We start from the raw sequence: 72089 nt of genomic DNA, 5'->3' as shown, positions 1-72089 counted from the left end.
CACCACATTTCACTTTAAGCTCCAGCTTTCCCAAACACTGAATGGGCTGAGCTGAGTAAGTTCTCAAAACAACATCACATGGTTGCAGATGATGCTTCTTAAATCTGCAGATGTACAGCTTCTCTGCGATAATAGATATGGCAGCCCAAGTATCTACCGCCATCTTTATATTTTCCTCGTTACATCTCACCATGACCATGTACGGTTTCACATACTCACGATAAATACACACAGTAAAAAGTCCCAAGTCCTTTTCTGACTGGTGATTTCCGACTGTGCTCGACACTGCAGGCAATAAGAGTGTGCTGTATGAGAGTGTTGCTTAGAAAACGCACTGTTCCCCGCAGATACTCTCCCCCTGCAAGCCCTTTCAAGATGTCCAGTCTTCTGGCACGTTCTGCATTGGAACTCCTGTAGCGGCAGGTCTGCTGTGAATGTCCTGTCCCCAAACAATGAAAACCGGGCTTTGACGTCTCCCTCCATCCACTCTTTCTCCCTGGAGGATCCGGGTTGATGCTTCCCCCCCGTTTTGTGTTCAACTGATCGGTTCTCAACTGAGACGGTGTCTGCTGGAATTTAAAATCTTGCCACGCAGCTCCACACTGGCAACTCCATAAACTAGGTCCCTCAGCTGATCCTCTAGTACAGCCCCAAACTCACATGTAGCCGCCAGTACCTTTAGTGATGCTATATACACAGCTAACGTCTCTCACGCCAACTGTTTCCCCATTCCAAAAAACATATGTCTCACTCAACACGTTCCGTTTTGGTGCATAGAAGTCTCTCAGACCTGAAATGAGCTCGTGGAAGCTAGCGTCTCCCGGCTTCTTCGGCACTGGCAAATCTTTCAGCAGTGTAAACGTCTTTGAACCCACGACTGATAGAAACACTGCTCTTCTTCAGTCATCAGCTAACTCGTTGGCCTCCAAAAACTGCAAAAATCGCTCCTCATATGTGCTGAAGATCTCATTCGCCTCCTGGAAACACAAACCGGTCTCACTACTTAAAAGTGCCATGGCTCTCATTTACTTCCCAGATGACCCGCTACTTTACTAGAACAAACAAACTTTTTAGCTTGTTCACTCATTTGGTCATCAGTAGTCTGAGGATTAAAAAAAAATCTGTTATTCTCATCACCAGTTGTTGAATCTTAAGACTCTGGGCTATTTTACTGAAAACTCTGAAGCGTGCTTATAATAAACGGAACAGATTTATTTAATGGTCTCCTTAATACATTCCAGTCGACCTTTTCGACCTTTCTCTACAGTGTCTTCAGCCCAACTCACCAAATTACCATTAAACTTTGCATCTTGTCACTTCAATATCAGAATGGAAACCCTACTGTCATTTGTTAATTCAAATAACTATGCTTACAAATCCCAATGGCTACTTGCAACTATTTTAAATATAAACTCATTAACACATGTGAGCGGACCAAGTAATTGGGCGTCACTCTAAAGCGGGAAGGTGGAATAAACGAGTCAGGAGTAGGTTTTCTTGATTGAACACAGTTCTCTATTGAGGGCATTTGGTCAACACAAACACTCCAACATAATCAATGAAAATCTTCCAAGGAAAAACATACATCTTCTTCTCCAGATGAAACAGGAACACAATAGGCTTATCTTTAAACTACAACAAAAAATCACGGGATTGTCACCGTCTTAGTGGTTCTTCCTGGATAGCTCCTCTCTCTCTCTCTGTGGCCATCTTCCAGAGATAGTTTTCCCCCCATCTCTGCTGGTTCCATTCTCTCTCTTATAGGGGAAGGAGAGTATGTCATTAGTACCGTCAGCTGTGCTTAATTGCCTCTGGTTACCTTGTCTCCCATGCCTTGTTGGGCTACTATCCATGAGCCTAGCCTGCCCTCTGGTGGTCCTTCCACACACATAATACATTTCTCAACACACAACTCTGTCTCTTGTCTACCCTCCTCTCTCGCCCTGTCCTGGTTGTAAAAAGTGTCAAAGTAAACAATTGTTTTAATAGTAATTTCACAGGCTTTTTCACCTCACCTACAAATTCTTTGTAACAATGTTTGACATGGCCCCCTCCCAGTTAGGGGGAGTGATGAGCTCTACAGCAGAGTCTCACAACTCAATCGCTGGTTGAAAACTGTTTTCTGCCCCTCCCAAAAGATAGTAGATAATTGGCCCTCTTTCTGGGACCCAGAAACAGGACCAAGTCTGACCTGCTGAGGAGTGACGGACTCCATCCTAGCTGGAGGGGTGCTCTCATCTTATCTACCAACATAGACAGGGCTCTAACTCCTCTAGCTCCACAATGAAATAGGGTGCAGGCCAGGCAGCAGGCTGTTAGCCAGCCTGCCAGCATAGTGGAGTATGCCACTAGCACAGTCAGTGTAGTCAGCTCAGCTATCCCCATTGAGACCGTGTCTGTGCCTCGACCTAGGTTGGGCAAAACTAAACATGGCGGTGTTCGCCTTAGCAATCTCACTAGGATAAAGACCTCCATTCCTGTCATTATTGAAAGAGATCATGATACCTCACATCTCAAAATAGGGCTACTTAATGTTAGATCCCTTACTTCAAAGGCAATTATAGTCAATGAACTAATCACTGATCATAATCTTGATGTGATTGGCCTGACTGAAATATGGCTTAAGCCTGATTAATTTACTGTGTTAAATGAGGCCTCACCTCCTGGCTACACTAGTGACCATATCCCCCGTGCATCCTGCAAAGGTGGAGGTGTTGCTAACATTTACGATAGCAAATTTCAATTTACACAAACAAAAATAAAATGATGATTTCGTCTTTTGAGCTTCTAGTCATGAAATCTATGCAGCCTACTCAATCACTTTTTATAGCTACTGTTTACAGGCCTCCTGGGCCATATACAGCGTTCCTCATTGAGTTCCCTGAATTCCTATCGGACCTTGTAGTCATAGCAGATAATATTCTAATCTTTGGTGACTTGAATATTCACGTGGAAAAGTCCACAAGACCCACTCCAAAAGGCTTTCGGAGCCATCATCGACTCAGTGGGTTTTGTCCAACATATCTCTGGACCCACTCACTGTCACAGTTATACTCTGGACCTAGTTTTGTCCCATGGAATAACTGTTGTGGATCTTGATGTTTTTCCTCATAATCCTGGACTATCGGACCACCATTTTATTACGTTTCCAATTGCAACAAATAATCTGCTCAGACCCCAACCAAGGAACATCAAAAGTCATGCTATAAATTCACAGACAACACAAAGATTCCTTGATGTCCTTCCAGATTCCCTCTGTCTACCCAAGGACGCCAGAGGACAAAAATCAGTTAACCACCTAACTGAGGAACTCAATTTAACCTTGCGCAATATGCTAGATGCAGTTGCACCCCTAAAAACTAAGAACATTTCTCATAAGAAACTAGCTCCCTGGTACACAGAAAATACCGGAGCTCTGAAGCAAGCTTCAAGAAAATTTGAACGGAAATGGCGACCCACCAAACTGGAAGTCTTCCGACTAGCTTGGAAAGACAGTACCGTGCAGTACCGAAGAGCCCTTACTGCTGCTCGATCATCCTATTTTTCTAACTTAATTGAGGAAAATAAGAACAATCCGAAATTAATTTTTGATACTGTCGCAAAGCTAGCTAAAAAGCAACATTCCCCAAGAGAGGATGGCTTTCACTTCAGCAGTGATAAATTCATTAACTTCTTTGAGGAAAAGATCATGATTATTAGAAAGCAAATTACGGACTCCTCTTTAAATCTGCGTATTCCTTCAAAGCTCAGTTGTCCTGAATCTGCACAACTCTACCAGTACCTAGGATCAAGAGAGACGCTCAAGTGTTTTAGTACTATATCTCTTGACACAATGATGAAAATAATCATGGCCTCTAAACCTTCAAGCTGCATACTGGACCCTATTCCAACTAAACTACTGAAAGAGCTGCTTCCTGAGCTTGGCCCTCCTATGTTGAACATAATAAACTGCTCTCTATCCACCGGATATGTACCAAACTCACTAAAAGTGGCAGTAATAAAGCCTCTCTTGAAAAAGCCAAACCTTGACCCAGAAAATGTAAAAAACTATCGGCTTATATCGAATCTTCCATTCCTCTCAAAATTTTTAGAAAAGGCTGTTGCGTAGCAACTCACTGCCTTCCTGAAGACAAACAATGTATACGAAATGCTTCAGTCTGGTTTTAGACCCCATCATAGCACTGAGACTGCACTTGTGAAGGTGGTAAATGACCTTTTAATGGCATCAGACCGAGGCTCTGCATCTGTCCTCGTGCTCCTAGACCTTAGTGCTGCTTTTAATATCATCGATCACCACATTCTTTTGGAGAGATTGGAAACCCAAATTGGTCTACACGGACAAGTTCTGGCCTGGTTTAGATCTTCTCTGTCAGAAAGATATCAGTGTGTCTCTGTTTGTCCTCTGACAAATCAACTGTACATTTCGGTGTTCCTCAAGGTTCCGTTTTAGGACCACTATTGTTTTCACTATATATTTTACCTCTTGGGGATGTCATTCGAAAACATAATGTTAACTTTCACTGCTATGCGGATGACACACAGCTGTACATTTCAATGAAACATGGTGAAGCCCCAAAATTGCCCTCGCTAGAAGCATGTGTTTCAGACATAAGGAAGTGGATGGCTGAAAATGTTCTACTTTTAAACTTGGACAAAACAGAGATGCTTGTTCTAGGTCCCAAGAAACAAAGAGATCTTCTGTTGAATCTGACAATGAATCTTAATGGTTGTACAGTCGTCTCAAATAAAACTGTGAAGACTGGAACCTGATCTCTCTTTTGAAGAACATATCAAGACCATTTCAAGGACAGCTTTTTTCCATCTATGTAACATTGCAAAATTCAGAAACGTTCTGTCCAAAAAGGATGAAGAAAAATTTATCCATGCTTTTGTCACTTCTAGGTTAGACTACTGCAATGCTCTACTTTCCGGCTACCCAGATAAAGCACTAAATAAACTTCAGTTAGTGCTAAATACGGCTGCTAGAATCCTGACTAGAACCAAAAAATTGGATCATATTACTCCAGTGCTAGCCTCCCTTCACTGGCTTCCTGTCAAGGCAACGGCTGATTTCAAGGTTTTACTGCTAACCTACAAAGCATTACATGGGCTTGCTCCTACCTATCTCTCTAATTTGGTCCTGCCGTACATACCTACACGTACGCTACGGTCACAAGACGCAGGCCTCCTAGAATTTCTAAGCAAACAGCTGGAGGCAGGGCTTTCGCCTATAGAGCTCAATTTTTATGGAATGGTCTGCCTACCCATATAAGAGACGCAAACTCAGTCTCAACCTTTTAGTCTTTACTGAAGACTCATCTCTTCAGTGGGTCATATGATTGAGTGTAGTCTGGCCCAAGAGTGGGAAGGTGAACGGAAAGGCTCTGGAGCAACGAACCGCCCTTGCTGTCTCTGCCCTGCCGGTTCCCCTCTCTCCACTTGGATTCTCTGCCTCTAACCCTATTACAGGGGCTGAGTCACTGGCTTACTGGGGCTCTTTCATACCGTCCCTAGGAGGGGTGCGTCACTTGAGTGGGTTGAGTCACTGATGTGATCTTCCTGTCTGGGTTGGAGTCCCCCCTTGGGTTGTGCCGTGGCGGAGATCTTTGTGGGCTATACTCGGCCTTGTCTCAGGATGGTAAGTTGGTGGTTGAAGATATCCCTCTAGTGGTGTGGGGGCTGTGCTTTGGGGTTATATCCTTCCTATTTGGCCCTAATATAATAATAATATATGCCATTTAGCAGACGCTTTTATCCAAAGCGACTTACAGTCATGCGTGCATACATTCTACGTATGGGTGGTCCCGGGGATCGAACCCACTACCCTGGGGGCCACAGTGTCTCCTGACCCCTCCTGTCTCAGCCTCCAGTATTTATGCTGCAGTAGTTTGTGTCGGGGAGCTAGGGTCAGTTTGTTATATCTGGAGTACTTCTCCTGTCCTATTCGGTGTCCTGTGTGAATTTAAGTGGGCTCTCTCTAATTCTCTCTTTCTCTCTTTCTTTCTCTCTCTTGGAGGACCTGAGCCCTAGGACCATGCCTCAGGACTACCTGACATGATGACTCCTTGCTGTCCCCAATCCACCTGGCCATGCTGCTGCTCCAGTTTCAACTGCTCTGCCTTATTATTATTGGACCATGCTGGTCATTTATGAACATTTGAACATCTTGGCCATGTTCTGTTATAATCTCCACCCGGCACAGCTAGAAGAGGACTGGCTACCCCACATAGCCTGGTTCCTCTCTAGGTTTCTTCCTAGGTTTTGGCCTTTCTAGGGAGTTTTTCCTAGCCACCGTGCTTCTACACCTGCATTATTGCTTGCTGTTTGGGGTTTTAGGCTGGGTTTCTGTACAGCACTTTGAGATATATAAGCTGATGTACGAAGGTCTATATAAATATATTAGATTTGATTTGACTTTTTCACTACCTGTATTTCACCGGTTACAATTTGTGCAAATAAATACAACTAATTAGAAACTATAGAGCAGCTTGAAGTGATACTGTATACTATGAACTCAACACACCTCTGTTCTCTCTGCATCTGTCCTCTTCTGTGACTTGGTCTGTATTGTCTGTTGCCGTCACAGGATCTTGTTTGTTACTCCTTTGTCTATCATCTTTTGTTATGGCCTGTTCTGTTTTTCTGGTGTCTACTCCATCATATCCTATTCTTCTGTTGCTGTTTCTGTGTCTTGTATCTCTGTGGTGTGTATCTCCATAATATCCTCCTTTTCTGTTGCTATCTCTGTGTCTTGTCTGGTGTCTCTCTCCATCGTGTTCTACTCTTCTGTTGCTCTCTGTGTCTTCTCTGATGTGTCTCTCTCCATTATATCTTATTCTGCATGCTGCTGTCTCTGGTTCTTCTCTGGTGTCTCTCTCGTGGTCCTTCTGTAGCTCAGTTGGTAGAGCATGGCGCTTTTAACGCCAGTGTAGTGGGTTCGATTCCTGGGACCACCCATACGTAGAATGTATGCACGCATGACTGTAAGTCGCTTAAATAAAAGCGTCTGCTATATGGCATATATTATTATATTATATCAATCATATCTGACTATTCTGTTGCTATCTCAGCATCTTATCTGGTGTGTCTCTCCCAATCATATATTATTCTGCATGTTGGTGTCTCTGTCTTATCTGGTGTCTCTCTCCATCAAATCTGACTCTTCTGTTGCTGTCTCTGTGTCTTGTCTGGTGTCTCTCTCCATCATATCTTACTCCTCTGTTGCTGTCTCAGTGTATTGTCTGGTGGCTCTCCCCATCACCTACTCTTCTGTTGCTATCTCTGTGTCTTGCCTGGTGTCACCCTTCATCATATTCTACTCTGCTGCTGTCTCTGTTGTCTCCCCATCATATCCAACTTTTATGTTGCTGTCTCTGGTTCTTGTCTGGTGTCTCTCTCCATCATATACTATTCTTATGTTGCTGTCTATGTGTCTTGCCTGGTGTCTCTCTCCACCATATCCAACTATGTTGTTGCTATCTCTGTGTGTTGTCTGATGTGTCTCTCTCCATCATATCCTACTCTTCTGTTGCTATCTATGTGGCTTGTCTGGTGTCACCCTCCATCATATCCTACTCTATTGTTGTCTCTGTCTTCTCTGATGTGTCTCTCTCCATCATATCTTTTTCTGCATGTGCTGTCTACGTGTCTTGTCTGTGGTCTCACTCCATCATGTCCTACTCTGTTGTTGCTCTTTGTGTTTGTCTGATGTGTCTCTCTCCATTATATCTTATTCTGCATGCTGCTGTCTCTGGTTCTTATCTGGTGTCTCTCTCCATCAAATCTGACTCTTCTGTTGCTGTCTCTGTGTCTTGTCTGGTGTCTCTCTCCATCATGTTCTACTCTTCTGTTGCTCTCTATGTCTTGCCTGGTATCTCTCTCCATCATGTCCTACTCTTCCATTGCTCACTGTGTCTTGTCTGGTGTCTCTCTCCATCATATCAAACTCTTCTGTTGCTGTCTCTGTGTCTTGTTCGGTGTATCTCTCTCCATCAAATCCAACTCTTCTGTTGCTGTCTCTGTGTCTTGCTTGGTGTCACCTTTCATTATATCCTACTCTGTTGCTGTCTCTGTCTCTGACAAACAATCAATACAGGACTAAGATCGAATCGTGCTACACCGGCTCCAACGCTTGTCAGATGTGGCAGGGCCTGCAAACTGTTACAGACTACAAAGGGAAGCACACAAGCTAAATAACTTCTATGCTCACTTTGAGGCAAGTAACACTGAAACATGCATGAGAGCATCAGCTGTTTTGGATGACCATGTGATCACGCTCTCCGCAGCCAATGTGACTAAGACTTTTAAACAGGTTAGCCAGACAGATAACCAGGACGTGTACTGGTCAGCATGCGCTGACCAACTGGCAAGTGTGTTCACTGACATTTTCAACCTATCCCTGTCTCAGTCTGTAATACCAACATGTTTCAAGCAAACCAACATAGTCCCTCTGCCCAACAACACTAAGGTAAACTGCCTAAATGACTACCGACCCATAGCACTCATGTCTGTAGCCATGAAATGCTTTGAAAGGCTGGTCATGGCTCACATCAACACCATTATCCCAGAAACCATAGACCGACTCCAATTTGCATACCACACCAACAGATCCACAGATGATGCAATCTCTATTGCACTCCACGCTGCCCTTTCACACCTGGACAAAAGGAACACCTATGTGGGAATGTTATTAATTGACTACAGCTCAGAATTCAACACCATAGTGCCCTCAAAGCTCATCACTAAGCTAAAGACCCTAAACACCTCCCTCTGCAACTGGATCCTGGACTTCCTGACGGGCCGCCACAAGGTGGTAAGGGTATGTAACAACAGATCCTCAACACTGATCCTCAACACGGGTGCCTCTCAGGGGTGTGTGCAAAGTCCCCTCCTGTACTCCCTGTTCACTCTGACTGCATGGCCAGGCACGACTCCAACACCATCATTAAGTTTGCTGATGACACAATAGTGGTAGGCCTGATCACCGACAATGATGAGACAGCCTATAGGGAGGAGGTCAGAAACCTGACCATGTGGTGCAAGGACAACAACCTCTCCCTCAACGTGATCAAGACAAAAGAGATGATTGTGGACTACAGGAAAAGGAGGACCAAGCATGCCCCCATTCTCATCGACGGGGCTGTAGTGGAGCAGGTTGAGAGCTTCAATTTCCTTGGTATCCACATCATCAACAAATTAACATGGTCCAAGCACACCAAGACAGTCGTGAAGAGGGCACGACAAAACCTATTCCCATAAGGAGACTGAAAAGATTTGGCAACGGTCCTCAGATCCTCAAAAGGTTTTACAGCTGCACCATTGAGAGCATTCTGACTGGTTGCATCACTGCCTGGTATAGCAACTGCTCGGCCTCTGACCACAAGGCACTACAGAGGGTAGTGCGTATGGCCCAGTACATCTCTGGGGCCAAGCTTCCTGCCATCTAGGACCTCTATACCAGGCGGTGTCAGAGGAAGGCCCTAAAAATTGTCAACGATTCCAGCCACCATAGTGATGGACTGTTCTCTTTGCTAATGCATGGCAAGCGTCAAGTGTAGGTCCATGAGGCTCCTAAATAGTGTCTACCCCCAAACCAGAAGACTCCTGAACAGCTAATGTAAAGGCTACCCAGACTATTTGCAATTTTATTTATTTTCTTAAAACTGCATTGTTGGTTAAGGGCTTGTAAGTAAGCATTTCCCTGTAAGGTCTGCACCTGTTGTATTCTCACGGCTCATGTGACAAATACAATTTGATTTGATTTGGTTGTCTGGTGTCTCTCCATCATATCCTGTTCTTCTGTTGCTGTCTCTGTCTTGTCTGGTGTCTCTCTCTGTCACAGATCCCTCGGGAACTTTCATTGTGCACACATGGCCCCTATTCCCACTGATTGTATTTGTATATATGTGCCCTTTGTTCACCATGGTCTTGTCGATTATTGTTACAATGTCCGTTGTTGTGTGTGAGTACCTGTGCTGTTTGTTTTGGCTTTCGTGCCATCGTGGATTGCGCAGATGATTACGGCTCTTGACCTATGTGTTAATCATTATGCGTGTCTGTTATTTATTCAAGGTACTCCTCGCTTCTCACTCATTTTGTTTTGGGTTTCTACCCTGTGTTTTGTTACATGTTTGTTTGGCTTTGTCACCGTGACTTTACACGGCATGCCGTAATTTGGGTGTAATAAAAAACCCTATTACGCATTCCTGCGTCTGTTTCCCGAATCTCTTCATACCAGCGTGACACTCTCCCTCGTCTACTCTTCTGTTGCTGTCTCTGTGTCTTCTCTGGTGTCTCTCCAACATGAATCCTAAATACAGGAACCATTTTCTTTTGTTAATCTCTACAGGTTTGTCATTAAATTTATTGGAACATGGTGGAGATAGATGCAACATAGATCTCAAAACCCCTTTTTATCCATGAGGTTTTCAGCTGTTAGCTTCGCCCACAGTTGGCTGCGTGTGAACTACAATTCCGATGCTATGTTCTAATGTTTAGAAACGTCAATAATCATTGCTTGCAAAACGTTTTTTTTAAAACATATGCTGATATGCCCTTTTTCTTTCATATCAGAGAGATTTAATAATATTATTTCAAAAAAATATGTACACTTACTTCAGCAAATTTGCACAGATGCCTCCAGTTGATGAACTACACTTCCTCCCAAGTTAAGCTTACACATATGTGTTCGGAGCATGCTAGATAGCTAATTAGCACATGTGGCTGCCTATATCTTCCTTCTGTCTTCCATAAACAAGCGCTGTAACAAGTAGATATGACTGTGTGTGAACATTAACCCTTACCCTAACATTAACCCTAACAGTATAAAACTGTGTAATAATTGAAACTTCGGGATTTTGGATATGAAACCGTTTATCTACTTCCCAGAGTCAGATGAACTTTTGGATATCATTTTTATGGCTCTTTGTGCAGTTTGAAGAAAGTTGCTAACTAGCAATACCGCAATGACTGGAAGTCTATGGTATAAGCTAGCATGCTAGGTGATACCATAGATTTCCAGTCATTGCGCTAACACTAGTTAGCATTGACTCGCAAAAGAAGCCTAACTTCCTTCATATTGGATGCAGAGACTTACACATAGTATCCATGATTTAATCTGACTCTGGGAAGTAATGGACTCATTGCCAAAATCCTGAAGTATCCCTTTAACCTTTTGTTTATGGAAAATTATTTCTCGCTGATATGAAATATACATTCCTTATGTTTCCAAAACTGGACTGCAAGCAATGTTTTTTTAGACAGCATCGGTGCTCCTATCAAAACTCCCCCAGACAAAAGGTACTATCGTCAATAGTTAGCGTCGATCAATGGGTTGCATGCAACCATACTCTAAGGCAGTATATTTTTCTAAATCCAGGTTGAGGCTTTCTACCCGTAGGAATTTACTCTGTACTCGCTCATGCTCTCTCCTCCTGGTAAAAGTCTCCCAGGCTTTAATAAAAATGAACATGTCCCCATCCCCCTGTCCCCAGGTGAGTTTGCTGGGCTATGGAACTCTAGAGCATTATAAATACCTGCAACCCTATTGTCAGCTATCCGCAGACCGTTCCCTGGGGAAGGCTTTCAATGGCCTCATTTTGGGAATGACCAAATGCAATAAAGTTTTGTATATAAATAATCACATTTTGATAGCATGTTTGTCACATTGGTCTTCACATTTTTACTAACTTCTGTGGAAACATCAAGACACTAAGAGCTTATGATTCAAAAGGTCTAAAATAAATGCAAATCTAATGTCCAGAGTTAATACATTTTTATTCAAGTATAAGATACACATGGCATGTGTGCCATCTAAAATATAAATCCCAGACAAGATTCAAGAATTGGACAAGTAAAAAAAGGGACTATACAGTCAATCGGTGCCTGCATCCGTAACAGTTTGAATGAATTTGAGTGGTTACATACAATACATGTTAGAATGACTGCGAGATAGGAAGAGAGAGACTGTTGCTGTTCTCCCGGGTAACGCTCTTGCTTCCGGTACCACTGAAGGCCCCCAGTATTCAGTCAGGCAGCTTGTCAAAGCATGCAGTGGCCTGATAGGGAGATGCATTTAGTACATTTCATGTGGTGAAGTGACTGCTCTGCAAGGTATTGGGCAACAGCTTTCTTCCCAGGCCTGAATTTACAAAGCATCTCCAGTGACCTAGGACCAGCTCCGACCTTGTCAATGCAATCACCATTGTGATCTAAAAGGCTAAACTGATCCTAAATCAGCATTCCCACTCAAAGGTGCTTAGTGAATACAGGCCCTGTTCTGTCAGAATGCTGATTTCTAGTACTCTAACTCCATCACCACTTCAAATGCTGCACCAGAAACATGAAGTCAGTACCTATGCTAACAAATAAAATCATCATGGGGCGGCAGGTAGCCTAGTGGGTAGAGCGTTGGGCAAGTAATCAGAAGGTTGCTAGATTGAATCCCTGAGCTACAAGGTATAAATCTTTCATTCTGCCCCTGAACAAGGCAGTTAACCCACAGTTAACCCACTGCCTCTAGGCTGTCATTGTAAATAATAATTTGTTCTTAATTAACTAACATGCCAAGTTAAACAAGGGTTAAATATTTTTTTTAAATGTACACAAGCCAATTATACCAAAGGAACACTGCCTATTTGCAGTGAAATCAAGAGGGGCATTTTTCTAGCCAAAGAAGGTGCAGCAGCGCCTCTTCAACCTCAGGAGGCTGAAGACATTTGTCTTGTCACCAAAAGCACTCACAAACTTCTACAGATGCACAATCGAGAGCATCCTATCGGGCTGTATCACCGCCTGGTACGGCAACTGCTCCGCCCACAACCGTAAGGCTCTCCAGAGGGTAGTGAGGTCTGCACAACGCATCACCGGGGGCAAACTACCTGCCCTCCAGGACACCTACACCAGCCGATGTCACAGAAAGGCCATAAAGATCATTAAGGACAACAACCACCCGAGCCACTGCCTGTTCACCCCACTATCATCCAGAAGGCGAGGTCAGTACAGGTGCATCAAAGCAGGGACCGAGAGACTGAAAAACAGCTTCTATCTCAAGGCCATCAGACTGTTAAACAGCCACCACTAACATTGAGTGGCTGCTGCCAACATACTGACTCAACTGCAGCTCACTTTAATAATGGGAATTGATGGAAATGTATGTAAAAAATGTATCACTAGCCACTTTAAACAATGCCACTTAATATGTTTAAATACCCTACATTACTCATGTCATATGTATATGTATACACTGTACTCTATATCATCTATTGCATCTTGCCATCTTTATGTAATACATGTATCACTAGCCACATCAAACTGTGCCACTTTTATGTTTACATACCCTACATTACTCATCTCATATGTATATACTGTACTCGATACCATCTACTGCATCTTGCCAATGCCGTTCTGTACCATCGCTCATCTTTATGTACATATTCTTTATCCCTTTACACTTGTGTGTATTTAAAAAAAATATATATTTCACCTTTATTTAACCAGGTAGGCTAGTTGAGAACAATTTCCCATTTGCAACTGCGACCTGGCCAAGATAAAGCATAGCAGTGTAAACAGACAACACAGAGTTACACATGGAGTAAACAATTAACAAGTCAATAACACAGTAGAAAAAAAGGGGAGTCTATATACATTGTGTGCAAAAGGCATGAGAAGGTAGGCGAATAATTACAATTTTGCAGATTAACACTGGAGTGATAAATGATCAGATGGTCATGTACAGGAAGAGATATTGGTGTGCAAAAGAGCAGAAAAGTAAATAAATAAAAACAGTATGGGGATGAGGCAGGTGAAAATGGGTGGGCTATTTACCAATAGACTATGTACAGTATAAGGTAGTAGTTGTGGAATTGTTAGGTTAGATTACTCGTTGGTTATTACTGCATTGTCGGAAATAGAAGCACAAGCATTTTGCTACACTCGCATTAAACATCGGCTAACCATGTGTATGTGACAAATAACATTTGATTTGATTTGAAGAGGGTGGCGTGGTGGTGATGGAGTACTCTACACAGAAAGTGCAAAAGTTAAACTCCCATGGACTCAAACTGAACATTATTTTGGGGTTAGGTCCCCCCTATTTTGTGTTCAAAGTAAATATTCAATTCCCAGAGTTTAAATGTAACTGCAATTGCTATTTTACTATTTTCAGTGTCATTTTGAATTAACAATCAACATTTACATTTATCTCTTGTTTTAACTTCCTTTTAGTTAACAGGGCAGCAGGGTAGCCTAGTGATTAGAGCATTGAACTAGTAACCGGTTGCAAGGTTACAAGTTCAAACCCCTGTGCTGACAAGGTACAAATCTGTCCTTCTGCCCCTGAACAGGGTGTTAACACACTGTTGCTAGGCATTCATTGACTGACTTGCCTGGTAAAATAAAAAGCCTTATTTGAACATTTCTTAATGTGACATGTTTTATACCGGAGCTCCGAGACATGCTTCAGAATTGCTAAGCAGCTAACTTCGAAGCAGTGTGCCAATTCATGTATCACTTTATCAGAAGAATGTCATCAATGACGTTTGAAGCTTAGTTGGATCACGTGCTTTTTCAAACTGTGTAATCCCAATGATTTCGCCATGGTTCTAGTGCTTTTCTCTTGAAGCTAGGGGGCACTATTTTTATGTTTTGAAAAATAACGTTCCCAAACCTATTTCTCAGGACCAGATGCTAGAATGTGCATATAATTGACAGATTAGGATAGAAAACACTCTAAAGTTTCCCAAACTTTCAAAATATTGTCTGTGAGTATAACAGAACTGATATTGCAGGCGAAACCTGAGGAAAATCAAACCAGAAAGTGGCTTCTATTTTGAAAGCGCCATGTTCCAAAGCCTGCCTTCACTCCATTTAAAGGGATATCAACCAGATTAATTTTCCTATCGCTTCCTCAAGGTGTCAACAGTCTGTAGACATTGTTTCAGGCTTTTCTTTTGAAAAATGAGCAAGAAAGATAACATCACGTCAGGTGTTCGCATGACTTTTGCTCACGCAACAGAGTTTGGGCAGCCATTGATTCTCCCTCTCCTACTGATAAAGTTGCGGTTGATATATTATCGATTATATATTTTAAATCAACCTGAGGATTGATTATAAAAAAAACGTTTGACATGTTTCTGCGGACATTACGGATATTATTTGGAATTTGTCTGCGTTGTCGTGACCGCTCTTTCCTGTGGATTTCTGAACATAACGCGCCAAACAAACGGAGGTGTAAATATTAATAATATTATTTGAATGTGGCGCTATGCAATTCAGCGGTTGTTGATGACAATTATCCTGCTACAGTGATGGGTAGCGTCAAGAAGTTCCAAGCTTCTTTCAAACACTGACCTTACAAGTACAGTTAGGATTTTGTACATGTAGTTTCACCTAACGGATAGCCTAGCAGGTAGAGTAGGGAACTATTGACCATTCAGTTGAAGGCACACTATTTAGGATATGGTAAGCTACACTTTTTGCAGTCGTGTTCAAAACATTCGTTTTATTTAGAATAGTATGAGCTTAAAACCTCTTGAGGATAGGGAGACGCTAGCGTCTCAACTGGCCAATTGCCAGGGGTAATGCAGAACACCAGATTAAAATAAAATGCTATAAAATTAAAACTTTCATTAAATCACACATGTAAGATACTCAATTAACAGCGCCCCGCGTACAAAAGCAAAAAAAATAACATTTTCCAACCAAGCAGAGTCAAAAATAGCGATAAAAAGTCTTCCTCTGTTTAACATCCAAAGGGTCCCAGCTACAACACAAATGGTTGTTTTGTTCGATAAAGTCCTTCTTTATATCCCAAAAATGTCAGTTAAGTTGGCACGCTTCATTCAATAATCCACCGGTTTCCCCTCATTCAAAATACATGCAAAACAAAACGAAATTACATCCCAAACGTTACCAATAAACTTGGTCCAAACAAGTCAAACAACGTTTGTAATCAATCCTCAGGTACCCTAATATGTAAATAAACAATCAAATTTAAGACGGAGAATAGTAAGTTTGGGTTCGGGTTTTCGCCACCTATATCAGTTCTGTTATACTCACATACATTATTTTAATGGTTTTGGAAACTTTAGACTGTTTTCTATCAAACACTACCAATTATATGCATATCCTAGCCTCTGGGCCTGAGTAAGAAGCAGTTTACATTGGGCACCTCATTCATCCAAACTTCCGAATACTGCCCCCTATCCATCAGAAGTTTTAAGACATGAAGGTCAGTCAATATGGAACATTTCAAGATCTTTGAAAGTTGCAAAAAACATCAAATGCTATGATGAAACTGGCTCTCATGAGGACCTCCAAAGGAATGGAAGACCCAGAGTTACCTCTGCTTGCAGAGGATAAGTTCATTAGAGTTACCAGCCTCAGAAATTGCAGCCCAAATAAATGCTTCACAGAGTTCAAGTAACAGACACATCTCAACATCAACTGTTCAGATGAGACTGTGTTAATCAGGCCTTCATGGTCGAATTGTTGCAAAGAAACCACTACTAAAGGACACCAAAAGTAAGAAGGGACTTGCTTGGGCCAAGAAACACGAGCAATTAACATTAGACCCATGGAAATGTGTCCTTTGGTCTGGAGCCAAATTGGAGATTTTTGGTTCAAACCGTTGTGTCTTTGTGGGAGGTAGGGTGGTGAGTGAATGGATTATCTCTGCATGTGTATTTCCCACCGTAAAGCATGGAGGAGGAGGTGTTATGGTGTGGGGGTGCTTTGCTCGTGACACTGTTTGTAATTTATTTATAATTCAAGGCACACTTAACCAGCATGACTACCATAGCATTCTGCAGCAATACGCCATCCCTTCTGGTTTGGGTTTAGTGGGACTATAATTTGTTTCAACAGGACAATGACCCAACACACCTCCAGGCTGAGCAAGGGCTATTTGACCTAGAAGGAGAGTCATGGAGTGCTGCATCAAATGACCTGGTCTCCACAATTCCCAGACCTCAAACAAATTGAGATGGTTTGGGATGAGTCAGACCACAGAGTGAAGGAAAAGCAGCCAACAGGTGCTCATCATATGTGGGAACTCTTTCAAGACTGTTGGAAAAGCATTCCAGTTGAAGCTGGTTGAGAAAATGCCAAGAGTGTGCAAAGCTGTCATCAAGGCAAAGGGTGGCTATTTCACTTTTTTGGTTACTTCATGATTCCATGATTCATGTTATTTCATAGTGTTGATGCGTTCACTATTATTCTACAATGTAGAAAACAGTAAGATTAAAGAAAAACCCTGAGTATGAGTAGGTTTTCTAAAACTTTGGACCGATAGTGTATGCCGGACCTTGCGTTAGTGTATCCTTGGAAATGGCCTGAGAGGCCCTGGCAGCGCATCCATATCGATTTTGCTGAAAAGGGAAAGCACCAGTTCTTAGTAGTTCCGGATACATACTCACACTGGCCAGAAGTAAAGTGTATGAGTAATACTTCAGCTACAGCTCGAGCTGTCTCTCGATGTGCAAAACTGATAGAGACATACCCCAAGCGACTTACAGCTGTAATCGCAGCAAAAGGTGGCGCTACAAAGTATTAACTTAAGGGGGCTGAATAATTTTGCACGCCCAATTTTTACGTTTTTGATTTGTTAAAAAAGTTTGAAATATCCAATAAATGTCGTTCCACTTCATGATTGTGTCCCACTTGTTGATTCTTCACAAAAAAATACAGTTTTATATATTTATGTTTGAAGCCTGAAATGTGGCAAAAGGTCGCAAAGTTCAAGGGGGCCGAATACTTTCGCAAGGCACTGTATGTGAAAAACGGTTTTGGAAAACCCATCATGTTCATCAAGGATGTTTTCAGAGGAAGTGAGAATTTCCAGGGAGGAGTGTGGTGTACTGAGAAATGTCTAATGCTTTAATGAGTTTAAATTTAAATGATTGCAAGTAGCCAATGAGATTTCTATGCAGGGTTTGAATTATTTGAATAAAAACGTGACAATGGGGATTCTGTTCTGGCATTGAAATTATTGGATTACGAGATGCATGGGTGGGTAAAGTTCAATGATATATTGGGCTGGGTGTCAAATGGAATGTTTTTTTATTTAACTAGGCACGTCAATTAAGAAGAAATTCTTATTTACAATGACAGCCTTCCAAGAAACAGTGGGTTAACTGCCTTGGCCAGGGGCAGAACAACAGATTTTTACCTTGTCAGCTCGGGGATTCAATCTAGCAACCTTTTGATTACTGGCCCGATGCTCTAACCACTAGGCTACCTGCCATGGTTCTATTAAGGAATCTATTAAGGAGAACATGTAATAAATTTGTTCCGTTTATTATAAGCATGCTTCAGTTAAAGAACCCAGCATCTTAGGAAAACAGTAGACTAACACTTAAAACTGCTCAATGGATTATACTTCTTGCACCGTGTGTGTGTGTGTGTGTGTGTGTGTGTGTGTGTGTGTGTGTGTGTGTGTGTGTGTGTGTGTGTGTGTGTGTGTGTGTGTGTGTGTGTGTGTGTGTGTGTGTGTGTGTGTGTGTGTGTGTGTGTGTGTGTGTGTGTGTGTGTGTGTGTGTGTGTGTGTGTGTGTGAGGGTGTTAGAGGGTGTTTGAGTACTGGGATTCTTTAATCAGTGTGGCTCATTGGACAGGTCAGTGTCTATGTTTGAAGTTATTGAGTGGTATTAGAGGTTTTTGGCAATATCCTGTAGATGTATGTGTTCCAGAGTAGAGCGTAGAGAATGTTCCAGAGTTGAGAGACCCACAGTAGCTACTGTAATTGAGTACTGATAGTGTCTGCTGTGGCAGGTGATAAGGTGAAGTTACCTGAAAAATAACTTATTTTTCAGTGTTCAATTTGCACCAAATCCATGCATGCATTTCGCTGTTGAACTTCCTTGTTCTGTGCCAAGCCCCCAATGTCTTCAAATCCTAGGAGCGCCCCTGGTTTTCTATTCCTCTCCTCTTCAATGTATCTGTTATAAAGAACACATTGCTGAGAAGCACTGTACTATTCTCATGCTGCCCGCTGTTGCATATTAAATATAAATCATTGCGACAATCCCTGAAAAAACATTACAGCTATTATTCTGATGGAAACTAAAGTATTGATGGGGATGAGGCCTCAGAAGAGAACGTTTTAGTTGATTATTTTTGCACATCTATAATTCACAACAACAGGGTCAATTCAGCTTCAAGTCTCTTGTCTTGGCTTCTTTGCAAAAAGTAACTTACTCAAAAAGGAATTCTTACTCAAATCAACGAATGAAAAACAACACGAACAAGCAGTGATAAGCAATGTATTGTCCTTCTGCCTCCAGCATATATTCTGAATCATGGAGTCCTTCAGTTTGCAGTCAGGTCCAGTTATAGATGGTTTCTTGTTCTGTTTAGAAGCCAGGCAAAGTGCCCTTGATGGGGGGGGGGGGGGGGGGGGTTAGCTCCTATTAACTGATGCCGGGTCAGATTCTACCTTAAGTTTTCTTTGGTGAAGACTACTTTCATTAGGATTATAAGAACTCTGGCCTTTAGCGCTGGGCGTGGTGTTCGTGCTCATAGTGTTAACTTGTGGATAGATGGCGAGCTGTGTTTCTTCTGCTCTGACTGACCTTATACACCTTACAGAGATGCCAACTCCCAGACCTTGTCAGACCTTGTGTCAGAAACATATTTTGCCTATCTGCTATATGCCCTCTGCATGATTCTACAGCAACGCACTCATTCCTCAGAAAATTGTGGAGAAAAAATGTCAACAGGTCAAATGAATGGGGAGGGAATAATAATGCCTATTTTAGGTACACCTGCTTTAGATAGAGAGATATCAAAGCAAGCAGAAAACATGTGCAATATAGCGAGCAAAACATGTGCAATATAGAGATCAAAACACTGTGTGTGTGGGTGTGGGTGCGGGTGTGTCTGTGTATATGCTTGTGCATCAAGAATGTGTGTGTGTGTGATCCACCATCATTATCATGCCTTACACCCATGGTTGGCCTCAGGCACAACCTGACTGAGGTGAAATATCTTGTAAAGGTCAAGTTTGATGGATACCTGTACTTCATATAGCCCCCACAGGGTGTGTCAGCAGAGCATGATGAAACCACCAAGCAACCCTGATACCTGTTACCAGTGGGACTTCAGTTTTTCCACTCATCCCATCCACCTGGCAGAAAGAGAAAAGCTGTCAAACATCTGAAAAATCTATTGTCATCAAAATTTAAACAGAAGAAAAGGTGCAGCTCTATATAAAGGTAGTGAAAAGTTTTGCAGTTTGAAAAAAAAAGACCAAATAAAAGCACGAAAACCTGAGGCTCTCACCAGAAACAGCTCTGATTTAATGAGTCTTCACAGATCTTAACATTTTGTTGTGCTTTTTCAGGAGTGTGTGTGTGTGTGTGTGTGTGTGTGTGTGTGTGTGTGTGTGTGTGTGTGTGTGTGTGTGTGTGTGTGTGTGTGTGTGTGTGTGTGTGTGTGTGTGTGTGTGTGTGTGTGTGTGTGTGTGTGTGTGTGTGTGTGTGTGTGTGTGTGTGTGTGTGTGTGTATCCTTTGAGAACAGGTGTTCTGCCATGAGATATTTATAGGACCAGTGCAAGGCAATGTCATAACAGTGCAATAGTGTGTGGAGAGGCTGCCATGCCACATTCCCTCACACATACTTACACACACACATAAACACTGTAAATACATGAAGGCAGTTGACATCAGATTGCACTTCAGAAGAAAAGAGATAACAAGTGAACTTTCACAGTAGCTTTGCCTCTCCATCCATCTGATGTAAGAATGATAATGAAGAGGGTAATAAAATAGCGATGGATCATAAAATATGTGTGCTTGTTTGTCTGTCTGTCTGTGTGTGTGTGAGAGAGCATGTGTGTTTGTGTATGTTTGTGTGTGCGTGTATCGATATCCCCTTCAAAGCAAAAATCAGCCTCTGCTGGCTTATCTGTGCCGTATGCTATTCTGAATGCCTGCAGCTACACACTTAGAAAAAAAGGTCCCAAAAGGGTTTTCGGCTATCCTTAAAGGAGAACCCTTTTCAGCACCAGGGAGAACCCTTTTTGGTTCCACATAGAACACATGTAGAACCCCCTGTGGAACCAAAAAACCTTACCTGGAACCAAAAAGGGTTATCCTATGGGGACAGCAGAAGAACCCTTTTAGGTTCTAGATAGCACCTTTTATTCTAAGGGGAAAGGGGATTCCTAGTCAGTTGCACAACTAAATACATTCAACCAGGATGTGTCTTTCACATTTATCCCAACGCCTCTGAATCGGAGAGATCCGGGGGGGCTGCCTTAATCGACGTCATAGGCACCTGAAGACCAGTTGTTGTTCGGGGATAACTGCCTTGTTCAAGGACAGAACTGCATATTTTGTACACCTTGCCAGGTCAGGGATTTAAACCAGCGACCTTTCGGTTACTGGCATAATCCTCCTAACCGCTAGGCTACCTGCCGCCCGAGTGCACCCTATACTCTTCTCCTCTCCATCCTCTCCTCTCCTCTCTCCTTCCCTCCATCCTTATCTCTGGACAGCTCCAGAACCCTGCCTTGGCCTGGAAGTTCAGCACTTTTTCCTCCGTGGAACGCTTTTTCTTTGAAAGATAATCCTAAACAGTACTGCAGACTCACCTGGGATTCAGATGGTTCAAGAACAGGGTTCTAAGGTTTCTATCCTGTCGGTTTCAATGGTCAGTAGATATCCCACCGTTTGCTTTGTCGCTCAGCAGTTTCCACTAACAGACATTTCTGACATTTTCCTCAGTGAACTGCCAGACAAATTGTGTGTGTTAATATTTCAAAAGTTGTGGGTCACAGGCCTGCATTTAGTTGGCTAGACAGAAACATTCAACTCAACTTTCAGCGTTCCTGTTTATTTTGTTTGATTTCACCCATCACATCTGCTTTTCTTATGTTCCACCATAATTTGCAACTAAATTTATTACAAATCCTACAATGTGATTTTCTGGATTTTGTCTGTCATAGTTGAAGTGTACCTATTATGTAAATTACAGGCCTCTCTCATCTTTTTAAGTGGGAGAACTTGCACAATTGCTGGCTGACTGTATGTCTACCCTAGGCCTCGTGCCTCATCAGTGTCAGGGCCCCAGAGTGCCCCCGGGTCCCACATCAAAGACAGCTGAGAGGAGAGTTAGAGCTCTATCCTCGCTAGCTACCTCACACTAGTGTGGAGAGACTCTTACAAAAAAGGGTTCCAAAAGGGTAATTTGGCTGTCCCCATAGGATAACCCTTTTTGGTTCCATGTAGAACCCTTTATGATTCCAGGTAGAACTCTTTTGGGTTCCATGTAGAACCCTCTGTGGAAAGGGTTCTACCTGGAACCCAAAAATTGTTATACCTTGAACCAAAAGGGTTTTTACCTGGAACCAAAAAGGGTTCTTCAAAGGGGACAGCTTTTAGGTTTTAGACAGCACATTTTTTCTAAGAGTGTACAGTGAGAGAGGAAGTTCATGATGTGGGTGAATGTGATGGAGTGAGGTGAGACAGGAGGGAGAGATTAATAAAGAGGTGGGCTCCTGTTAGCACTGGTGGAGGCTGGTAGGGTGGGCAGAGGTGGCGCTCAATCAATAGATAGCTATGAGAAGCAGACTATGACTCTCTGCCAACTGTGGACATTTAGTCCTATAGTGTTAAAGGGAGAAAGAATTTAAGTGGTTAGGTGACTTCAATGTATAGATGAGGTCATTAGTGTTCTGAATAGGAGTTACCAGTGGCTCTTATCCCTATTAACCTGTGACATTAACCTGTGACTATTAACCTGTGACAGGGATAAGAGACACTGTATTCCTTTGATAGAGGAAAGGGACATTTATGCTGTGATTTGCCTGTTCTTTTAAGATGATCTCAATGGAAGCTCATTCTAAACTCTTAGAAAAAAGGGTTATTCGGCTGTCTTCAATGGAGAACTATTTTTGATTCCGGGTGGAACCTTTTTGGGTTCTATAAAGAACCATCTGTGGAAAAGATTCTACCTGGATCCAAAAAGGGTTCTCGTACGGGAACAGTGAAGAACCCTTTAAAGATCCAGATAGCACCTTTTTTTCTAAGAGTGTATACTTCCCCAATGTTACGTCAGACTGGTTGCAGGGATTTTCAGGCATGTCATCCAATTTGAATAACCTTTTAGTTATTTTCTAATCTAAACTTAATTTCCACTTATTAGAGGAATTCTGGAGAGACGAGGAGCCCGATGTCATGCCTGTCAGAACCAATTTTATTGAGTGACAGTGGGTGTGTGAGTGTGTGCTTGTGTGCGGTTGTGCACGCGCACACATGCATGTGCATAAGCACACGTGTGCAATTCTCACCTTTCAGAAATTCTGTGACAGAAGATGTCTTCCTTTAATGTATAGAAGGAGAAAGAGAATAAGTAATGGTAATTTTGGGTAGAGAATTGGAGGGAGGGAGGAAGAGAGGGAGGTAGAGACAACACGAGAGTGAAATGCATTTTAGACATTAATTACAGTAATTAGTGCGTGATTGAAATGGAGTAAAGGCTGCTCAAGGCAATCACTTTGATTTACTAATTCACTGCAAATTACAAACTGCGTCATTTAAATATATTGGTGGGTCTGCTGCACTGTATGTATGAAAACATTGTTTTGAGAGTTGATTTTGGTTTATAGATTGCAGCTAGTTTTACTGGCATGAATGAAGGGGGAAAGGGAAAACCTAATGAGTTGTACAACCGAATGCATTCAACTGAAATGTGTCTTCCGCATTTAACACAACCCCTCTGAATCAGAGAGGTGCGGGGGCTGCCATAATTGACATCCACATCTTTGGCGCCCATGGAATGACAGGTTTTTACCTTGTCAGCTCTGGGATTCGATCCAGCAACCTTTCGGTTTCTGGCCCGAGCTTAGTCATTCATGCACACCGTTGTGAATTATGCTTCTATGAGATTTACAAGATCATCAAATAATTAGGCTAATGAATTTATTTGGCTGTAACTAAGAGATTAGTGTGGTTTAGGGATTATTTCAATATTAACTGAATAATGTGGAGACAGAACCCAATTAAGTAGAAGTAATCAAACCAAGGGTATTGGTCATATGCAAGATAAACATGGTACACATATTAATAATTATTTTGTAACTTCCATGTGGGAGCTTAATCATTGCCTGAAACTAATTAGCATAACGCAACAGACATAAATATCCCTAGAAAATATTCCTATTCATGAAAATCACAAATGAAATATATTGAGACACAGCTTAGCCTTTTGTTAATCACCCTGTCATCTCAGATTTTCAAAATATGCTTTACAGCCAAAGCTAGACAAGCATTTGTGTATGTTTATCGATAGCCTTTATCGATTATGCCTTGCTAGCAGCAGGCAACCTTGTTACAGAAATCAGAAAAGCAATCAAATTAAATCATTTACCTTTGATGAACTTCGGATGTTTTCACTCACGAGACTCCCAGGTAGATAGCCAAAGTTAATTTTTTCCCAAAATATTATTTTTGTAGGCGAAATAGCTCCCGTTTGTTCTTCACGTTTGCCTGAGAAATCGCCCGGAAATTGCGGTCACCACAACGCCGAAAAATATTCCAAATTAGCTCCATAATATCGACAGAAACATGGCAAACGTTGTTTATAATCAATCTTCAAGGTGTTTTTCTAATATCTATTCGATAATATATCCGTTGCGACAATTCGTTTTTCAATAGGACCGATTGGAGTAATGGCTACCTCTGTATTTTACGTGAGAATCTCTCTCGGAGCCACCATGTGACCACTTACGCAATGTGGCCGCCTACGGCTAGTCTACTACAGAAATGCGTAAAACTACGTCACAATGCTGTAGACACATTGGGGAATACGTAGAAAGCGTAAGCTCGTTGATGGCACATTCACAGCTGAATAGGGACTCATTGGAACGCAGTGCTTTCAAAACCTGGGGCACTTCCGGATTGGATTTTTCTCAGGCTTTCGCCTGCAACATCAGTTCTGTTATACTCACAGACAATATCTTTACAGTTTTGGAAACGTTAGAGTGTTTTTTATCCAAAGCTGTCAATTATATGCATATTCTAGCATGTTGTCCTGACAAAATATCCCGTTTAAAACGGGAATGTTTTTTTTTCTCCAAAAAATGAAAATACTGCCCCCTAGTACCAACAGGTTTTAAGTGTTCCTGATATTACAGTACATTCATTTGATTGTTGTAAGTGCCCTGTTGAATGTTGCAGACTGCCTTCTCCTTCTGTATTCCCCCTCATAAACATCCACTGCCCCCCTTACCTCTTCCCTTTCTACTGTACCTATGTAAAATTGTCCCATTGTCACGCCCTGACCTTAGAGCTTTTTACATCTCTATTTTGGTTTGGTCAGGGTGTGATTTGGGTGGGCATTCTATGTTCCTTTTTCTAAGTTTTTGTATTTCTTTGTTTTGGTCGGGTATGGTTCTCAATCAGGGACAGCTGTCTATCGTTGTCTCTAATTGGGAACCATACTTAGGTAGCTTTTTCCCACAGGGTTTTTGTGGGTAGTTATTTTCTGTTTTGTGTTTCTGCACCTGACAGGACTGTTCATTCTCTTTGTGATTTTTGTTATTTAGTGTTCAGTTGAAATAAAAGTATGAACACTTCCCACGCTGCGCTTTGGTCCACACCTTCTTCAACAGACGACCGTTACACCCATATAAATCAGAATCAAACCTATATTTTAAAACATTCATGAGCTTATATCATTGACAGTGTATAATAATGATCTCCCACCATTTTATTGGGATATATATATGCATTTCAGACATTTATGAACCTTTTTTTAGTCAATTCTTTAATACTGTACGTGCCACCCAGCTACTGTACATTTGACTGTACATGTCGTCATTGGGCTTGCATGGCTATTCATGTCCCCTTTCCTTGTAGTTTTTTTTGCTTGCAAGAAAGGCATTTCACTGTACTTGTGCACGTGACATTAAACTTGAAACTTTGTATTTTGCAGATGAGTTGCGTATAAGGACAGCACAGCATTTTCTTTATGGACCTTTTTCCTGTCATTATCAGATATGTCATGAGTTTTTTGTTTGTACTATTTTGGCAATATTGTATTGTTAGCTGTCATGACTTTGCCCTGTTGGGTGAGGGTCATAAAACCCTCTCTTCCCCCCACCGGTTTATGACCCCCCATAAATACCTTTCCCCCTTCTCTCTCCACTCTACAAAATTGGACTTTTGAAAATCCTTTGTTACAGGGAGTTGGTTTGCAATACATTAACATCAAAAGGTTGGGAATGGAACAATTTTTCTGTAATCCAATCAGTTGAATGTATCCATTTGTACTTAAAGAATATAATGTCGGATCAGTTGTTGTCTGGGACATTATTACTGATGACAGGACAACGTAAATTGTATCTTGGGAATTCTACACATTCTAGCTGTCCGATTGACATGGAATTGTTGTGCAACTTAAATGTTCAAATATGAAGCCATTTGTGAAAAGATTCAATGTAATTTTAGCCTTCTAAATGATGGAATTGTTTTCATAATTAAAGTATTCTCACTCAGTGGCCACGCCCAAGTGAGCAGACATTGGTTGGAGAGGGATGAAACACGCTCTTCTCTTCTCCGGTATAAAAGCCTCCGTGACCAAATTCACATCAGACTAAGCAAACCCCAGCGTGAGCTGTGGTTGCGAATAGTTCAATATACAGTACACTCTCCATAACACTTTTTACATGAGACCAGATCATGTGGAGGTGACAATCACAACACTGGAAAAATGAATTTCTACTAGATCATCAATAATTCAGCATGAGCCGATTTTGGCAAAACGGTATGAACTTTGAACTCTTATTCACTAAAGAAGAAGTGATACGTCCTAGCGGTCGAGTTATCAGCTGCAGCTGTAAACGTACATGGCCTAGGAAAGGACAGACTTTCTCCTAATAAGAACGACAGGGTACAACAGATGCGCTCTATAACACTACGACCAGAAAGAATTTTCAATCGACAATGGCGATGTTTGCTGATTAAACCAGTCTTCCATCTATCGAAGCGCTGCTCAGTTTTAATATATATCTTAAATTTTCCTTTTCCGAATGGGCGGTTATTAGAATGCATAAGATTCTGTATTTACGGTGGCATAGCTTCTCACGGTCTGATAGAGACCCAATCCCCTTTGACCCTCAGTCTTCCCACTCTTTCATTCAAACCCAACCCCCTTTCTTTGTGTAACCAGCCGTCATATCGGTTTCGTCCGCTAGGGACTTTTTATTTTATGACATGATTAGTAATCCATCCTGTGTATATTTAATTCTGTGAGATTATTTAGGTATTTAGTAAATAAATAATTAAGCCAATTTTTGTATTGCTGATTCAACTTGCTAGCCAGGGTGGGTGAAGATACCAATAACCAATCATTTTACGACGTTCAGTTGAGACTGAATAAGGTGATGATAAGGTAACGATTAAGGTGACGATTAATAATTGACTGACATAAAAGATCTTCAGATATTTAAGAGTTTATCCGGAAGACAGCAGCTCTATAAACACTCTTCCGTGGTGCCATAGGTTATCAACAAGTTAATTGTTGCATGGTTTAATTCAATCACGTAATCAATCAAACATTAGGTCATCGATTTGATAAAATAGCTTGTCATATAATTTAATCAGTCAGAGACACGACATAGCTGTTCACAAGTGCACGTCACGTACTGTACTGTACGTAATGCCTGGCTGTCATTGAGAAGGCCAATAGGCTACTGTACATTTACATTTAATACTGTACATTGCATTTGCTTTAGATTGTTATGTGAAACAACATTATTGTTATTGGCCTTGTCCACTGTACCCATGTGGAAGAGAGGAGTTTGGCGTATTAGGGCAGCAAAGCATTTGTTCATGGACGTTTTTCCTGTCATTATGAGAGAAGAAAAGATCAACACCAACCCTGATCCCTTGGTGATATGTAAGCCGGTCAAAACACAACGCAGTGCAATTAAATGCTTACTTGCAGGTTCACTCTCGATAATGCTGCTTTAACATGACCACCTTAGTCTATACAGTCTTGTCAATATCTTTCTTTCTATTCCTGTTTCAATCAAACTTGTTGAACAAAGCGACAATCAGTAGTAGAAACATTAACAACCTTTTTCTCATCCCGTTTCCGTAAAAAGCTGAGGGATGGGGCTGGAGAAATGTAACCAGTCTCAAATTTATAGACAGAGCTATGGATGCAAAGACTGACCAAGTCCAAAACTGGATGTAGCAACTGCTGATTGCCTCGTTTAAGCTCTGTCCAATCAGAATACAGATCATCACAGAGTTGGGTAACACTGGAAATTATTTTTTCAGTACTGGCTGAAAGCCTCTTCACTTGGAGTCAGTAGATATACTGTATCTAAATGTTAAGGACCTAACTTCTTTATTAAATCTGTGAGCAATTTATGTTATTCTTCAATAACACAAATTCCAAAGCAAATCAGGGGGAGAAAAATGTATTCATTCAGAGAGGACAAATCAAGATGTTATGCTGGGAGTCAGATGTTCAGTCTCCCTGTCCTCAGCTTTTTTCCCAGAACAAAGCACAGGATGCCACTTATAACCCCCCACCCAAGCCTAGGGTTGACCAATCAGAAGTCCTTGCAGGACAACTTGGCCAATGGCCAAATAACAAGTATTCCACTCCAGACTCAATGTACAGACCAATGAAAACATGGCCACGTCACGTTCGGGAGTGCCATTCCACAGATCCTAAAAGATGTTGAACTGTAACCAAACTCCTATTTACAATGCCCTATTGACCATTAGTAGTCTAGTTTATAGTTCTCTCTACGTTGTGTATTTATCTTCCAAATATTATTACAAATATCATTCATTTTAATTTTGTCTCTGTCCCTACATTTTCTTTTTTTTAAATCCAAACGTCCATCCTTTTTTAATGTAAGATATTGACAAAAGGCTGCTGCTGCCTACCTGCTGCTGCCTACCAGGGCTGGCTTTGAATAATCTAATCACTGGGGCTGTACGAAGTCAATCTCTGTGAAACCTTGTGGAGGAGCAGCAGGAAGATGGCCGTGTCACTGTGGCCTTATTAAATCAAACCGCCCTGCAGTAATGGAGTTGGGACCTACAGTAAACCCATTTACTCTTTGGCTTGCCTTTTATGTCTCCTGTGGGTGTCACCCTAAACACCTTCCCCCTTGGAACAACGATGAACCACCGTCCCTTTCCCTCCCTCCTCCCTCCCCCTCTTTCACACAGAGGAAGTGATGTCACATTGATAAAGGCTGGTCTGGTCGTTGGTCTGAATCTTTAACCACTATTAGACAATACCATTTATTATTGATGTTCCGTGACGGGAAAACGCGCTGCTGTTAGTGCCCTCAAAGTGGAAAACGGATATCGCACAAACCTTTTCTTCCTGCGAATCACGTTGGCTCAGATCAGATCCGCTTCTTATGAGCACTTTAATTTACAACTAAAATAAGACCAACCTCGCAGCAGTGGCAGCTCCACTTTCTCTCCAAGTTTAGCGAGCAACTTTTTGTTTTGTTTCAGTTTGGAGCAGTCTCACAGTTTGGAATAATCACCCAGAACACATTGATTACAGTTGGCACGTTTAAACAAGTGAAATTACCTTTACCCAAAGGATATAAAAATACATTTTAACTTATTGATGAGAAGATTAGCCATCGAAAATTCAAGTATCACTGCAGAATATATGCCTCAGACCAGAGCCCTATATTTAGAGGAGTTATGAAATATAAATATATGGCTCTGTCTCAGACTATATTCCCCTTTATTCAGTATGCACTGTACCATGGTCACCGCATGAATATTCCTTCTGATTATTGCAATCACTTCAGCTTGATATGACCTTAGTGTGTGAGTATACGTTCAAGGCGGAGGCTCTCTGGAACCTGCAGTGTTACCCAGCATGTATCCATGCCTGTGTTCCTGGGGGTCAACATTACATCTCTGTTTAACCCACACCCTCTACCCACACACTTAAATGTATTATTTATCCTAGCTAATAACAGGGCTGCTCTGGCTTCTCACAATATAGCAGCGTTGCTTTTAGCCAAGCCTTATTCATTATTTACATCCCAGGCTGACTTCCTCAGGCGCACCGAGAAAGACCACAGGCGGATTGAAATGCAAACAAGTTCAAACTCCCACATGTCACTCAATGCTGTGTGGACACGCTCTGAAGTTAAAGTGGTGTGGGATTTTTATACATTGCCTTCACTCTTCTTTTACTTTCCTTGGATGAGATACTGTACTGTAGTAAGTTTGATGAACAGGCTACCATTTGCCACAAGACATTTCCCTACATACACACAGAATAGTTTTAGTCAGGAGGCATGCACACAATCCACTCGCTAATGTTCAATACATGGACAATAAAGTAGATGAGCTCAGTGTGAGGACCTCCTTCCAGAGAGACATCAGGGCCTGTAACATACTCTGTTTCACAGAATCATTGCTTTCTCTGGATATACTCTCCCCATCGTTACAGCCAGCCGGGTTTACAAAACATCTTGCGGAGAGTAATAAAGTACTCTCTGGGAAGAAGAAAGGTGGAGGTCTATGTTTCATGATTAATTACTCATGGTGTGATTGTGGTAACGTACAGGAACTCAAGTACTTTTGTTCACCCGACCTAGAATACCTCACAATCAAATGCCAACCGCATGACTTCCTTAGAGAATTATATTAAGTTATAGTCACAGCCGTGCATATTCCCCTCAAGCCGATACCATGATGGCTCTCAAGAAACTGGGCCTCGTGCAAACTAGAAACTGCACATCAAGAGGCAGCATTTGTTATAGCTGGTGATTTTAATAAAGCTAATCTGAGGAAAATGCTACCAAAGTTTTATCAACACTACTCACGCATCAAAAACTCTCTACCATTGTTACTCTCCATTTCGGGATGGCTACAAGGCCCTCCACCAACCCCCTTCTGCAAATCAGATCACGGCTCCATTTTGCTCCTCCGTTCCTATAGGCAGAAACTCAAACAGGAAGTACCCGTGCTAAGGTCTATTCAACGCTAGTCTGACGAATTGGAATCATGTTCCGGGTTGCCTCAGAGAATAACATTGACGTTCATCAGGAAGTGTATAGGGGATGTTGTTCCCTCTGTGACGATTAAAACCGATCCAAACCAAAAAAATGGATAGATGGCAGCATTCGCGCAAAACTGAAAGTGCAAACCATCGCATTTAACCATGGCAAGAGGTGACTTGTCATGCAGGTGAAAGAGGACCCAAAAGCGACTTGGCGAAAACAGAGTCTTTAATCCAGTAAAGTAAATACAAACAAAAAACACAACTTTCACTCGAAATGACGAGGACAAACTGGAGACTCGATCTTGAACAGCAGGTGAACAGCAGGTTGCCTCGGGAAGGCACTTGAACCAGACAGACTCAGACACCTGCTCACCACGCAGCATCTGAGGAAAACACGACACGACAGGGCGATACACAAACACAGCACGGTGAATTCTAGACAAGGAACCGACAGGACAGGAACGGAACACAAAGGAAGAAATAGGGACTCTAATCAGGGGAAAGGATCGGGAACAGGTGTGGGAAGACTAAATGATTGATTAGGGGAATAGGAACAGCTGGGAGCAGGAACGGAACGATAGAGAGAAGAGAGAGCGAGAGAGTGAGAGAGGGAGGGGGAGAGAGAGGGATAGAAAGAGGGAAAGAACCTAATAAGACCAGCAGAGGGAAACGAATAGAATGGGAAGCACAGGGACAAGACAAGATAATAAATGACAAAACATGACAGTACCCCCCACTCACCGAGCGCCTCCTGGCGCACTCGAGGAGGAATCCTGGCGGCAACGGAGGAAATCATCAATGAGTGAACGGTCCAGCACGTCCCGAGACGGAACCCAACTCCTCTCCTCAGGACCGTAACCCTCCCAATCCACTAAGTATTGGTGACCCCGTCCCCGAGAACGCATGTCCATGATCTTATGTACCTTGTAAATAGGTGCGCTCTCGACAAGGACGGGAGGGGGAGGGAAGACGAACGGGAGTGCGAAGAAAGGGCTTGACACAGGAGACATGGAAGACAGGATGGACGCGACGAAGATGTCGCGGAAGAAGCAGTCGCACAGCGACAGGATTGACGACCTGGGAGACACGGAACGGACCAATGAACCGCGGAGTCAACTTACGAGAAGCTGTCGTAAGAGGAAGGTTGCGAGTGGAAAGCCACACTCTCTGGCCGCAACAATACCTTGGACTCTTAATCCTGCGTTTATTGGCGGCTCTCACAGTCTGTGCCCTGTAACGGCAAACGACCTCACCCTCCTCCAGGTGCGCTCACAACGTTGGACAAACGCTTGAGCGGAGGGAACGCTGGACTCGGCAAGCTGGGATGAGAACAGAGGAGGCTGGTAACCCAGACTACTCTGAAACGGAGATAACCCGGTAGCAGACGAAGGAAGCGAATTGTGAGCGTATTCTGCCCAGGGGAGCTGTTCTGCCCAAGACGCAGGGTTTCTGAAAGAAAGGCTGCGTAGTATGCGACCAATCGTCTGATTGGCCCTCTCTGCTTGACCGTTAGACTGGGGATGAAACCCGGAAGAGAGACTGACGGACGCACCAATCAAACGACAGAACTCCCTCCAAAACTGTGACGTGAATTGCGGGCCTCTGTCTGAAACGGCGTCTAACGGAAGGCCATGAATTCTGAATACATTCTCGATAATGATTTGTGCCGTCTCCTTAGCGGAAGGAAGTTTAGCGAGGGGAATGAAATGTGCCGCCTTAGAGAACCTATCGACAACCGTAAGAATCACAGTCTTCCCCGCAGACAAAGGCAGACCGGTAATGAAGTCTAGGGCGATGTGAGACCATGGTCGAGAAGGAATGGGGAGCGGTCTGAGACGACCGGCAGGAGGAGAGTTACCCGACTTAGTCTGCGCGCAGTCCGAACAAGCAGCCACGAAACGGCGCGTGTCACGCTCCTGAGTCGGCCACCAAAAGCGCTGGCGAATAGACGCAAGAGTGCCTCGAACACCGGGATGACCAGCTAACTTGGCAGAGTGAGCCCACTGAAGAACAGCCAGACGAGTGGAAACAGGAACGAAAAGGAGGTTACTAGGACAAGCGCGCGGCGACGCAGTGTGCGTGAGTGCTTGCTTAACCTGTCTTTCAATTCCCCAGACTGTTAACCCGACAACACGCCCATAAGGAAGAATCCCCTCGGGATCAGTAGAAGCCACAGAAGAACTAAACAGACGGGATAAGGCATCAGGCTTGGTGTTCTTGCTACCCGGACGGTAAGAAATCACAAACTCGAAACGAGCGAAAAACAACGCCCAACGAGCTTGACGGGCATTAAGTCGTTTGGCAGAACGGATGTACTCAAGGTTCTTATGGTCTGTCCAAACGACAAAAGGAACGGTCGCCCCCTCCAACCACTGTCGCCATTCGCCTAGGGCTAAGCGGATGGCGAGCAGTTCACGGTTACCCACATCATAGTTGCGCTCAGATGGCGACAGGCGATGAGAAAAATAAGCGCAAGGATGAACCTTATCGTCAGACTGGAAGCGCTGGGATAGAATGGCTCCCACGCCTACCTCTGAAGCGTCAACCTCGACAATGAATTGTCTAGTGACGTCAGGAGTAACGAGGATAGGAGCGGACGTAAAACGTTCTTTTAGAAGATCAAAAGCTCCCTGGGCGGAACCGGACCACTTAAAACACGTCTTGACAGAAATAAGAGCTGTGAGAGGGGCAGCAACTTGACCGAAATTACGAATGAAACGCCGATAGAAATTAGCGAAACCTAAAAAGCGCTGCAACTCGACACGTGACCTTGGAACGGGCCAATCACTGACAGCTTGGACCTTAGCGGAATCCATCTGAATGCCTTCAGCGGAAATAACGGAACCGAGAAAAGTAACGGAGGAGACATGAAAAGAGCACTTCTCAGACTTTACGTAGAGACAATTCTCTAAAAGGCGCTGTAGAACACGTCGAACGTGCTGAACATGAATCTCGAGTGACGGAGAAAAAATCAGGATATCGTCAAGATAGACAAAAACAAAGATGTTCAGCATGTCTCTCAGAACATCATTAACTAATGCCTGAAAAACAGCTGGCGCATTGGCGAGACCAAACGGCAGAACCCGGTACTCAAAATGCCCTAACGGAGTGTTAAACGCCGTTTTCCACTCGTCCCCCTCTCTGATGCGCACGAGATGGTAAGCGTTACGAAGGTCCAACTTAGTAAAGCACCTGGCTCCCTGCAGAATCTCGAAGGCTGATGACATAAGGGGAGCGGATAACGATTCTTAACCGTTATGTCATTCAGCCCTCGATAATCCACGCAGGGGCGCAGAGTACCGTCCTTCTTTTTAACAAAAAGAACCCCGCCCCGGCCGGAGAGGAAGAAGGCACTATGGTACCGGCGTCAAGAGACACAGACAAATAATCCTCGAGAGCCTTACGTTCGGGAGCCGACAGAGAGTATAGTCTACCCCGAGGAGGAGTGGTCCCCGGAAGGAGATCAATACTACAATCATACGACCGGTGAGGAGGAAGGGAGTTGGCTCGGGACCGACTGAAGACCGTGCGCAGATCATGATATTCCTCCGGCACTCCTGTCAAATCGCCAGGTTCCTCCTGAGAAGTAGGGACAGAAGAAACGGGAGGGATGGCAGACATTAAACACTTCACATGACAAGAAACGTTCCAGGATAGGATAGAATTACTAGACCAATTAATAGAAGGATTATGACATACTAGCCAGGGATGACCCAAAACAACAGGTGTAAACGGTGAACGAAAAATCAAAAAAGAAATAGTCTCACTGTGGTTACCAGATACTGTGAGGGTTAAAGGTAGTGTCTCAAATCTGATACTGGGAAGATGACTACCATCTAAGGCGAACATGGGCGTAGGCTTCTCTAACTCTCTGAAAGGAATGTCATGTTTCCGAACCCATGCTTCGTCCATGAAACAACCCTCAGCCCCAGAGTCTATCAAGGCACTACATGTAGCACCCGAACCGGTCCAGCGTAGATGGACCGACAAAGTAATACAGGATCTTGATGGAGAGACTTGAGTAGTTGCGCTCACCTGTAGCCCTCCGCTTACAGATGAGCTCTGGCTTTTACTGGACATGAATTAACAAAATGTCCAGCAACTCCGCAATAGAGGCACAGGCGGTTGGTGATCCTCCGTTCCCTCTCCTTAGTCGAGATGCGAATCCCTCCCAGCTGCATGGGCTCAGACTCTGAGCCAGAGGAGGGAGATGGTTGCGATGCGGAGCAGGGAAACACCGTTGATGCGAGCTCTCTTCCACGAGCCCGGTGACGAAGATCTACCCGTCGTTCTATGCGGATGGCGAGAGCAATCAAAGAGTCCACATCTGAAGGAACCTCCCGGGAGAGAATCTCATCCTTAACCACTGCGTGGAGTCCCTCCAGAAAACGAGCGAGCAGCGCCGGCTCGTTCCACTCACTAGAGGCAGCAAGAGTGCGAAACTCAATAGAATAATCCGTTATGGACCGTTCACCTTGGCATAAGGAAGCCAGGGCCCTAGAAGCCTCCCTACCAAAAACTGAACGGTCAAAAACCCGAATCATCTCCTCTTTAAAGTTCTGGAACTTGTTAGAGCAATCAGCCCTTGCCTCCCAGATAGCTGTGCCCCATTCTCGAGCCCGGCCAGTAAGGAGTGAAATGACGTAAGCAACCCGAGCTCTCTCTCTAGAGTATGTGTTGGGTTGGAGAGAGAACACAATCTCACACTGCGTGAGAAAGGAGCGGCACTCAGTGGGCTGCCCGGAGTAGCAAGGTGGGTTATTAACCCTAGGTTCTGGAGGCTCGGCAGGCCAGGAAGTAACAGGTGGCACGAGACGTAGACTCTGGAACTGTCCAGAGAGGTCGGAAACCTGAGCGGCCAGGTTCTCCACGGCATGGCGAGCAGCAGACAATTCCTGCTCGTGTCTGCCGAGCATGGCTCCTTGGATCTCGACGGCAGTGTAACGAGCGTCTGAAGTCGCTGGGTCCATTCCTTGGTCGGTTCCTTCTGTCATGCAGGTGAAAGAGGACCCAAAAGCGACTTGGCGAAAACAGAGTCTTTAATCCAGTAAAGTAAATACAAACAAAAAACACAACTTTCACTCGAAATGACGAGGACAAACTGGAGACTCGATCTTGAACAGCAGGTGAACAGCAGGTTGCCTCGGGAAGGCACTTGAACCAGACAGACTCAGACACCTGCTCACCACGCAGCATCTGAGGAAAACACGACACGACAGGGCGATACACAAACACAGCACGGTGAATTCTAGACAAGGAACCGACAGGACAGGAACGGAACACAAAGGAAGAAATAGGGACTCTAATCAGGGGAAAGGATCGGGAACAGGTGTGGGAAGACTAAATGATTGATTAGGGGAATAGGAACAGCTGGGAGCAGGAACGGAACGATAGAGAGAAGAGAGAGCGAGAGAGTGAGAGAGGGAGGGGGAGAGAGAGGGATAGAAAGAGGGAAAGAACCTAATAAGACCAGCAGAGGGAAACGAATAGAATGGGAAGCACAGGGACAAGACAAGATAATAAATGACAAAACATGACATGACTGGGAAGATGATTGATACAAACAGTCCAGTTATGCTCTACACAAGGCTTTCAAACAGGGAAAATTCCAATACAGAGACAACGTGGAGTTGCAATTCAACGGCTCACACACAAGACATACAGAATGTGGCAAGGACTCAGACAATCACGGATTGTAAAGGTAAAACCAGCCACGTCGCAATTCGCATACTGCCCCAATAGAACCACAGATGATGCAATCTCCATTGCACTGCGCACTGCCCTATCCCATCTGGACAAGAGAAATACCTATGTAAGAATGCTGTTCATTGACTACAGTTCAGCCTTCAGCACCATAGTACCCTCTCAGCTCATCATTAAGCTTGTGGCCCTGGGTCTGAACCATGCCCTATGCAACTGGGTCATGGATTTCCTGACAGGCCGCCCCCAGGTGGTGAATACAGGGGCCCCACGAGGGTGAATGCTCAGCCCCCTCCTGTGCTCTCTTTTTAAAGTAGTCTTGAGGTATTGCTCGCCTGAGGTAGAATACCTCATGATACGCTGACCACACTATCTACCAAGAGAGTTATCATCTATATTATTCGTAGCTGTCTATTTACCACCACAAACCGATGCTGTCATTAAGACTGCGCTCAACAAGCTGTAAGAGACAAACAAGAAAATGCTCATCCAGAAGCGGTGCTCCTAGTGGCCAGGACTTTAATGCAGGCAAACTTAAATCCGTTTGACCTAATTTCTACCAGCATGTCACATGTGCAACCAGAGGAAAAAAACACGAGACCATCTTTACTCCACATACAGAGACGCATACAAAGCTCTCTCTTGCCCTCCATTTGGCAAATCTGACTAGAATTATATCCTCCTGATTCCTGCTTACATGCAAAAACTAAAGTAGGAGGTACCAGTGACTCAGTACTACAGTACTTACTATAGAATTCTGTGGGAAACTGTAATGTACTGTAGAATACTATACTACGCACTGTAGTATCCCTCGATCATGTGTAGTACTGAGTATATAATTTTGTAGTATACTGTAGTATACTATAGTAAATAATATCCACAAACAAAAACATAAATACTACAGAAATGTCTGCAAAAACACTACAGGCCGCAAAATCAATACTTTTTATAACTATAGTAAATACTACAGTATTTATTTAGCATATGCCCTGTCTATTCCCCTCCCCCATATCCCAATGTATGTGTCCCATAAGTGAGACACCTTAATGCCAAGTAAAGGCCATATATGTGACTCACCACCTGGATTCTGTCTTATGTAGCAACATTTGAATTTCAGTTTTACATTGAATAAAAGTAGAGACTCAGAGCTACAAAATGGTACAGTATATCACAAACTGCAAGGAAACAATGGGAAAGTAATTCTGCTTCGAAAGTTCATCAACTTGTAAACTCACTTTTGAGAAACTGTCTTTCAATGTTTCGATACAACTATTGGAGAGCCCTTCTTTGTCTACAGCCATTCAGCATTGTTCACACCCTCTTAAGCGTTAGCCCCACCCATCTCTTTAAGGGTTTAGCCGACCATTCTGTACTGACTTGCCAGTTACTTCCAGACATCTCAGAGAGAGAGAACACTTCACAGAACATTACTCGCCCCATCAGAGCTGGTTAGGCTGTTATGTTATCCAGTGCGTTGGTGACTGCAACTGTGCTGTCAAATTGTCCATTTGTAAATTCAGAGCATTTCGCATTCAGAGCATTTCGCGTTCAGAGCGCAAACTGGAAGCTCTGCCCAATAAGTAGGGTTATTCCAAAATCTCTGACCTCACAATGACAGTTAAGCACCCAAGCTAACTGGCTAACATTGGCTAGCTACTTCCAGACACATACTGAGAGAACACCCCACACTGACCATTTTACTCACCCTAGCAGAGCTGGTTATGTAGTTTTCATGTTATCCAGAGCGTTGGTGAATATAACTGCTGCTGGCAACAATTGAATTACGCTTTGTTGCTGATGTTTACCAACACCGAACATATTCAACAGGTGTTGAGCATTCAAAAATTCATCATTTTTTCTGCGCTCTGGCACACTAAGATGAGAGTATTTTGTTAAGATATTTAGCTAGATAGCTAGCTAGGTAAACAATGAATACCAATGCATGACGTAACGTCAGATAGCGAGCCAGCCAGCTAAAGTTAGCTAGATAGTTAATAGTACACTTTAACTTGAAAATAAAATAAATTGGAGTGAAGTCTTTTGTTCATAAGACATGTAGCTAGCTAGCTAAACAATTAACCATAATCACAACTCATGACGTTACTACCCTGCATGAATCTGCAGGTAGCTAACCAACCAGGTTCTATGGCTATAACTAGTCAAGCAAATGTGTCTGAGATACAAAGAATAATATCATACACATAATGTTAGCTAGTGACCCAGCCAGCTAACATTAGCTAGCTAACAGTACACTTGAAAGGAAACGACTTTCTGTCAAAATTAGAAGGGTGTAATGTCTGAAAATGTAGCTAACTACCAGTATACATCATGGTTGGGCGCATCTCCTGTCTGATGCCATGCATGGATGCCTTTGACGATGTAATCCAGACTGGTGTTTTCCCCATCTCCTTAGCTATCATTCTCGAATTCCACTGATTTAAAAAAATCAGTCCTTCAGAAAGTGGAGCACATACACATAACGTTAGCTAGCGAGACAGCCAGCTGAAATTAGCTAGCTAACAGTACACTTTAACTTGACATTAGGTTTATCAAATCAAATCAAATGTATTTATATAGCCCTTCTTACATCAGCTGATATCTCAAAGTGCTTTACAGAAACCCAGCCTAAAACCCCAAACAGCAAGCAATGCAGGTGTAGAAGCACGGTAGCTAGGAAAAACTCCCTAGAAATGCCAAAACCTAGGAAGAAACCTATAGGAACCAGGCTATGAGGGGTGGCCAGTCCTCTTCTGACTGCCGGGTGGAGATTATAACAGAACATGGCCAAGATGTCCAAATGTTCATAAATGACCAGCATGGTCAAATAATAATAATCACAGTAGTTGTCGAGGGTGCAGCAAGTCAGCACCTCAGGATTAAATGTCAGTTGGCTTTTCATAGTCGATCATTAAGAGTATCTCTACCGCTCCTGCTGTCTCTAGAGAGTTGAAAACAGTTCAGGGTTCCATAGCCGCAGGCAGAACAGTTGAAACTGGAGCAGCAGCACGGCCAGGTGGACTGAGAACAGCAAGGAGTCATCATGCCAAGTAGTCCTGAGGTATGGTCCTAGGGCTCATGTCCTCCGAGAGAGAGAAAGAAAGAGAGAAAGAGAGAATTAGAGAGAGCATACTTAAATTCACACAGGACACCTGTTTATGCAGTTATCATTTACATTTACATTTAAGTCATTTAGCAGACGCTCTTATCCAGAGCGACTTACAAATTGGTGCATTCACCTTATGACATCCAGTGGAACAACCACTTTACAATAGTGCATCTAAATATTTTAAGGGGGGGGGTGAGAAGGATTAAAGCTGTCATCAAGGCAAAGGTTGGCTACTTTGAAGAATCTCAAATATCTCATATTTTTTATTTGTTTCTACATGATTCCATATGTGTTATTTTATAGTTTGACATCTTCACTATTATACTACAATGTAGAAAATAGCAAAAAATAATGAAAAACCCTTGAACGAGTAGGTGTGTTCCCTTTCGACTGGTACTGTTTGTCGTGAACCAAGGGCTTGGACTTACAGGGGCTTTATTTTATTAAGTCCTATTCTTTGGTTACTGTAACTATGCATTTATTCTTATGTAATATAATACATTGTGAATGTTTCAGATGGCATTGCGTTGGTCAATGATGATGAATGGAGATCGTAATAATCTGCCCAGACTCTCGAACGGCATTGATCACTCTTGCACCCAAGTACTTTAATATAATCTGCTTTATAAAGAAAAAATATACATCTGACATTGTATTCCTATTTGAACTTAGCTGTGCTTATAAACGTTTAAAAGTGCAGTGATAGACATTTGGGTGAAACTAAACCAAAAAGCTGACTTTGTTTTTCTATAGAAATTTGGTTGTGCTTTTAGATGGTTGAAAGCATAGTGATAACACATTGGAAACTTTAGGCTGTCTTTTTGAGTGTGTGAATATAGGTTGTAATATCAACCAAACATTACCCAATTATTCTCGTTGAAAAGACCTGGTATTCCCAGTGGACACCTTTTCCCAATCCATATTGTTCATTGCTGAGTCAAATTATGTAAAGTAAGGAAGGGAGTTAAGTTTTTGAGCTATACGTGTAAGCTAAATCATATAATGTAGGCTTGCTTAAAATTAGATTCTTGTATTATTTATATTTAATCAGTTTTGGGAAATCAGTAGGCACTAGAGGTCCTCCTCTCCCTTTTTCCTTTCAGAATGTTACATCTACAGTCAACGGTGTCCCTTTGAAAGCAGCCTGTAAGTTTCTAATGGACACAGTGGACGACTGTGAGTCCCTGATGACTACATCACCAAACAAACAAATGATGTCCATGGCCAGCAATCTATCTCTATCTGTGGCCACACATCTCTCTTATCAGTCTTACTCTCTCTACCTCTATCTTACAATCACGCACGCAGCCGGGCACAAACACACACATTCCATTCTTATTTGCAATGCAGTAGCACTGTCTAACATGAGGAAAAATAAAGAATTTCAGGTCTGTCAAATCTGCCATTCTCACTTAGCCTACACATGAATCTAGAGAGGGTAGGAAAGAGGAGTGATCAACATGATGAATACCAACTATTCCTCCCATATGTAAACCTCTGTATCCCTGTCCCTGCAGCTCTCAGCTTCCACACATCAACTCAGGATCTCATTATAGACACATTGTTTGGATCAGCTCAAAACCACATTTGTAGTATGATTGATGATTTCATCCACATGCACTGACAAAACCCTGTCACAATTTCTCACGTCTCACTATACTGGTTGTGTTGCAACATTTCATTGCTCCACCCATGACATCATCTATAACATTATTGAGCTTTCTGGCCATGATTGTTTTATAGGATGGAAGACTGCTTGGAGTTTGAGGTTTTGTGTGATGACTATAGATAATCTGAGCTCTGATGCTTGACTCATCACTTGCCCCAGGTGTCAGCATGTGTGCATGTGTGTGTGTGCGCTTATTGTTTTTATAAGTGTTTATAATCTCAGTCAGTATGCACTGCGGGGTACCTGACTTGATTGGGGCTCACTAACAAGCAGGCAGGTGTGTTTGTTCTCCTATCCGTGGGCTATGTTAAGAGGGAGAGAGTGGCCCCCGTGGAGAGTGTGTCAGCCCCGCAGAGTTGTTGACTGTTGTTCATTTTCAACTTTTCCTGGCTACCATTGATTAATTTTGTGTGTGCTCATCAAAGTAAACATTTTAATATTAGTGTGTATTGTAACGTCTTTCGTCTGTTGAATGTAGAGAGTCAGACCGAACTGCAGAGTGTAGGTTACTCATGACTTTAATGAAATATATCGCGGTACATTAAATAACTGAATAAATACAAAAACAACAAACGGAACGTGAAACCTATTACAGCCTATCTGGTGAACACTACACAGAGACAGGAACAAACACCCACAAAATACAACGCGAACTCAGGCTACCTAAATACGGTTCCCAATCCGAGACAACGAGAATCACCTGACTCCAATTGAGAATCGCCTCAGGCAGCCAAGCCTAACTAGACACACCCCTAATCATACACAATCCCAATTAATACAAACCCCAATACGAAACACAACATATAAAACCATGTCACACCCTGGCCTACCCAAACATATACCAAATACACAAAATACAATGACCAAGGCGTGACATGTATTCAGCGACTGGGCACCAAAGGTCTTCATTTGTTCAACTAAATACAATAACAGAGTGATATTAGTATGAAATAGTGATAGCTTTTACATTTCTTTAGCTTTTATCTCAATTAAGAGGTTCTATTCCTCAACACTACAGGTATATCTCTACAGATTATCCTACTTGTTTCACTGTCAAGGTTGGCTATCATAACTCACAGCTGGCAACTGTCTGGAACTTGGCACTTGGAGGCAACTGTCTGGAACTTGGCACTTGGAGGCCCTCCTTTACAAGGGAATAAGATTCACATCTCAGGTTTTATAGGTTAACTTGGTGTCTGAACATTTTAATCATAACCGGTGGCATTTACTCAGAGAGCAGCCTCTCATAGGGAGTAATTAAACATTTTCCCTTTCATCAACACTTGTTTTCTGTCCTCTTCTGACACCGAGGGCCACGCAAAGCTTCTTCCCGGGAGCGCCCCACAACTTCAGACAGAACACCTGGATATATGATGAGGGAAATCCTCTTGTCTCCTCGACTCATCGATTGCAAGCTGTTGAGCTCTCCTCAGACTCCCCAAATTGACAATAAATCTTATATCTTCATGAGTTTTCCCAGAGAATGGAGATCAGACAGAAAGACAACAGGCTGTGTGGGGTACACCGGAAGGGGACTAAAACATTCCTGAAAATAGGTTATATATTTAAGGCCTGTAAAGTCTGTAATTGCCTACTGAGGCTGCATTTAACAGCGCCCCAGCAAGACGTTAGGTATTCTTTTTGATGGATCGACATGTTTACAGAATTTTTCATTTGGGGGACTCACTGAGCATGCGCCTATTTATAATTTATATCTGTTATATGGGATGAAGTTTAATCTGGGTGCTTTTATTATTACTGTATTTTCCAGCAATATTCCGCAGTTAACTGATGAGAATGTTGTGAAGCGGCACCAATCTCTACACTCTAACAATAGTCTTTGTCGTTTCATCTCCTTGCACTGTTGCTGAGGCCTGTTCCGCTGCCTGTCAGGTTATTGGGAAGAGATAGCCTGTCATTTCCATTTTAAACTTTGCAGTTCTTTAGAATACAAACTTAAGGGAATAAGGATTTCCACGTACATGTTCAAATACATGTACACACACACACACACACACACACACACACACACACACACACACACACACACACACACACACACACACACACACACACACACACACACACACACACACACACACACACACACACACACACACACACACACACACACACACACACACACACACACACACACACACACACACACTCACTTCATCTCTAGCTCTATGTAGTGTATTTGAATCTATCTTTTTCAGTGTGTGTTGATACTTTATTTCACAACAAATGAGGCAATGTTAGAAATACTAATAAATGCAGTGGCACACAGACTCTGTATCTAGTTCTGGCTATGGATCTCATCAATAGACCCAATCAATATCATCATTCTAATTATCATCTTAATATGATATTAGGTTACAATAAGTGTCTGCGAGAACTGATAAAATGCCATCATTAGCTTTGTAGCAAACGGGTGCGTCACTTGCATTGCCACGTTTCTACAGGCCATCTGCAGACCTGCTGCACTGTCTGTCATTTCATATTGACACCACTTGCCTTTGTTCAATCTGCTAACCCCAGACCCATTATCCCCTGCTATAATACCAGCCTGTCCTTCTAACTAAGCAGCAGCAGGCTGGCTATAAACCAACTCATATAGTGGCCATATGACCGTAGTGGAGCAGAGGGCAGCTCTGGGTCCTCTCAGTGTGACTGACTGGCTGTTTTATTTCCCGTCCAGGCCAGCCTGTTGACCAGGAGCTTAAGTAACGGCCGGCTGCGGTCCTGGTGGGGGTTTCCTGTTTAGGGAGAGCACTGAAGCGTGGAGTTACTCCAGATCGCAGACAAAGGACATGTCAGTCATAATGATGCGCTTATTAAAGAGATAATCGTTTAATCCGTGGAAATCTTTGGCATTATTACTTTGTTGGATTGCGGCTAGGTGGTTTCTAACCAGTATGGTTTACATATATATATTTGTTTTTTCCCAGTGCTTGGCTTTAAGCTGAACGCACACACTAGTCACAAAACTTTGAAGGTAGAAAGATCCATGAGGCTCCCTGTGCTGCGCTGTGTTGTAAGTTGACAACCCATTCCATTCCACTGAAGGTCACACAAAAGCTATTCATGTTTGGGAGTCCATGAGCAACTGGCCTGGTTAACGTGGTTCAAAAGGGGAAGAGAAAATAGAGCTTGGAGATAAAGTAGAAAATTACAATCATGTTGCAGCCGAATACATATTTCCGAGTACTGCGATTTCTTGAAGCAACAAGTGGTGTCCCTTGGGGGTCCAGACATGAGCTGGAATACACAGTGCTGACTGTACTTGAACTCAAGGCTAAATTTAGTGTATAGTACTACATTGAACACTGTAGTGCCTAGAGTTGCATGTCATCCAATACATACTGTGTATGTTAATATTTGCCTTCCTTCATGTGTATTGTTCTTACTTGCGGGCGTCCTAAAAGTAATATACAGGACCGATTTCACTGAGAGAACAGGACATGATAGTTTATGAAACAATGCCAGTCAGTCAAAATAAAAAAAGGAGGCACCATGCAGGTTTCAGTCAGTGGAAAATCAATTTGTTGTTGTTTTGATGTGTTTTTAAGCTTATCTAACCAAGCCTGAATTCCAATTTGTTTCATGTTCACAGCAGTGCTTTAGAAGAGTGGTTCCAGGTTTCAAAAGTTTTTTTGTTTGCCTTTTCATGTTGCAACAGTAAACCTTCAAAAATACTCCTATATGATTTCCTCATTAGTATGTAAATTAGTATTTATTTGTATTGACATTTCAGCACAGTAGCTCACAGGAATGCTAAGAATATTATGTGTGTATGTGTATTGTGTGTGTGTGTGTGTGTGTGTGTGTGTGTGTGTGTGTGTGTGTGTGTGTGTGTGTGTGTGTGTGTGTGTGTGTGTGTGTGTGTGTGTGTGTGTGTGTGTGTGTGTGTGTGTGTGTGTGTGTGTGTGTGTGTGTGTGTGTGTGTGTGTGTGTGTGTGTGTGTGTGTGTGTGTGTGTGTGTGTGTGTGTGTGTGTGTGTGTGTGTTTAGCAATGTTCATCCCTTTGTTGGTTATAGTGACAGGCGAATATATATTTTTTTTAAAGATCCTGTATGGCTCATGGGTCGATTGACAACTTTTTGATTCCAACAAACAGGGGAATGATGTTTCTCAAAGTAGACCACTCTTCCTTTTAGCAAAGCATCCTTCATGAAGAAAGAACCCATCTCGAAAGGCATTGATCCGTGGTGAGGTCCCTTTTGAAGTAAAATGGAAATATCTAATTCAACAGCGATGAGTCACAAGACATTCATCGGGTGTCTGTCTCTGTGTATTTGAAGTGTACATGTGGGAGAGGAAAGAGAACAACAGTGATTAACCTTCTTTCATCTGTCATCTCGGAATGCCTTGCCAAAAGCTCTCACTCTGCATCACACACTCCACATCAAGGTTTTGGTGAATCAGTCTATCTCGGCCTAATTAAAACAAACCGTATTACAGAGGAAAAACACTGTAATCCCACCAAAAGACATCTCTTCTGTTTACAGCTAAGGAGCTGTGCAACACACAGATTACACACACTGTCACAGTTTGTTTTATTTTGAGTGTTTCCTTAGGTTACAGCTGGAGGGAACCCTTACCTTGTTTCTAGTTTCCAGGTTACCCGGATTGTTTCTTATTGGTTTCACCTGTGTTTGATAGCCCTATTCACCTGGTTGCCTGGCTACTTAGGTTCCTCTGTTGGCCTGGATCCTTGCTTAGGTCTTATATTTTGTTCAGTGCACTCTTATGCTGTTGCCCTGTTTTTGTAAAAAATCTGGATTTACCCTTACCTTTGCTTGCTGTGTTTCTCTGCGACTGGGTTCGAATTCGTGCAAGTATCATTGTAACAGGAGACCTAAGCCAACGATGGACCCAGTAGAGATTTCTCAGTCGTCCGAGGGACATTTAATTTATTTATTTCACCTTTATTTAACCAGGTAGGCAAGTTGAGAACATGTTCTCATTTACAATTGCGACCTGGCCAAGATAAAGCAAAGCAGTTTGACACATACAACGACACAGAGTTACACATGGAGTAAAACAAACATACAGTCAATAATACAGTATAAACAAGTCTATATACGATGTGAGCAAATGAGGTGAGATAAGGGAGGTAAAGGCAAAAAAAGGCCATGGTGGCAAAGTAAATACGATATAGCAAGTAAAACACTGGAATGGTAGATTTGCAGTGGAAGAATGTGCAAAGTAGAAATAAAAATAATGGGGTGCAACGGAGCAAAATAAATAAATGAAATACAGTAGGGAAAGAGGTAGTTGTTTGGGCTAAATTATAGGTGGGCTATTTACAGGTGCAGTAATATGTGAGCTGCCCTGACAGTTGGTGCTTAAAGCTAGTGAGGGAGATAAGTGTTTCCAGGTTCAGAGATTTTTGTAGTTCGTTCCAGTCATTGGCAGCAGAGAACTGGAAGGAGAGGCGGCCAAACAAAGAATTGGTTTTGGGGGTGACTAGAGAGATATACCTGCTGGAGCGTGTGCTACAGGTGGGAGATCCTATGGTGACCAGCGAGCTGAGATAAGTGGGGACTTTACCTAGTAGGGTCTTGTAGATGACCTGGAGCTAGTGGGTTTGGCGACGAGTATGAAGCGAGGGCCAGCCGACGAGAGCGTACAGGTCGCAATGGTGGGTAGTATATGGGGCTTTGGTGACAAAATGGATTGCACTGTGATAGACTGCATCCATTTTGTTGAGTAGGATATTGGAGGCTAATTTGTAAATGACATCGCCAAAGTCGAGGATTGGTAGGATGGTCAGTTTTACAAGGGTATGTTTGGCAGCATGAGTGAAAGATGCTTTGTTGCGAAATAGGAAGCCAATTCTAGATTTAACTTTGGATTGGAGATGTTTGATATGGTTCTGGAAGGAGAGTTTACAGTCTAACCAGACACCTAAGTATTTGAAGTTGTCCACGTATTCTAAGTCAGAGTCGTCCAGAGTAGTGATGTTGGACAGGCGGGCAGGTGCAGGTAGCGATCGGTTGAAGAGCATGCATTTAGTTTTACTTGTATTTAAGAGTAACTGGAGGCCACGGAAGGAGAGTTGTATGGCATTGAAGCTTGCCTGGAGGATTGTTAACACAGTGTCCAAAGAAGGGCCAGAAGTATACAGAATGGTGTCGTCTGCATAGAGGTGGACCAGAGACTCACCAGCAGCAAGAGCGATATCATTGATGTAAACAGAGAAGAGAGTCAGTCCAAGAATTGAACCCTGTGGCACCCCCATAGAGACTGCCAGAGGTCCGGACAGCAGACCCTCCGATTTGACACACTGAACTCTATCAGAGAAGTAGTTGGTGAACCAGGCGAGGCAATCATTTGAGAAACCAAGGCTGTCGAGTCTGCCGATGAAGATGTGGTGATTGACAGAGTCGAAAGCCTTGGCCAGATCAATGAATACGGCTGCACAGTAATGTTTCTTAGCGATGGCGGTTAAGATATCGTTTAGGACCTTGAACATGGCTGAGGTGCACCCATGACCAGCTCTGAAACCAGATTGCATATCAGAGAAGGTATGGTGAAATTCGAAATGGTCGGTAATCTGTTTGTTGACTTGGCTTTCGAAAGACCTTAGAAAGGTATGGTAGGATAGATATAGGTCTGTAGCAGTGTGGGTCAAGAGTGTCCCCCCCTTTGAAGAGGGGGATAACCGCAGCTGCTTTCCAATCTTTGGGAATCTCAGACGACACGAAAGAGAGGTTGAACAGGCTAGTAATAGGGGTGGCAACAATTTCGGCAGATAATTTTAGAAAGAAAGGTTCCAGATTGTCTAGCCCGGCTGATTTGTAGCGGTCCAGATTTTGCAGCTCTTTCAGAACATCAGCTGACTGGATTTGGGAGAAGGAGAAATGGGGAAGGCTTGGGCGAGTTGCTGTGGGGGGTGCAGTGCTGTTGACCGGGGTAGGAGTAGCCAGGTGGAAAGCATGGTCAGCCGTAAAAAAATGCTTGTTGAAATTCTCAATTATAGTGGATTTATCAGTGGTGACTGTGTTTCCTATCTTCAGTGCAGTGGGCAGCTGGGAGGAGGTGTTATTTTTCTCCATGGACTTTACAGTGTCCCAGAACTTTTTTGAGTTAGTGTTGCAGGAAGCAAATTTTTGCATGAAAAAGCTAGCCTTGGCTTTTCTAACTGCCTGTGTATAATGGTTTCTAGCTTCCCTGAACAGCTGCATATCACTGGGGCTGTTCGATGCTAATGCAGAACACCATAGGATGTTTTTGTGTTGGTTAAGGGCAGTCAGGTCTGGGGAGAACCAAGGGCTATATCTGTTCCTGGTTCTAAATTTCTTGAATGGGGCATGTTTATTTAAGATGGTTAGGAAGGCATTTAAAAAAAAATATCCAGGCATCCTCTACTGACGGGATGAGATCAATATGGCATATATTATTATTATATATATTATTATTATATTATAATATCCTTCCAGGATACCCCGGCCAGGTCGATTAGAAAGGACTGCTCGCTGAAGTGTTTCAGGGAGTGTTTGACAGTGATGAGTAGAGGTCGTTTGACCGCTGACCCATTATGCAGGCAATGAGGCAGTGATCGCTGAGTTCTTGGTTGAAGACAGCAGAGGTGTATTTAGAGGGCAAGCTGGTTAGGATGATATCTATGAGGGTGCCCGTGTTTAAGGCTTTGGGGAGGTACCTGGTAGGTTCATTGATAATTTGTGTGAGATTGAGGGCATCAAGTTTAGATTGTAGGATCGCTGGGGTGTTAAGCATGTTCCAGTTTAGGTCGCCTAGCAGCACGAGCTCTGAAGATAGATGGGGGGCAATCAGTTCACATATGGTGTCCAGAGCACAGCTGGGGGCAGAGGGTGGTCTATAGCAGGCGGCAACGGTGAGAGACTTGTTTTTAGAGAGGTGGATTTTTAAAAGTAGAAGTTCAAATTGTTTGGGTACAGACCTGGATAGTAGGACATAACTCTGCAGGCTATCTTTGCAGTAGATTGCAACACCGCCCACTTTGGCAGTTCTATCTTGTCTGAATATGTTGTAGTTTGGGATAAAGATTTCAGAATTTTTGGTGGTCTTCCTAAGCCAGGATTCAGACAGCTAGAACATCCGGGTTGGCAGAGTGTGCTAAAGCAGTGAATAGAACAAACTTAGGGAGGAGGCTTCTAATGTTAACATGCATGAAAACAAGGCTATTACGGTTACAGAAGTCATCAAAAGAGAGCGCCTGGGGAATAGGAGTGGAGCTAGGCACTGCAGGGCCTGGATTCACCTCTACATCGCCAGAGGAACAGAGGAGGAGTAGGATAAGGGTACGGCTAAAAGCAATAAGAATTGGTCGTCTAGAACGTCTGGAACAGAGAGTAAAATGAGGTTTCTGGGGGCGATAAAATAGCTTCAAGGTATAATGCACAGACAAAGGTATAATGTACAGACAAAGGTATGGTAGGATGTAAATACAGTGGAGGTAAACCTAGGTATTGAGTGATGAAGAGAGAGATATTGTCTCTAGAAACATTATTGAAACCAGGAGATGTCATCACATGTGTGGGTGGTGGAACTAATAGGTTGGATAAGGTATAGTGAGCAGGACTATTTTAAAAAAAATATATATTTTACCTTCATTTAACCAGGCAAGTCAGTTAAGAACACAATCTTATTTTCAATGACGGCCTGGGAACGGTGGGTTAAACGACAGATTTGTACCTTGTCAGCTCGGGGGTTTGAACTCACAACCTTCCGGTTACTAGTCCAACACTCTAACCACTAGGCTACCCTGCCGCCCAAACTAGAGGCTCTACAGTGAAATAAGCCAAAAAACATTAACCAGAACAGCAATGGACAAGGCATTTTGACATTAAGGAGAGGCATGCTTAGTCGAGTGATCAAAAGGGTCCAGTGAGTAGAGAGGTTGGTTGGAGTCACGGCGATTTAGACAGCTAGCCGGGCCATCGGTAGAAAGCTAGCATAGGATGGAGGTCTGTTATTAGCCACCTTGTGCGTTTCCATCGGTAGGATTAGTGGGGTTAAGTGTGGTAGAGGGGATGAATCCAAATCACACAACAACAAAAAACAAAAATAGATATAGTTATAGAGGCCCAAGAATTATTTTTATTAATTTAAAAAATAATTAATCAGATAGCAGCCGATAAGACAGCTAACGGTTAGCGGACCGCAGATGGGCGTGCAGGTAACGTCGCGATGGAGGTAGATAACGTCGGTAGTCCAGTTGTGAAGGCCCTGTGGGGCTCCGTGTTGGCAGTAAAACGGGTCCGGATAGGTGATTGTAGCCCAGGAGTGATTGATGGAACTCTTCAGCTGGCTAGCTCTGGAATAATTTATGTTTGCTCCGGAATCGATGAAAGCCGATAGTCACACGGATAGCAGCTACCTAGCTGCGAGATCCAGGTATGAATGTCCAGAGTTAGCGGTTGAAATCCAGGGACATGGAGAGAAGAATAGGCCGGTATGTTCCATTCCGAGCCGCGCCGTACAAAACTGGCGATAGATTTTCGAGCTGAAGGATAGCTGATGACCACAAACCGTGGTTAGCTGAATACTAACGATTAGCCAGTAAAGAAGCGAACTAGCTTCTGATTAGCTTCTGGATTAGCTTCTGGCTAGCTTCTGGTTAGATTCTATGGAGGATTACAGATTTGAGGTAAATAATACTTTTTTTTCTAAATATAAATTGGTGAGGCGGGTTGCAGGAGAGTGTTTTGAAGATGAGTTTATGGAAAATAAAATAAAAATATATAAAAAGGTATGCGAAAAAAGTTGTAAATATATATATATACGGGACATGACAAGACGAGGACAAAAGACGTCTGAACTGCTATGCCATCTTGGAACGATAAGACATGGCGAACTCCACCATTTACGTTCGGCTCTCACCCATCATGGAATTGTGATTGGCCAATATGAGGTACGGCTGCAGACATTGGCGGATGATTTAATAACTTTTGTGTCCGCTCTGCAGTCAGGACAGACGGGAGCAACGGCTGCTATATCTGTGGCTGTTCCTAATTCTCCACTACCTACCAGCTCAGTGTCTTCCTCCCTTCGGTAGCCTCATCTCCCGGTACAGGAGCACTATGAGGGGCATCCTGAGAGGTGTCGTGAGTTCAAGCTCCAGTGCTCTCTGGTCTTCGAGAGTGGTCCAGAGTGGAATACGTCATCTCCTTGCTCTCAGGAGATGGGCTCTGGCCTGGGCCACGGCAGTATGGGAGCAGCAATCAAACATTTGTTTTAATTGGCAAAGGTTCACCCAGGTGATGAGGGTTTTTGATCACCCCATAAGTGGCAGGAATGCTGCTCAAAGACTCATTGCACTTCAGCAGGGCAGCCAGAGAATTGCAGATTACGCAACTGACTTTTGGATGCTCGCCTCTGAGAGCGGTTTGGAATGCAGAGGCACTTCACTCAGCCTTTCTGAACGGACTCAGTGACGTTTTCAAGGATGAACTAGCTTCCCGGGACAACCCTGACACATTGGATGAGCTCATCATTCTGGCCGTCCAGATTGACAACCGGCTTCGGGAATGTCGTTGTGAGAGGACGAATGGGTCCCGAGTGGTCCCCAGTGTTTCGGGTCCCGCTGAGGGAGTCGATTCTTCGGTTGTTCCACTGCCTTATGTTGCATCTGCTTGTTCTGTACCCCATCAGAGTTCTCAATTCGGCTCTGGTTCCCCTTCATATCCTTCAGAGGAGCCGACACAATTGGGACGACCATACTTTGGTTCTTGGACATCCATGGCTTTCTATTCATAATCCTCAAATTGACTGGCCCTCGGGAAGGGTTCTGGGATGGAATCATTCATGCCAGCTCACCTGCCAGCAACTCTCTCCTCATCTTTCTGGTCCTGCACGTCTGGAGTCTTCCAATGCTCCTGTTCCCCTGGCAGGGGATGACAAGCCTGATCTTTCCCACGTACCTTGGGATTACTGGGATCTGGGTCAGGTCTTCAGCAACCTCCTCACAGGTCCTACAATTGTGCCATCGGCCTCCTGCCAGGCACTACTCCTCTGAGAGGAGGGCTGTAATTCTCTCTCAGGTCCAGAGACTGCAGCCATGAACAGTTATATTAAGGAGGCGCTGGTAGCTGATTTTATTTGGCCGTCCACGTCACCTGCAGGAGGCGGTTTTTCTTCGTATGGAAGAGGGATGGGTGATTACTTCCCTGTATCAATTACTGGGTTTGAATAACATTGCCATCAAGAACCATTACCCTCTGCCTCTTATGTCATCAGCTTTTGAGAATCCGGGGAGCTACAGTTTTCTCAAAATTGGATTTATGGAACGTGTACAATCTGGTGCACATCAGACAGGGAGACGAGAGGAAGACAGCGTTCAACAATCGAAATGGACGTTATGAGTACCGTATTCACTAAGTCTGGGACCAAAAGTAAAAAAGTCTCCTGAACAGCTTCTAAGACAGCGAAACAGTTAACCAAATAGCTACTTGGACTTCATTGGGCTCCCAAGTGGCACAGCTGTCTATGGCACTGCATCTCAGTGCAACCACAGTCCCTTGTTCGAATCCAGGCTGTATCACATCTGGCTGTGATTGGGAGTCCCATAGGGCGGCAAACAATTGGCCCAGCATCGTCCGGGTTTGGCTGGGGTAGGCCGTCATTGTAAATAAGAATTTGTTCTTATGTCATGCAACTGGTGTGGCTGAAATAGCCAAATCCACTCATTTGAAGGGGTGTCCACATACTTTTGTGTATATATAGTGTATGTGGAGCATCTCTCCTCTGGCCATGTTCTCTGATGGTTGCCTGTTTTTCTGTCACTGTCTCTTTCTTCATGATGAGTTAAGATGTAAGAATCAATTGGATATCCCCACACACTCTAACAGGTCCATAGCTGATTGATCGACCACAAGAAATACATTTTACATCCTCATCCCTCCTCATAGTCGATTGGCTGAGACACTAGAAATCAGTAACACATTCTCAATTCCCACCAGAACAGGGTGGGTCCCTGCCTCTTTCCCTCTCTCTGAGGTTAATACGTTCACTTCACCGTTATAGGTACAGAGAATGAACCACTGTTGGTAGTTTTAGCACTAGTTCGGAGATAAAGAAGTGGTTTGTTGCGACTGAAGGCAGCCTCATACTTATTTATTATTGGTATAATGTGTTCCATAGCTCTGTAGCATCACGTGTGTCCCTCGTCGACAGGGTTTATCTTTCATTTCCAAGGATCCCGCCACTGGGCCTTTGCCGCTCGCAGAAATGTGAAGGAGATGAGAAGCAAGAGGCGGCATCTCTCTAGCTTGGGACTCCAATGAATATCATAGTGCAGAAGAGGTAGAGCTGATAACAGCAATATTGCTGGAGCATATAATTATAGCTGAATGTTACTGGCCCAGGAGAATAAAACCCCACCACTCACCATCATCACCCTAAGGTGAAAAGGGTCTGTGTATGCATTTATATTTCTTATATTCCCCCTTTTTTGTCCCTGTCAGGCCGACACTGCTATTCTGTAACACTACTCCTCTCCTGCTGCTTACATTAATGGCCGTTAAAAGTGCCACTGCTCCTAACAAGGACTCCAGCAAATCTGAGGCAATTCCACAGGCTAGATTACAGTATGAGTAAGTGAACAAACGCAGTGGGAAAACAACCACTAATCAGCTGGAAGTTTTACTGGCAGTTCTCAAAGGAATTGCAGAATACAACTAATCTAGTTTAAATTTGTGAAGAGCTACAGTGAAATGCAATCAAACGATAACAGAGATGTTTTGTCCATGACTTCCCTATCAGAGGCTGATCTTAGTAGGCCTCAGAGGGTCACATTTAAAGCAGTAAGCATGATGTGCATTGACATGTAAACAATACAAGAAAAGGAAATTGATTAATTGTTCACTCCAGGACAACAGAACTCCAATTGATTATACAATCCCATCCCCTGGTTGTAAACAGACATGATGTATATTTTTTGAAACACAACCAAACAGTGACAGAAAGTGATAGGGATCCCTATCTACAGTATAAGTGTTCAGATACATTTGTTTAAACAAGTGCCTGTCTGTGAGGGACAATTGGTAAAACGTTCTCTTTTTTAATGGAGCCACTTCTAATCTTAGTCCTGACTCAAACCTGTGCTGTTTCTCTTCCCCTCTTCAACTACCAAGCTCTGCATACACAATACCAAGATGGCTAGATGTGATTGATCTCAGTGACATCAGAATGGTATTGGTCATAATAACCATCATCATCGTAGATATTAATTTGTGTTCATATCCAGATGACTCATCTCAATCTCGTAACTACTAATAACATGCAGCAGGTCACATCCATCCATCTCAGCCTCTGTCTGGTGTATTAACCTAGTCCAGGCCGAGGTGAAACATCCCTCACCACTGAAAGCTGGTGTGTCCCTGACTCATCAGCCTATATTAACCTGGGAGTGTGTGTGTGTGTGTGTGTGTGTGTGTGTGTGTGTGTGTGTGTGTGTGTGTGTGTGTGTGTGTGTGTGTGTGTGTGTGTGTGTGTGTGTGTGCGCGTGCGTGCGTGCGTGCGTGCGTGCGTGCGTGCGTGCGTGCGTGCGTGCGTGTGTGTGTGTGTGTGTGTGTGTGTGTGTGTGTGTGTGTGTGTGTGTGTGTGTGTGACATTACTGTATTGGGCCTCACTGTTAACGAAGGCCAATGTAGTATTAACCTACAGTATCACTGACCTATGGTACAGGACCCTATGGGGAGCAGGCTCTACTGCACCGCACTGTAAGCAGTGTTGAGGGAGAAAAGAAACAGGGCGCAAAAAGATGTAAATGAAATTGGAAAGAAAATCATTTTTGCTGTTAAATTCTTTGAATGAGTAGTTAAGTAGCCTACAGTGTGTGCTTACACGTGCTGCTATTTTTGTCTTCACTTGCTCTCCTTTATTTATCCCATCTCAAGCCCTACACATTGAGACAAGCACATAACCCAAATAGACTGATTCACCTGGGGCCCAGACAGAAGAAGATAAAATTGGAGAATAATGCCTCATTGATGTGTAATATGGCAAAATGAGTTGGACAGGATCCAGAAGAACTGGGATGATATAAAGGCAAGAGGCAGGAGGGTGAGTGACCTTTCAAGTATCTCATAATGAGTCATACATGTATGAAGCCCCTGTGGACTCCAAGCTCTTGGCCTCAAAGCTTTGCTGAATATACATTGTATTCGGAAAGTATTCTGACCCTTGACTTTTTCCACATATTGTTACGTTACAGCCTTATTCTAAAATTGTTATTTTTCCTCATTAATCTACATACAATACCTCATAATGGCAGAGCAAAATCATGTTTTTATACATTTTTGCCAGTTTATTAAAAAATATATATATATATAATTTGCATAAATATTCAGACCATTTACTCAGTACTTTGTTGAAGCACCTTTGGCACCTTTGGAGGCTACTGTGTACTTGGGGACCTTCAATGCTGCAGAGACAATCCTGTCTCGGAGCACTATAGACAACTCCTTGGACCTCATGGCTTGGTTTTTGCTGTGAAATGCACTGTCAACTATGGGACATTATATAGACAGGTGTGTCCCTTTCCAAATGATGTCTAAATCAATTTAATTTACCACAGGTGAACTCAAATCAAGTTGTAGAAACATATCCAGGATGATTAACGGAAACAGGATGCACCTGAGCTCAATATCTAGTCTCATAGCAAAGAGTCTGAATACTTACCTAAATAAGGTATTTCTGTTTATCTTTCATAAATTTGCTGTTTTCGATTGTCATTATTGTGTGTTGTGTGTAGATTGATGAGGAAAAAACTTTTTTATAATAAGACGGTAAAGTAAAACAAAAAGTGGAAAGTCAAGGGTTCTGAATACTTTCCGAAGGCACTGTGTGTGTATATACAGTTGAAATTGGAAGTTTACATACACCTTAGCCAAATACATTTAAACTCAGTTTTTCACAATTCCTGACATTTAATCCTAGTAAAGTTTCCCTGTCTTAGGTCAGTTAGGATTACCACTTTATTTTAAGAATGTGAAATGTCAGAATTATAGTAGAGAGAATGATTTATTTCAGATTTTTTTTCTTTCATCACATCCCGCGTGGGTAAGAAGTTTACATACACTCAATAAGTATTTGTTAGCATTGCCTTTACATTTTTTTTTTAAACTTAGGTCAAACTTTTCGGTTAGCCTTCCACAATCTTCCCACAAAAAGTTGGGTGAATTTTGGTCCAGTCCTCCTGACAGAGGTGGTGTAACTGAGTCTTGTTTGTAGGCCTCCTTGCTCACACACACCTTTTCAGTTCTACCCATATATTTTCTATAGGATTGAGGTCAGGGCTTTGTGATGGCCACTCCAATACCTTGACTGTGTTGTCCTTAAGCCATTTTGACACAACTTTGGAAGTAAGCTTGGGGTCATTGTCCATTTGGAAAACCCATTTGGACCAAGCTTTAACTTCCTGACTGATGTCTTGAGATTTTGCTTCAGTATATCCACATAATTGTCCTTCCTCATGAAGCCATCTATTTTGTGAAGTGCACCAGTCCCTCCTGCAGTAAAGCACCCCCTCAACATGATGCTGCCACCTCCGTGCCTCATGGTTGGGATGGTGTTCTTCGGCTTGCAAGTCTCCCCCTTTTTCCTCCAACTTACCAAAACTATAGTTTGTCAAAAAGCATGATTTAATGACTCCAACTTAAGTCTATGTAAACTTCCAAATTCAAATGTGTATATATACACTGCTCAAAAAAATAAAGGGAACACTTATACAACACAATGTAACTCCAAGTCAATCACACTTCTGTGAAATCAAACTGTCCACTTAGGAAGCAACACTGATTGACAATAAATTTCACATGCTGTTGTGCAAATGGAATAGACAACAGGTGGAAATTATAGGCAATTAGCAAGACACCCCCAATAAAGGAGTGGTTCTGCTGGTGGTGACCACAGAACACTTCTCAGTTCCTATGCTTCCTGGCTGATGTTTTGGTCACTTTTGAATGCTGGCGGTGCTTTCACTCTAGTGGTAGCATGAGACGGAGTCTACAACAACCCACAGTGGCTCAGGTAGTGCAGCTCATCCAGGATGGAACATCAATGCGAGCTGTGGCAAGAAGGTTTGCTGTGTCTGTCAGCGTAGTGTCCAGAGCATGGAGGCGCTACCAGGAGACAGGCCAGTACATCAGGAGGCCGTAGGAGGGGAACAACCCAGCAGCAGGACGCGACCTCCGCCTTTGTGCAAGGAGGAGCAGGAGGAGCACTGCCAGAGGCCTGAAAAATTACCTCCAGCAGGCCACAAATGTGCATGTGTCTGCTCAAAACGGTTAGAAACAGACTCCATGAGGTTGGTATGAGGGCCCGACGTCCACAGGTGGGGGTTGTGCTTACAGCCTAACACCGTGCAGGACGTTAGGCATTTGCCAGAGAACAACAAGATTGGCAAATTCGCCACTGGTGCCCTGTGCTCTTCACAGATGAAAGCAGGTTCACACTGAGCACATGTGACAGACGTGACAGAGTCTGGAGACGCCGTGGAGAACGTTCTGCTGCCTGCAACATCCTCCACCATGACCAGTTTGGCGGTGGGTCAGTCATGGTGTGCGGTGGCATTTCTTTGGGGGGCCGCACAGCTCTCCATGTGCTCGCCAGAGGTAGCCTCTGCCATTCGGTACCGAGATGAGATCCTCAGACCTCTTGTGAGACCATATGTTGGTGTGGTTGGTCCTGGGTTCCTCCTAATACAAGACAATGTTAGACCTCGTGTGGCTGGAGTGTGTCAGCAGTTCCTGCAAGAGGAAGGCATTGATGCGATGGACTGGCCCACCCGTTCCCCAGAACTGAATCCAATTGAGCACATCTGGGACATCCTGTCTCGCTCCATCCACCAACGCCACGTTGTACCACAGACTGTCCAGGAGTTGGCGGATGCTTTAGTCCAGGTCTGGGAGGAGATCCCTCAGGAGACCATCCGACACCTCATCAGGAGCATGCCCAGGCATTGTAGGGGGGACATACAGGCACGTGGAGGCCACACACACTACTGAGCCTAATTTTGACTTGTTTTAAGGACATTGCATCAAGGTGGATTAGCCTATAGTGTGGTATTCCACTTTAATTTTGAGTGTGACTCCAAATCCAGACCTCTATGGGTTGATAAATCTGATTCCTATTGATCATTTTTGTGTGATTTTTTTGTCAGCACATTCAACTATGTAAAGAAAAAAGTATTAATTAAGAATATCTCATTCATTCAGATCGAGAATGTGTTATTTTAGTGTTACCTTTATTTTTTTGAGCAGTGTATATATGTATATATTTTATAGATCTATGGAGATCTAGATAGATCAAAACAAATTATATTGGTCACATGCAAATGATTAGCAGATGTTATTGCGGGTGTAGCGAAATGCTTGTGGTTCTAGCTCCTACAGTGCAGTAATATCTAACAAATTACACAACATATAGCCAATACATGCAGTATTTTCACTCTGGATGAATTGCGTGCCCATAGTGAACTGCATCAAAATCTGTCCTAAATTGCTAATATATACATATTATTATTAATATTGGATAGAAAACATTCTGAAGTTTCTAAAAACGTTTGAATTTTGTCTGTGAGTATAACAGAACTCACAGGGCAGGCAATCTTCCAAACAAGTTTTGAAATCAACTTTGACGTCATCGCCCCCTCCCTTCCCAACAAGTTATGGATCTGGAAACACTTCCTACGTCTTCCACTAGATGTCCTCATTCAGTAGAAAGTGTAATGGAGCATTTGCTGTGAACTTTGACCTAATGGGATGGAAAGTAGTTGGTGTCGCAAAAGAATTCCATTTTGTTGTGGCGCGTTTGTCTGTGAGTGCTTCGGCTGTTCCAATCAACCCCAGATGAAAACGAATGATCCGGTTGGAATGCTATTAGATATATATGATTATAACATCCTGAAGATTGATTCTGCACTTAGTTTGACCAGTTTCTTCGACCTGTAATATGTCTTTTGGAAGTTTTGGAAGTTTTCATGCAAAGTTATCCTGGACCAGAAGTCATTTTTTGGGCATGTGAGCTGAAAGTGGTAGCAAATGCTGCTACTTGGACACTAGAATTGAACATTATGAAACAAAATGATTTTTTGTTGAACTAGGACTCCTTGCACTACATTCTGATGAAAGATCATCAAAGGTAAGGGATATTTATGTTGTAATTTTGTATTTCTGTTGACTCCAACATGGCGGAAAAATATTGTTACGTCTGAGCGCCGTCTCAGAGTATTGCAATGTTAGGCTTTTTCCGTAACATTAAAAACAATGTGACACAGCGGTTGCATTTAAGAACCAGTGTATCTTTAATTATATGTAGAACATGTATCTTTAGTCAAAGTTTATGATTAGTATTTCTGTTATCTGGCTCAGCTTTCTATAATTCCTCCGGATATTTTGGGAAATATTCTGAACATGGCGTCATTGTAAACCGAGATTTATGGATATAAAATGCAATTTATCGAACAAAATGTACTGTTGTAACGGCGTTCGTCTGTTGAAGGAAGAGAGTCGGACCGAAATGCAGCGTAGTGGTTACTCATGACTTTAATGAAGGAAAACGGATCGATACATGAAATAACTCATAAATACAAAAACAACAAACGGAACGCGAAACCTATTACAGCCTATCTGGTGAACACTACACAGAGACAGGAACAAACACCCACAAAATACAAAGCGAAAGTCAGGCTGCCTAAATACGGTTCCCAATCAGAGACAACAACAAGCACCTGACTCTGATTGAGAATCGCCTCAGGCAGCCAAGCCTAACAACACCCCTTAATCAGCCGCGATCCCAAATAATACAAACCCCAATACGAATACAACATATAAACCCATGTCACACCCTGGCCTACCCAAACATATAACAAAAACACAAAATACAATGACCAAGGCGTGACAACTATGTAACATGTCATATGACTGTCATCTGATGAAGATTTTCAAGAGGTTAGTGATAGATTTTTTTGAAAATCCTGCTTTTGTGATTTTTATCTTTTGCTGGAAAAAATGGCTACGTTTTTTCTTTGGTTTGGTCTAACATAAATATATGTGTTTTCGCTGTAAAACATTTTGAAAAATCTGACACACTGGGTAGATGAACAAGGCGTTTATCTTTCATTTGAGGTATTGAACTTGTTAATGTGTGGAGGTTAAATATTTCTAAAGAATATTTTTGCATTCCCTGCGCCACCTTTTCAGCTGAACGGGGGGGTGGAGTTCCTGTAGGGGAACCCATCGCCTTAACAAGTTTTAATGTTCTGCACATCTACCACATCTACCATTCCAGTGTTTAATTGCTATATTGTAATTACTTCACCACCATGGCCTATTTATTGCCTTAACTTCCTTATCTTACCTCATTTGCACTGTATATAGACTTTTTTGTGTAACTTCCGGGTTGGAGCGAGCGGTCGCATCGGCACTTCGCTCCGCAGGTAGCATAACTTTTTCATTGCATTTCATTACATTTCATTATAGTACAACGGTTTGATTTGTCTAATCTTAGCTATTTCTTCTTAGCTAGCTACATATCCGTCTTTGTATCAAAGATAATTGCGTAATTATCGTATTTCGTCGTCCTAACGTAGTCTTCACTGCTCTGCCCAGCAGCTAGCCAGCTAGCAAACGTCCACCGATTAGCAGCACTGTAGAAACTATTACACTCAACTGAACGACTTGATTAGTGTAGTGTTAGCTAGCTACATAGCTGTCTTTGCTGTCTTCGTATCCAAGATAATTGTGTAGTTTAGAGTGTGTAGTCTTAGAGTGATTATCTTAATTTACCGAGGTTAGCTAGCCAGCTATTTGTCGTCCTTAACGTAGGAGACTCTGCTAGCTAGCCAACAGCTAGCCAACGTCTTCCGAACTCAACAACCCGGTCGCATTCACAGGTAGTATCACATTTTCATTTCATTTCATTACAGTACAACGGTTTGATTTGTTTGATCGTAGCTAGCTACATAGCTAGCTACATAGCCGTCTTTGTATCAAAGATAATTGTGTAGTCTAGAGCGATTTTCTAGGTTAGCTAGCCAGCTATTGTCGTTCTTTTAACGCAACGTAACGTAATCAACACTGCTAGCTAGCCAGCTAGCCCCCGAATTGCAGCACTGTAGAAACTATTACACTCAACGGAACGACTTGATTAGTGTAGTGTCAACAACGCAGCCACTGCCAGCTAGCCTACTTCAGCAGTACTGTATCATTTTAATCATTTTAGTCAATAAGATTCTTGCTACGTAAGCTTAACTTTCTGAACATTCGAGACGTGTAGTCCACTTGTCATTCCAATCTCCTTTGCATTAGCGTAGCCTTTTCTGTAGCCTGTCAACTATGTGTCTGTCTATCCCTGTTCTCTCCTCTCTGCACAGACCATACAAACGCTCCACACCGCGTGGCCGCGGCCACCCTAATCTGGTGGTCCCAGCGCGCACGACTCACGTGGAGTTCCAGGTCTCCGGTAGCCTCTGGAACTGCCGATCTGCGGCCAACAAGGCAGAGTTCATCTCAGCCTATGCCTCCCTCCAGTCCCTCGACTTCTTGGCACTGACGGAAACATGGATCACCACAGACAACACTGCTACTCCTACTGCTCTCTCTTCGTCCGCCCACGTGTTCTCGCACACCCCGAGAGCTTCTGGTCAGCGGGGTGGTGGCACCGGGATCCTCATCTCTCCCAAGTGGTCATTCTCTCTTTCTCCCCTTACCCATCTGTCTATCGCCTCCTTTGAATTCCATGCTGTCACAGTTACCAGCCCTTTCAAGCTTAACATCCTTATCATTTATCGCCCTCCAGGTTCCCTCGGAGAGTTCATCAATGAGCTTGATGCCTTGATAAGCTCCTTTCCTGAGGACGGCTCACCTCTCACAGTTCTGGGCGACTTTAACCTCCCCACGTCTACCTTTGACTCATTCCTCTCTGCCTCCTTCTTTCCACTCCTCTCCTCTTTTGACCTCACCCTCTCACCTTCCCCCCCTACTCACAAGGCAGGCAATACGCTCCACCTCATCTTTACTAGATGCTGTTCTTCCACTAACCTCATTGCAACTCCCCTCCAAGTCTCCGACCACTACCTTGTATCCTTTTCCCTCTCGCTCTCATCCAACACTTCCCACACTGCCCCTACTCGGATGGTATCGCGCCGTCCCAACCTTCGCTCTCTCTCCCCCGCTACTCTCTCCTCTTCAATCCTATCATCTCTTCCCTCTGCTCAAACCTTCTCCAACCTATCTCCTGATTTTGCCTCCTCAACCCTCCTCTCCTCCCTTTCTGCATCCTTTGACTCTCTATGTCCCCTATCCTCCAGGCCGGCTCGGTCCTCCCCTCCCGCTCCGTGGCTCGACGACTCATTGCGAGCTCACAGAACAGGGCTCCGGGCAGCCGAGCGGAAATGGAGGAAAACTCGCCTCCCTGCGGACCTGGCATCCTTTCACTCCCTCCTCTCTACATTTTCCTCCTCTGTCTCTGCTGCTAAAGCCACGTTCTACCACTCTAAATTCCAAGCATCTGCCTCTAACCCTAGGAAGCTCTTTGCCACCTTCTCCTCCCTCCTGAATCCTCCTCCCCCTCCCCCTCCTCCCTCTCTGCAGATGACTTCGTCAACCATTTTGAAAAGAAGGTCGACGACATCCGATCCTCGTTTGCTAAGTCAAACGACAACGCTGGTTCTGCTCACACTGCCCTAACCTGTGCTCTGACCTCTTTCTCCCCTCTCTCTCCAGATGAAATCTCGCGTCTTGTGACGGCCGGCCGCCCAACAACCTGCCCACTTGACCCTATCCCCTCCTCTCTTCTCCAGACCATTTCCGGAGACCTTCTCCCTTACCTCACCTCGCTCATCAACTCATCCCTGACCGCTGGCTACGTCCCTTCCGTCTTCAAGAGAGCGAGAGTTGCACCCCTTCTGAAAAAACCTACACTCGATCCCTCCGATGTCAACAACTACAGACCAGTATCCCTTCTTTCTTTCCTCTCCAAAACTCTTGAACGTGCCGTCCTTGGCCAGCTCTCCCGCTATCTCTCTCTGAATGACCTTCTTGATCCAAATCAGTCAGGTTTCAAGACTAGTCATTCAACTGAGACTGCTCTTCTCTGTATCACGGAGGCGCTCCGCACTGCTAAAGCTAACTCTCTCTCCTCTGCTCTCATCCTTCTAGACCTATCGGCTGCCTTCGATACTATGAACCATCAGATCCTCCTCTCCACCCTCTCCGAGTTGGGTGGCGTGGCGAGAATCTGTCTCCTCACCACGCGCTCTCACCACTGGTGTCCCCCAGGGCTCTGTTCTGGGCCCTCTCCTATTCTCGCTATACACCAAGTCACTTGACAACTCCATTGTGTCCTCCTCCCAGAGCGCTAAGAACCTTGACGTGATCCTGGACAACACCCTGTCGTTCTCAACTAACATCAAGGTGGTGGCCCGTTCCTGTAGGTTCATGCTCTACAACATCCGCAGAGTACGACCCTGCCTCACACAGGAAGCGGCGCAGGTCCTAATCCAGGCACTTGTCATCTCCCGTCTGGATTACTGCAACTCGCTGTTGGCTGGGCTCCCTGCCTGTGCCATTAAACCCCTACAACTCATCCAGAACGCCGCAGCCCGTCTGGTGTTCAACCTTCCCAAGTTCTCTCACGTCACCCCGCTCCTCCGCTCTCTCCACTGGCTTCCAGTTGAAGCAAGCATCCGCTACAAGACCATGGTGCTTGCCTACGGAGCTATGAGGGGAACGGCACCTCAGTACCTCTAGGCTCTGATCAGGCCCTACACCCAAAAAAAGGGCACTGCGTTCATCCACCTCTGGCCTGCTCGCCTCCCTACCACTGAGGAAGTACAGTTCCCGCTCAGCCCAGTCAAAACTGTTCGCTGCTCTGGCCCCCCAATGGTGGAACAAACTCCCTCACGACGCCAGGACAGCGGAGTCAATCACCACCTTCCGGAGACACCTGAAACCCCACCTCTTTAAGGAATACCTAGGATAGGATAAGTAATCCTTCTCACCCCCCCCCCTTTAAGATTTAGATGCACTATTGTAAAGTGACTGTTCCACTGGATGTCATAAGGTGAATGCACCAATTGATTTAAATGTAAATGTTTTTGTTTTCTTTTGTTCTACTGTATTATTGACTATGTTTTGTTCATTCCATGTGTAACTCTGTGTTGTTGCAGGTGTCAAATTGCTATGCTTTATTTTGGCCAGGTGGCAGTTGCAAATGAGAACGTGTTCTCAAATAGCCTACCTGGTTAAATAAAGGTGAAAAAACCAACACCCTGTCAATCAATCAAATCAAATGTATATAGCCCTTCTTACATCAGCTGATATCTCAAAGTACTGTACAGAAACCCTGCCTAAAACCCCAAACAGCAAGTAATGCAGGTGTAGAAGCACGGTGGCTAGGAAAAACTCCCTAGAAAGGCCAAAACCTAGGAAGAAACCTAGAGAGGAACCAGGCTATGAGGGGTGGCCAGTCCTGTTCTGGCTGTGCTGGGTGGAGATTATAACAAAACATTGCCAAGATGTTCAAATGTTCATAAATGACCAGCATGGTCATATAATAATAATCACAGTAGTTGTCAAGGGTGCAGCAAGTCAGCACCTCAGCAGTAAATGTCAGTTGGCTTTTCATTGCCTATCATTGAGAGTATCTCTACCGCTCCTGCTGTCTCTGGAAAGTTGGAAACAGCAGGTCTGGGACAGGTAGCACGTCCGGTGAACAGGTCAGGGTTCATAGCCACAGGCAGAACAGTTGAAACTGGAGCAGCGGCATGGCCACACTAAGAAGATTACTAGCACCGGCAACAACAAAGAAATTGACACATTCATCGACACTCAGCTGAGGCTTGCGGGAAGCAGACATCACAAACACATCCATCCACACAATGAGCAAGGGTTTTCTACCCTGGTGGCTTTTAGCTGATTGGCTAGACCTTGATTTGTTGATTGAATTTATTTTACAATTCGTAAAATCCATACTTAAGGGAGCTCCAGCTGGTGACACCTCCACATACAACCAAGATACACACATATATGTATATATATATATATATATATACCTGACCCCCCTCCAAACACAGAGTCTTCACAGATGTGGCTCAAACTTGAAGCTCTTAAAATGCAACGACCTTGCACCACGCCTTGCCTCATCTTTCTGGGAATCACTCTGCTAATTCCTCAAAACGGCAATCACCTTCCCTTCGCTTTCTAATTTCTTAAAAGTGCTTGCTAACCCCTCTCACCCCACCCCACCCCAGGCCCCTCTACAGAGGACCATCTTAATTAAGGTTCCCATATCAATTTGGCCCCGGTAAATCAAACAATAGCATCCCCACCACACAACTCATGGCGTAACCCTTACAGGGTCTCTGCAGAGCACGAGATTGGAAAGCCAGTGTCATAAAGGACAGATAAGTAGCTAGAGTAGGGCATTGATGTGGCTTGATTCTCTCCTTCAAACTATATTTGACAGTTGTAATCAACAGGAGGAAGTTTTTAATTGAGTAGTTCTGCAGAATACGCCTGTTGGATGTGATAAACACTCATTTCATTATGTAATCTTAGCGAGTTACGGCTTGTTGGAAAGTTTCAGGTCTTCATAATGTACTTTTATTGTACTGGTGGGTCAGTGGCCCACTGGCCCTCCATATGCAGGAGATTGGATTGCGTTCCTTTATTTTTTTGTGCCTTCTTGTGCATTTCAGAGAGAAAAGATTGGCAGTTCGCAAGGACACAATGAGCCAAGCAGCACAAGGTTGATGGACATTATTATGCCACAACTAAAGATAAAACCTGAGATTACTAAAATTGCTCACTGCAGAACAAATTATTTGTAATATACATTTTGGTGAAATGTTTTTTTGTGGTTATATAGTGTAGGTCCTGGATGGCAGGAAGCTTGGCCCCAGTGATGTACTGGGCCATTCGCACTACCCTCTGTAGTGCCTTACGGTCAGATGCTGAGAAGTTGCCATACCAGGCGGTGATGCAACCGGTCAGGATGCTCTCGATGGTGCAGCTGTAGAACTTTTTGAGGATCTGGGGGCGCTTGCCAAATCTTGTCTCCTGAGTGTAGTCAGATCGAGGTCAGTGATGCCTTCAGTTGGCTTTACAAAACGATATTGAATCATTATAAGTTTATACAAGCAATGACAATGGGGTGCAGAAGAGTTCATACAGAATGTGTCCAGATTCCTGTCAGTCTGAACAACTGATTGACAAATTGATATTAATCAACTGATTGCCTTCTTGTTAAGCAGGCAAGTCTGGATTATTTTCATTTGTTTATTTTCTTTCCATTTATTTTCCATTAGGGATGAATCCTGACTGTGATCCTCATCAGTTTGGCAAATGGAGAACCTCATGGGGGAAGAGAATGACATTAAGACTGAGACTGAAAGCTGACTTTTAAATGGTTTTAATAAGACTGGGAAGCTGGAGGCCATGCAATATCTATTTCTGCCAAATCCTGTCTGTTGGTCTTCTGATCCGTGACCAACCTGATCACAGTTTCTCTCACACCAAAATAATGAATTAGAGCTTTTTCAGCCTGTGTCCTGTTTTAACAAGCCCTGCGGTCCTTAAGTAAAACAGAGCTGTGCTTTAGCGTTGGGATGGAATGGCATAGCGGGCAGGCACTGACCACAATATATCCACAGACAATGCAATCGCCATCACTCTGCCCACTGCCCTATCCCATCTGGACTAGAGGAATACCTATGTAAGAATGATGTTTATTGACTATAGAACACTAGTCACTCAATAATGTTTACATATCTGGCATTACTCATCTCATATGTACATATATACTGTTTTCTATACTATTCTACGATATCTCATTCACTTAATAATGTTTACATATCTTGGATTACTCATCTCATATGTATATACTGTATTCTATACTATTCTACTGTATCTTAGTCTGTTCCGCTCTGACATAGCTCAACCTTACATATATAGTCTTAGGCCGGTAGCCCAGTGGCGAGAGCGTTGGACTATTAACCGAAAGGTTGCAAGATCGAATCCCTTTGCTGACAATGTAAATGAGCTTGGGTATTTCTTTCCTGTGACAACTTCCTTGTGTTGCAGAGGAGCAATGCTTTCTGAACTACTCTGTTTCTGATAGAGACAAGGATAATAATGTGGTCAAGGACAATCTGAGGTTCTGTTTACTACTGAACTATGACCCTCCTCTAGGGCTGTTGTGGTGACCAAATTACTTCCCCACTGGCAGTCATGAGTCATGACCGCAGTAAAATTCGATGTGATCATTGAGTTAGGGTTATCTCTATACTCCAAAACTAAACAAATTTAAGTAATCGCCTTTGAGTGTGGACTGTATTATTATTCATAATGCATGGACAGGTTACCCTATGCTAGACTCCAAAATGTCTATCCAGTCTAGGAAACAACGTATATAGCCATATGCGATGCTGTTCATTCATTTATTGTGCAGGGTGGCTTACAGAATTATATTGAATTTGTATTTGATTTTGAATAGCCTAGTGTAAGGGCTTTTAAAAAATATTATCATAATGAATTGGGTGGCACATTACCTTTACCTACACAGAAGATCTCACCACCATGCACTCCCATCTCCTCCTCTCTCTCCTTTATTCCTTGCTAGAGCGTCAACAGTTTAATGAAATATATTTAGTTGTGAAAACATGTTACTATCGATGTTCACCAAGAGATTTCACTTGGTTTCCAAAATTAACGATGTGAGAGTGTGCTCCTTAAACAGGGTTGATGCATGAAGTGAAATAAGTTTTCTAATATTTATTTCTATATAATTTGATTTGATTTCTCAGCTGCTCATATTAAGCACACGCTCCACTATAAAACCAAAGTAGCCTACCTGGCATCATTGAAAAACGGACCTGCGGGAAAGCGTGTGGCCTTCATTCGCTATTTGAGTGCATAATGATGATGTCTTTTCAAATCAAATCATATTTAATTTGTCACATTCGCCAAATACAACAGGTGTAGACCTTACAGAGAAATGCTTACTTACAAGCCATTAACCAACAATGCTTTAAGAAGTTTTAAGTAAAAATAGAAGAAAAAAAGTATCAAATAATTAAGCAGCAGCAGTAAAATAACAATAGCGAGGCTATATACAGGGGGTACCGGTACAGAGTCAATGTGCGTGGACATCGGTTAGCAGAGGTAATTGAGGTCATATTTACAAGTACTGTAGGTAGAGTTAAAGTGGATGTGCATAGATAATAAACAGAGAGTAGAAGCAGCGTAAAAGAGGGGTCTGAGTAGCGCTTTGATTAGCTGTTCAGGAGTCTTATGGCTTGGGGGTAGAGGCTGTTAAAAGCCATTTGGACCTAGACTTTGTGCTCTGGTACCAATTGCTGTGCGGTAGCAGAGAGAACAGTCTATGACTAGGGTGGCTGGAGTCTTTGACCATTTGTAGGGACTTCCTCTGACATCACCTGGTATAGAGGTCCTGGATGGCAGGAAGCTTGGCCCCAGTGATGTACTGGGCCGTATGCACTACCCTCTGTAGTGCCTTACAGTCGGAGGCCGAGCAGTTGCCATACCAGGGGGTGATGCAACCAGTCTGGATGCTCTCGATGGTGCAGCTGTAGAAACTTTTGAGGATCTGAGGACACATGCCAAATCTTTTCAGTCTCCTGAGGGGGAATAGGTTTTGTCGTGCCCTCTTCATGACTGTCTTAGTGTGTTTTGACCATGATAGTTTGTTGGTGATGGGGACACCAAGGATCTTGAAGTGCTCAACCTGCCCCGGTTCCTGCCCATTTGATGATGGGTCATTCTAAATCTAATCAAATATTTCATATTAGTAAAGACAAGACTCAATTGAAAATATGATCACTTGATGAGAGAACAACAGGGCAGTATCTGGGGCATTGGGATATTTTTTTAGACCAGAGGAAAGAGGGCCTCCTACTGGCCCTCCAACACCACTTCCAGCAGAATCTGGTCTCCCATCCTGGAACTGACCAGGACCAACCCTGCTTAGCTTCAGAAGCAAGCCAGCAGTGGTATGCAGGGTGGTATGCTGCTGGCTAAATGAACAGAGGTAATAAATCATCAATAGCCTATAATCGTATCATGCATTTCTAAGACATTCTAAGTTTTGTATTATTCACAACTAAAATGGTCAAATAACTCTAAATCTAGCGCATAAGACCTGTTTGAAATGATCCCTTCATATACACACTCGCTCCAAAATGGGGAAATTATCCTTTCTATTTTATTCAGCTAAGTTCAATTATATTCTTCTTACTATAAAATCATATGAAATAAAATTATGTCATGGGACTTACAGGCAAATCTTGTCAGCTAATTGAACAAGCCTACAGCTTATGGCATGGAGCATAGCCAGATAACATGCAGTAGTAGGACAACCCATATTCTGTTCTTCTGAAATACATTTTCTTCATATCATAATGTTTCTTTAGACCTGACTTAAATAAATAATGGATTTATTGGGATTGTGCATGTTAAATTGATTTATTTGTAACGGCGTTCTTCGTTTGTAGAGAGAGTCGGACCGAAATGCAGTGTGGTGGTTACTCATGTCTTTAATGAATGAAATGACGATACATGAAATAACTTTAAATAATACAAAAACAACAAACGGAACGTGAAACCTAATACAATACAGCCTATCTGGTGAACACTACACAGAGACAGGAACAATCACCCACGAAATACACAGTGAAATCCCGGCTACCTAAATACAGTTCCCAATCAGAGACAACGAGAATCACCTGACTCTGATTGAGAACCGCCTCAGGCAGCCAAGCCTATACAACACCCCTACTCAGCCGCAATCCCAAATACTACAAACCCCAATACGAAAATACAATAAACCCTTGTCACACCCTGGCCTGAACAAATAATTAAAGAAAACACAAAATACTAAGACCAAGGCATGACAGAACCACCCCCCCCCTAAGGTGCGGACTCCCGGACGCACCTCAAAACCATAGGGAGGGTCCGGGTGGGTGTCTGTCCATGGTGGCGGTTCCGGCTCGGGACGTGGACCCCACTCCATTAATGTCCTAGTACCTCCCCTTCGCGTCCTGGGATAATCCACCCTCGCCGCCGACCATGGCCTAATAGTCCTCACCCAAAACCCCACTGAAATGAGGGGCAGCTCGGGACTGAGGGGCAGCTCGGGACTGAGGGGCAGCTCGGGACTGAGGGGCAGCTCGGGACTGAGGGGAAGCCCAGTACTGAGAGGAAGCCCAGTACTGAGATGAAGCTCAGGCATGTAGTCGGCTCCGGTAGATCCTGGCTGGCTGGCGGATCTGGAAGATTCTGGTTGACTAGCAGATCTGGAAGAGACTGGTTGACTGGCAGATCTGGAAGAGACTGGTTGACTGGCAGATCTGGAAGAATCTGGTTGACTGGCAGATCTGGAAGAATCTGGTTGACTGGCAGATCTAGAAGATCATGGCTGACTGGTGGATCTAGCTGCTCTATGCAGACTGACAGCTCCTTGCAGACTGACAGCTCTGGTTGCTCCATGCAGGCTGACAGCTCCTTGCAGACTGACAGCTCTGGTTGCTTCGTGCAGACTGACAGCACCTTGCAGACTGACAGCTCCCTGCAGACTGGCAGCTCAGGCTGCTCCAAACAGGAAGGAGGCTCCGGTAGCGCAGGAGAGGAGAAAGGCTACGACAGCGCTGGAGAGGCGGGAGACTCCGACAGCACAGGAGAGGCGAGGCGCACTGTAGGCCTGATGCGTGGTGCTGGCACTGGTGATACTGGAGTGAGGACACGCACAGGAAGCCTGGTGCGGGGAGCTGCTACCGGAGGACTGGTGTGTGGAGGTGGCTCTGGATAGACCTGACCGTGCAGGCGCACTGGAGCTCTTAAGCACCGAGCCTGCCCAAGCTTACCCGGCTCGATGCCCACTCTAGCCCGGCCAATACAAAGGGCTGGTATGAACCTCACCGGGCTATGCACCCGCACAGGAAACACAGTGTGCTCCATAGCATAACACGGTGTCTGAACACTACACAGAGACAGGAACAATCACCCACGAAATACACAGTGAAACCCCATTTATCTAAATACGGTTCCCAATCAGAGACAACGAGAATCACCTGACTCTGATTGAGAACCGCCTCAGGCAGCCAAGCCTATACAACACCCCTACTCAGCCGCAATCCCAAATACTACAAATCCCAAATACTACAAATCCCAATACGAAAATACAATAAACCCATGTCACACCCTGGCCTGAACAAATAATTAAAGAAAACACAAAATACTAAGACCAAGGCGTGACATTATTAGACTTTAAAAAAATATACAGTGGGGCAAAAAGTATTTAGTCAGCCACCAATTGTGCAAGTTCTCCCACTTAAAAATATGAGAGAGGCCTGTAATTTTCATCATAGGTACACTTCAACTATGACAGACAAAATGAGATTTTTTAATGAATTTATTTGCAAATTATGGTGGAAAATAAGTATTTGGTCATTAACAAAAGTTTATCTCAATACATTGTTCTATACCCTTTGTTGGCAATGACAGAGTTCAAATGTTTTCTGTAAGTCTTCACAAGGTTTTCACACACTGTTGCTGGTACTTTGGCCCATTCCTCCATGCAGATCTCCTCTAGAGCAGT

This window comes from Oncorhynchus gorbuscha, linkage group LG20 (genome assembly GCF_021184085.1).
Source record: "Oncorhynchus gorbuscha isolate QuinsamMale2020 ecotype Even-year linkage group LG20, OgorEven_v1.0, whole genome shotgun sequence".
In the NCBI taxonomy this organism is placed as follows: domain Eukaryota; kingdom Metazoa; phylum Chordata; class Actinopteri; order Salmoniformes; family Salmonidae; genus Oncorhynchus; species Oncorhynchus gorbuscha.
Note: the sequence above shows the minus strand (reverse complement) of the source record.